Raw genomic sequence first — 72089 nt, forward strand, 5'->3', positions numbered from 1 at the left:
CTCGACAACTGGGTAGCTAAGTATTGCCTCTTAGGCTTGTGCATACCTCGGTGCTCTCGACAACTGGGTAGCTGAGTACCGCCTCTCCAGGCTTGTGCATACCTCGGTGCTCTCGACAACTGCGTAGCTGAGTACCGCCTCTCCAGGCTTGTGCATACCTCGGTGCTCTCGACAACTGGGTAGCTGAGTACCGCCTCTCCAGGCTTGTGCATACCTCGGTGCTCTCGACAACTGGGTAGCTGAGTATTGCCTCTTAGGCTTGTGCATACCTCGGTGCTCTCGACAACTGGGTAGCTGAGTACCGCCTCTCCAGGCTTGTGCATACCTCGGTGCTCTCGACAACTGGGTAGCTGAGTACCGCCTCTCCAGGCTTGTGCATACCTCGGTGCTCTCGACAACTGGGTAGCTAAGTATTGCCTCTCAGGCTTGAGCATACCTCGGTGCTCTCGACAACTGGGTAGCTGAGTACCGCCTCTCCAGGCTTGTGCATACCTCGGTGCTCTCGACAACTGGGTAGCTGAGTAGCGCCTCTCCAGGCTTGTGCATACCTTGGTGCTCTCGACAACTGGGTAGCTGAGTACCGCCTCTTAGGCTTGTGCATACCTCGGTGCTCTCGACAACTGGGTAGCTGAGTACCGCCTCTCCAGGCTTGTGCATACCTCGGTGCTCTCGACAACTGGGTAGCTGAGTACCGCCTCTCCAGGCTTGTGCATACCTCGGTGCTCTGGACAACTGCATAGCTGAGTACCGCCTCTCCAGGCTTGTGCATACCTCGGTGCTCTCGACAACTGGGTAGCTGAGTACCGCCTCTCCAGGCTTGTGCATACCTCGGTGCTCTCGACAACTGGGTAGCTGAGTATTGCCTCTCCAGGCTTGTGCATACCTCGGTGCTCTCGACAACTGGGTAGCTGAGTACCGCCTCTCCAGGCTTGTGCATACCTCGGTGCTCTTGACAACTGGGTAGCTGAGTACCGCCTCTCCAGGCTTGTGCATACCTCGGTGCTCTCGACAACTGGGTAGCTGAATATTGCCTCTTAGGCTTTGAGATGATTTTGTCTCCACAGTCTACGATGCTGCTTCGACGGTTTGATTTTGATTTTGGTGCCGCTGAGGGCTGGATAACGCAGGGATCCGTCTAGGGGATGTGCAGTTACTCATAGGTTCTTGTGTCCCAACTTTCCATTGTGTAGTTGGTACCCATTGAGGAATTTCTGTTTCCTTGGGGTGTAGACACGAAGATGCTCTTTCTGAGATGAGCGGTGCCTTATGATTGGCTGACGTCCTTTCGACGTTGGTGGAGTATCCCGGTTATCCTTATTCGGGTGACTCTTTTGATTTTCTGATTTTTGTTGCCTCTGTGTAGGCTATTATCCGTTGGGGGATTCTATTGTGATGATTTTGTCTCCACAGTCCACGATGCTGCTTCGACGATTGTTTTTGATTTTTGTGCCACTGAGGGCTGGATAACGCAGGGATCCGTCTAGGGGATGTGCAGTTACTCATAGGTTCTTGTGTCCCAACTTTCCATTGCGTAGTTGGTGCCCACTGGGGAATTTCTGATTCCTTGGGGGTGTAGACACAAAGATGCTCTTTCTGAGGTGAGCGATGCCTTATGATTGGCTGTCGTCCTTTCGACGTTGGTGGAGTATCCCGGTTATCCTTATTCGGGTGACTCTTTTTGATTTTCTTGGTTTTATTGCCTCTGCGTAGGCTGTTATCCGCTGAGGGATTCTATCGTTAATTTTGATTGGCCTCTTCTGTTAGGCGGATCATCTTGACGTTTAATGATTGGTTGAATGCCGAATTCCGCTTGGGGAATGATTATTGATCTTTTTTGGATTTTCTCTTTTTGAAGAAGTGCCTCTGAGTAGGCGAATTATCTTGATGTTCCGAGTGCCGGATTCCGCTTTGGGGAATGATTATTAATCTTTTTGATTTTTCCTCTTTTTGAAGGAGTGCCTCTGAGTAGGCGAATGATCTTGATGTTCGGTGTTCGGCTGAGTGCCGGATTCCGTTTGGGGAATGGTTATTGATGTTTTTTTGATTTTTTGCTTTTTGAAGGGGTGCCTCTGAGTAGGCGAATGGGGATTTGAAGTTCTTATGTATCCCAGAGTATTATTTAGAAAGCCTCTTCAGGCTTAGCTTCACTCTTCGTTTGAGTTGGAAAGCTATCTTCCACTGAGGAAGTCTAAGTCCTTTGACTTGGATATTTTGTTTGGATCATGCTTCTGTTGGGGAATTTTGCTGATCTCGCTTTGATAACTTTCACTGGGGAATTTGGCCCGTGAGTGGAAGCTGAGATATCTCTGGGGAGTATTATTTCGGCGAGCCTCTCCAGGCTCAATTATTCTGAGAGAGTATTATTTCGGCAAGCCTCTCCAGGCTCAGTTATTCTGTGGGAGTATTTTTTTCAGCAAGCCTCTCCAGGCTCAATTATTCTGAGAGAGTATTATTTCGGCAAGCCTCTCCAGGCTCAGTTATTCTGTACGAGGCGATTGATTTTCTAAATCTTTTGCCTTTTTTGTCGTTTTTGGCTTTTTCTGTATTTTTGCCTTTTCTGTTGATTTGCGGTTTTTTTCTGTTGACCGCTGCCATACACAAGCAATTTTTCCTATTTTCTATTTTATGCAATTGCCTCATGATAAGGTCTTTGAATGTGCAACTAATGTGTGTGATGCACAAATGCAAGTTTTATTATTTAATGTTTTTAGAAAAATGAATGGCTCTCCCTATCCTCCTTTTCTTGGAGGAATTTCTGTCATCGACGTGAGGGAATATTTTTGTGAGCCTTTTATGCAGGAGATTATGGATTTTATAGGAACCCCTCCAATTTTCTTTATTGACCGATTATTAAGGAATGTCATACAATTTTTTAGAAATACCAATTTAGAGGCATAATCACATGGTCAAGAGAGAAAAGAAATGAATAGATATTTTATTAATATTCACAAGTGTTTTTACAGAAAGATATACAGAAGGAATTTCTGAAGAATGGCTGGCCAGGGTAGGCTATATACATTGGGCTTAACAATTATATCTGTAATTGTTGCTCTTTACATTCCCCTAATTGCTTCGGGTGAGATGCCTGAGCCAGGAGCGTAGACGCTGCAAGACGCTTGCTTCTAGAAGATAATCACTTGAACCGCCTTTCGGTTTTCGATTCAAGTGACCGTTGCTTGCTTTGCTTTTACATCTTATTCTTTTGCCCCTAACTTTTGCCTAGGACGTATCCTAGCGGGGATAATTTTGCCTTTGTTTTGCCTAGTACCCTTATACTGGCGGGCTTTTTGTTTTGCCCTAACTTTTGCCTAGGATGCCCTTTTTCGGGTTTTCATCCTAGCGGGCTTATGCAAGCAACGTCTTCAAGCATAGTACTTCTTTACCTCGTCAGCGTTGACTGGGTATCGAAGTTCTTTTCCATCCATGTCTGTGAGGATCAATGCTCCTCCTGAGAAGGCTCGTTTTTCCACGTATGGTCCTCCGTGATTTGGGGCATACTTTTCGATTTTGTCCTTTTGAGTTGGTAGCAATTTCTTCATTACCAACTCTCCCTCATGGTAGACTCGAGGGTGGACTTTCTTGTCAAAAGCCTTTTTTGATCTTCCTCTGATAGGCTTGACCATGGCATATGGCGTTCAGCCGTTTTTCTTCAATGAGGTTCAACTGGTCATACCGGCTTTGAACCCATTCTGCTTCGGAAAGTTTTGCTTCCATGATTACCCTTAGGGAAGGTATTTTGACTTCGACGGGTAGCACTGCCTCCATCCCATAGACGAGGGAGAATGGAGTAGCTCTTGTAGATGTGCGTACAGAAGTCCTATAACCATGGAAAGCGAAGGGTAACATCTCGTGCCAGTCTTTAAATGAGACAACCATCTTTTGCACTATTTTCTTGATGCTCTTATTGGTTGCCTCGACTGCCCCATTCATCTTTGGCCGATATGGGGAAGAGTTATGGTGTTGGATCTTGAATTCTTGGCACAGTTCTTCCACCATTTTGTTGTTCAGATTAGATCCATTATCAGTGATGATTTATTTCTCCGTGCTTCCACTAGATTATCCTAAAATCTTTTGGGACAAGAGAGAAAAGAAAGGAAAGGTATATTCTTTTTTGAAAGTTTGTGTTTTAGAGGGGATTTATTTTTATTTTGAAAAATTGTTTTTGTAAGAATGGATGGCCAAGGTAGGCTTATGTGTTTAGGCTTGTTTGATTAAACACTTATGAAGTTAGAAAGTCGTGTTTGTGATTCGACAACTTGGATAGCTTCCCTTGAACCTTTCTTTTTGAATTCGGTTCATGGTACCATCATGGATTTATTTTTGTTTTTTGATTGTCCTTATTTTTGCCTAAAACACCCTTTTGTGGCGTTTTAGCGGACCTTTGTTTTTGTTTATTTTTGTAACCCTAACTTTTGCCTAGGTCACCCTTTCGTGGGATTCCTAGCGGGTCTTTTGCTCTTATTTTTGCGCAGTCCCCTTTTTGAGTTTCCTGCCGAGCTTCTTTTATTTTGAAAGATTTCTTTTTACCCATGATAGCACTTGTCAAGGCCAAGGGAAGGTGCTCCAAATTGTCGCACACACCTCCACATAAAAATGATGTGGGTTTATTATTATTAAGATGATTTTAACCTCATTCATGTTTATTCAAACAGGGTTAAAAAAAATGTGGTTTAGAATTTTATTATAAGCAAGAAAAGAAGCAATGAGAAAGAATGATTTTATTATAATCATAGTGGAAACATGTGTCCTTATTTCATCACTGATATGGGTCCCAATATTGACCTCTTTTATCTCTCGGCCCTGCCCCAAATTCACGGTCTCCAATTTCTCTTGACACGGTTGGAGTAGACGAGTTTCTTGATCTAGCAGTCTTTGCAGATCCGGAGAGATGGTCTCCTCATCACTGTCCAACTCAACCCATTCATCCTCAACTTTGGATCCCGGTCAGAGCGAACAATTACAGACATAATTATTTTATTGGTTCTGTTTAGGTTTAGAATTATTAATGTTAATGAGGGAAGAAAGAAAAGAACAAAAGAGAGAGTGATGTGTGAAAAATGCCTCTTTATTGATATGTATTAAAATTTGTACAAAGACCCTTATTTACATGAAAAGGTTCTCATGATCTCGGGTACTGATCATGAGTCCCTAAAAGAAAAAGAAAATTAAGGAGGGGCCCTATCGTGGCTTGTTCTTCTCTCTAATCCTGCTTTGGCCGAGGATTCTTGCTCACGTCGGGCGCTGTTGAATCAAAAGTGATCCACCCAGCATCGATAAGGTTTTGGACCTTATATTTGAGAGCTCTACAGTTCTCCGTTGAATGCCCCGATGCCCCCGAATGGTATAGACATTTGTCTTGTGGTTTGTACCAATAGGGATGAGGTGGATCAATTTTCTTTAGTGGAACGTAAGCTAGGAGACGTGCTTCCACTAGTTTCGGCAGGAGGTCGCTATATGTGATCGGAAGTTTATCAAACTTCTTCACAGAGTTGTATTGCGACTTTCCTGACTTCGAAGTGGAGGAAGACGAGGAAATGGTTATGGCGCTGACTCCTCTCTCCTTCTTCTTCCCAAAGGTCTTCTTAGCTTTAAATGATTGGGAAGGTTTAGCTAGCTTCCCACTTTTCAGCTCTTGTTCCACTTTTCCTCCAACATGATGGGACTCATGGTCACTGTGCTCAGCCCCGTGTATGTTGTGGTGACGCATGAGTTCCATCATTTGCGCCATTTGCTCCTTGAGCTGTGAGAGCTCGGCTGTAAGCTTCTTATTTTGGTCCTCCAGCGCTTCCATCTTCTTGATTTTCTGCGCGCGTGTGAGGACAGAGAGATGACCAGCCACTTTCTAAAATGAATGCTTAATTAGTTTATTTTATGGAATGAATACGCTCTTGACATGAGCTTGATAACCCTCCATTTTTAAGGCGCTGCCTTTTTAAAACAGAGTGTTACCACCCTCCTTGACTTATGATCTCTCCTCAACGGAGAATCTCGATAATTATGGGTCTCTTTTACTCATGTCAAGAGGTATTGATGAACCTAAAATGCATGGTTTATGAGGATGCATGATGTCTTATTGGTAATGATGCACATGCTCCTCACTTTTATTATATTTTCGCACATGGTCTTTCCTCTCATGTCATGGTTTTTTTCATGCATGGGGATTTATTCTTAGACCTTATCACGAGGTTATTTATTAATGCACAAACAATTGCACATAAGCATTTACACAAACAATTCACTCATCCACGAACAGTCACGAGCGAATCACGAGGTAGGGGTTTCCTGCAGAAAGGTGCATATTCAAGGTGGTTCTAACTGTTCTCACCGGTCTGAGGCCCCCAAGGTGCCCCCATTATAGGGACCCAATTCCTCTCGTCGTAAGTCGATGGAAAGCTCCAACGCACTGTCGGACTCGAGTTCATGGTTATCACCTTGAGTGATGCTTTCCGACAACGGTCTACGGGCACCTATAGACCCATTCGACAACCGACCGTACTAACATCCACTCCCTATGGCTTACCACTCATGCCCTCGGGTATAGAGGGAACTGTTGTGTGCAAAGGTTTGTGTGCAGTTTTTATTTCAAACATTTGCGAAAATTTAAACATACAACAGTTATTAAAGCCATATAAATAAAGCATGTTATCATACAAACAAGGGGTAATAAAGTAATTTTAACTATTATTTGTTAAAAATAATCTGTCACTAAATGAGACTGACTCTCGAGGCTTCCCCAGTGGATTCGCCATCTGTCGCCACCGGCCCGAAACGGGCTTTCGGCATTCGCGAAGGATGGTTGGACTCTTTTATTTGTTTAAAATTATGGATTGCTAGAATGACTTATTCTCAAACTGAGACCTTGTCAAACGAGCAATTTTATTAAAAAGGCTCACCAATCCATGTTAATCCCAAGCGGGACCCTCCATGGATTAGCGGTTTTCCTAAAAAGGAAGGGTTCATGGAGTCGCCACCAATGTTTTACTCAAAACATTGGAAAAAGAAGTTTAAGGCAATCGATTCAAAAATCGACTTCGGCCATGACAACCAGAGTCGGGTAAGGGAGTCGGTTACGCGTGGGGAAGGTGTTAGCACCCCACAGCGCCCCTTTCGGGTTCCCTATGACAGATTATTTCTAAAAATAATAGTGCGAAATTACTAAATTACCCCTATTTATTCTAAGCAATTATAAATTAACTATCTACATGATGACAGTTTAAATATGTACACACAGAAAGCGGTAAAAGAAGGGACTTTAAAGAGATAAACCTTTGAAGCGTGCTTTCTTATATATCTTGACAGAAATTGGGAAGCGTTTTGGCGTTCCCTCCCTCTACAAGACCGCTCGCTCCCTCCTATAAAATTTTAACTATGGAAATCCGGAGGATTTCCCTTCGACTAGGTTCGAGACTCAAGCAAATGGCTCGTGACTCAAGAACTTCGTCGGATCAACTCTCCGAGTGATTTCTAGGCAGAGCACTGCTCAAAAAAACCTAGAATCCTCAAGAAGAGGGTTAAAACTCAGTGTGAAAGTGTGGAATGACGTCCAATTGACGTCATATTTATAGGGATGAGGCGCAATACGGCCTCTGGGGGTCAATACGGTCCGTATTGAAGTTTTGAACTACAATACGGCCGTATTGAATTCAGTACGGCCGTATTGAAGTTCAAAAAACCTCAATACGGCCGTATTGAGTTCAGTGCAGCCGTATTGAAGTTCAGTGCAGCCGTATTGAGTTCAGTGCAGCCGTATTGAAGTTCAGAAACTTCAATACGGCCGTATTGAGTTCAGTGCGGCCGTATTGTAGTTTAAAATGTTCAATACGGCCGTACTGAACTTTTGGGAGGCCGTATTGGGCTTCATTCCCTCCACTTTCTTATTTTTTGCTACTCTAAGACCTCTAAACCTACGAATAATCATCCTAGGGTCTTCCAGGGTCTTCCAGGAGTCCTTCCGGCTGACTTTCCTTTGGTCTTCGAGAGTCTTCGAGTCTTATTTCCGACCCGGACAATTTTAGGGGTCTACAGTAATCGATTACAACAGTTTTAAGTTCAAAAAATTTGAAACGTTGTATCTTTTAAATTCAAATTTTTTAAGTTTTCTCTTCTGGTAATCGATTACAAGGTCTGGTAATCGATTACCAGAACACATTTTGTATTCAGAATATGAACTTTGAAGTTTCCTTGTTCTGGTAATGGATTACAAGGTCTGGTAATGGATTACCAGAACATATTTTTTGCGTTGTTTCAAAAACTTTTATGTAGAAAACATCATATCAATAATTTATTTCACAAATATCTTTTAAGAAATGATTTGAACTATTCTTTAAAGCTTTTGTTAAGTCTTTCAAAAAAAAATTTACTTACTTTCAAAAGATTTAAAACTTGCTTAAATTTAAAGATATTAATTTGATATTTTTGAAAGCTTATTCTCAAGGCCAAGCATACTTGCAATTCTAAAAGATTCTTTTACATTCTTGCTAAGTTGACAATACTTATCTATGTAAGACTTAAGATCTTGTTCTTGCATCAACTTGCTTTAGCCTAACCTGTATTCTTATTCAATGTTTTATAATCACTTTGGCATCATCAAAATATTTGTGCATATTTTCTTCCACACGTTCCAAGATTGTGAACGACCATTCCCCTTTTGATGGAGGACCATCCAGGGAGACTACACACTTGAAGACCGTTCGACCTTTAACTAGGTCCATGGTTAGGAAGCTAGAGGAGGCTTCTACAGAGAAGGTGCTTCTTAGACCTATTCTCTTCATGAGCATTGAGTATGATCCCTCTTATTAGTTCCTTAGCTTCCGATGTATATACATTGCATAGTACTTGTACATAGTTACTTTTATAGGTGTATTTTGCCTTTGTATTTATGAGGCACCATTTTTATTTTCTTATAGGTCATCTTTTTAGGATTCTAGGGTATGTTACTTGGAGACTTTTGCTCCATTTGACCTTATATTATGAGTCACTGATTTTCATATTTTTAGTAGTAGAAGTGGGGTGACAAATAATAAAGTGTGTAGGTGAAGCTAGCAATTGGGCCTTTAGTGGGCCTAGGATAATTTTTGTATATTAGGCTTTTGCTCCATTTAATCCAAGGAATTGAATTAGCTAGGTCTCACCTTCATTAGGTGAACCTAACTAAACCAATTCCAATAGTTTTGGATTGGATTAAGTGAAGAAACAAAAGCCTAGGCCGCCTAGCTCTCTATGGCTGAGCTTCCTCTTCTAGCTTCTCCCACACACTTGGATAGCTTGTAACACAAGCTATTAGCTTGGCTTGCTCCACAAGCTTCAAAGCTTAGCTTGTTCCACAAGCTTCCAAGTAACTAGGATGATTAGCTTAAGTGTAAGAAGGCTAACCATAGTTCTCCTTGAACTATGGTTAGACTAGCTTGCACCATAAGCAACCTCCTCTTTATATAAGGCTTCTCTTTCATTTTGTAAACAATTTTGGATGTTTAATGAGAATTTCCAACTTTATATTCAGAATTCTCTCTCCCTAAAAGTCTTAAACTCTCTTTAATTTCAATCCAATTCTCTTATCCTCTTTATATAAGAGTTTGGTGAGTTTTGAAGTGATTCATCTTCTTCCAAGAAGTGGCATCACTTGAAGAATGTTCTTCACCTCTAAAGGTGATCTACTACCTTAGGAGGATTTGGAAAATCTTGAGAAGATCCAAGGAGCCAAAGGTCTAGGGAGGAGCTTCGAGGAGAAGCCAAAGCCAACCGGATTCTCCAAGAAGTTTCCATTACCTTCCCAGGTGCCTATAAAAGCATGTCATGGGCTCTACTTCTCACACACCTCATTCTCTCTTCCCCCCCCTTGACTCCTTTCAAGATACCCTGAGTAAAAAAACTCATTATTGTACCTTATTAAGAGATCTGTTGTCCCTTTAGCAGAGATTTCAGAGTTCCTAATTAAAATTTTCTCTTTAATGCTAGAGAGGACTTTATAGAGTGAGGAGGAAACCAAAAAGCGCCCCCACACAGTTTTACAAGAAGAGAAATATAAAAGTTTGCTTCAGAGGTTTCAATCTTTTTTCCCTCTTTACTGCTTTAGTTGTATGCTTAGGATATTTATCATGTAGATAATAAGACAATCCGCAATAGAGTAGGAATAATGTAAGAATAAATAGCCATGTATTCTTAATAAATAAAGGCGTTAAAGCTTAATTACACTATTATAATGCTAGATTTGTCACAGGATTCTGAGATCGAGCATTGTGGGGTGCCTAACACCTTCCCCACGTGTAATCAACCCCGGAACCTGGCTCTAGCTATGAAGGCCAAAGTTCATTTTGGGAAAAAAAAAATTCTATTTCCGATGTTTTGTGTAAAATATTGGTGGCGACTCTTTTGAACCATTTTCAAAACCATTAGATGGAAGATTAGTATGATCTTTGGGTAATCCAAAATTGATGAGATTTTTCAAACGGAGGTTCAAACCATCTATTGGTACAATTAATCGAAATTTCTTTTTCGTGTTATGACAACCATAACTAAGGTGTGTGCACATGTTGAGGTCAACCATCCACCACCAGGTGATTCCAAATGATATGGTACGAGTGAAGGTTGTCGATGTTAGAGAACATGATGCTCAAGTCCCTATGCCCGCTACAAAGGTTCAAATAGTGGGGAAAACCCTCTATTCTATGGTTAAGCTAGCTAACTAGGGCTCATGTGTCTAAGGCAATCAATGTTTTAATTTACTACATTCTGAAGGATGTCTTTAATTAATTATGTGTTACTAACTTAATAATTTGTATTCTATGATGTTTAGGTTGATTGTAGAAAAGGGAAAGTGGTTGTTTCTATAAATGCAACACCTTCTAAGCTTTCTCCTCAACATCATTTGGCTTTGGTGACAATTGATCTCTAGAAGTGTGAGATTGAGATAACCATATGCCTCTCAAGGTTGTTGATAGAAATGACCATATTCCTTTCTTTATATGCCAGCGTGATGCCATAGACATCGTTTCTGGTGATAACCTCCTATCCATATCTATGATGCAATTATGGATTAAGTATATAATGGTTTTTATTTTAATATATTCATTTACACATTCTTAATATTATGTTTGTTTCAACAATTTAAGGTTACTTTATTGCATCTTTGTAGAGATGCAAAATGCTTTTTATTGTGGTTTTAGTGTGTTGGGAATAAAAAGATTAAGCTGAAGGAGTATTTGATAGGCTGATTCAGGCTAGGAGGAAAGGAGGTCTACTTAGCACCTTATTCAAATGGATAAGTACTTGTGTTATATTTTATTTAAAGTTTATAGTAACTTACAAGTTTCTAACACTATTACAAAATGCAATGCACATTGGTAGCTCCTCAATATAATTCCAAGGCAGTTTTCTTGTAGTTCTCTTGTGTTCATTACACAAGAAAACTATTGAGTTTCTTGTTAGACACCTTATTGACTCATAAGTATCTACTTTCATCTTTATGATTTTTTTATTTTTTTTATAATATCATGAAATAAATAATAGTTTCATTCTTTAACTATTTTTTATTTATCATTTATTTTCATAGTTCTTTGATGAAAGGTTGATCTTGTAAGGGGTTACCTTCGATAACTTGAAAAAAGCTTCATTATATTGTCTTAAGAGTAAGTAAATTGTCAACATAATAATACTTATAGTTGAATTAAAACATATTGTAACTCTGTTTCATTTATGTTTTATATTCACTAAACTATAATGTCCACGTTAACTAGGTAATCATAAGTGCGATTATTACATGATGAAACACATGCTCACCATTATTACTAGAAACATTAGGGAATCATCGAGAGATATAATACATTTTTAAGTCAAATTAATTACTTTAAATAATTATTTAATTGTTTAGTAATTGTAGGCATTCAGAAATCCCACTCTAGAAATCCCACTCCATTTATCGATGAAGATTTGGAAGATATCCGCAAAAGATGGACATCCACTTTTCTTGAGTCAATAAGAGGGTTAATTTATGTTTTTGTACATTGTTTTAGTTTTATTTGTGTATTTTGGCTTGTTTATTTTAGATTCATTATTATTTGATAACATTGGTACATTCTTATAGTAATTGTTTGTTGTTATTAATTAATGATAGTTATTGTTATTTTAACTTTATTGTTAACTTGTTTTGATTTCTAGATAGGTTTCTTTGTACATTGTTATTAAGTAAAAATGATATATATTATTTTTATATATTTCTTTTATTGAATTGGACAATACTATGTCATATTGAACTATCTAGACTGTATTTTATATCCACAAGTTTAGAAAAATTCAAAAAACAAATAGGATATTAAAAACATGCACTTTCTATAATGGTTATGACCACACCCATCATAGAAAGTGCACACTTTATAGTGGGTGTCATCTTATCCATTATAGAATGTGTGACATTATTTTATGTCACGTTTGGTCACACTCACCATAGAATATGGGTGTCAATGTGATTAAATTATCACATTTGATACTTATACTGTCCAAGGTAAATACTGAGATGGTTACTATCTCATAATTAATCCGAGGGGATTGGTTAACCTACACTCAGCATAGGAAGGGCTATCAGGCCAAAATAAAACCGACATCTTATGGAGGTCGACCTTTTGGGAATGGGATTGGAATAAGTCTGCCGTAGATTGACATATGTGGGACAAAATCTTATCTTTAATGACCAAAGATTATGCCATTAAAACCACCTTGGAATATCCTGATGTTTTTCGGACCTATAAGACCCACAAATAGGTATCTCTAAAATCTCGAACCCTAGACCCAGGAAGACGAATTAAACACTTGAATGCTTTGGCTTTAGGGGCTCGCCTGGAAAGAACCCTAGACATCCTCCAGAATGAAACATTTTGGCGCCCATCGTGGAACGAAGAAAAAACTTCTCCTATGCCCCAAGGAACAAACTCAAAAGAGGAGACAAGAATCTTAGAAGAGATGGTGAGAGGTGGCCGAATCATGATGTGCAAAAGTCGACCATGGGGGAGATGATGGCATTAATCAACAACTTGAGAGAAGAAAATGCTCAAGCCAGGGAGAGGGAGGTGGCCATTAGACGAGAGAATGGAGAAATTTGACAATGGGCAGATGAGATGCAGGCTACGATAGCAGCCAATCTTAGGCCTGCATAGGAAGATTCAATGATGGAAGTCCTAAGGGATTTTAGACCCTTTTTTGGAAGCAAGTGAACCCAATGCTATCCCGTTAGATCACAGGGTACCCCAAGTCAAACCTTTTGATGGAATGCATGATCCCAATCAACACTTGACGGACTTTCGAGCTCCAATGTTAATCTGAGGAGAGAGCACTACAAAAAAAAGTCAATTTACCCACCGAAATTAGCGACCGATTTTTTTCCGTCGCTAATAGCGACCGAATATGATTTTGTTGCAAATTTTATTTAGCGACCAATTTAGCGACCGAATTTTTAGTGGCAAATAATCGGTCGCTAAATCGGTCGCTAAAATAATAATTGTTGATTAAAATAGCGACAGAACGAGTTTCGATCGCTAAAAAAATAAAAAATATTATTATTTATAATAATTTTAGCGACCAAATTAAAATCAGTAGCTAAAAAAATAAAAATATTATTAATTATAATAATTTTAGCGACCAAATTAAAATCGGTCGCTAAAAAAATAAAAAAAAATATTATTATTTATAATAATTTTAGCAACCAAATTAAAATCGGTCGCTAAAAAAATAAAATATTATTATTTATAATAATTTTAGCGACCAAATTAAAATCGGTCGCTAAAAAAATAAAAAAAAAATTTATTATTTATAATAATTTTAGCGACCAAATTAAAATCGGTCGCTAAAGAAATAAAAAAAATTATTATTTATGATAATTTTAGCGACCAAATTAAAATCAGTTGCTAAAAAAATAAAAAAAATTATTATTTATTATAATTTTAGCGACCAAATTAAAATCAGTCGCTAAAAAAATAAAGTATTATTATTTATAATAATTTTAGCGACCAAACTAAAATCGGTCGCTAAAAATATTATTATTTATAATAATTTTAGCGAACAAATTAAAATCGGTTGCTAAATGTAAATTTTTTAAAAATTTTAATATATTTCTTTTAAATGAAAGCAAATATAAAAATATATAATATTATTTTTATAATGATAAAAATATTAATGATAAGAAATAAAAATCAATACCCTCCCAATAATTTTTTTTTTTTTAAATAATACAAATTATATAATTTAAAATAGATAATTAATATATCATGATGTATTAAAAAATGAGAAACATAATCCTATAAATGAAAATTAAATAATAATCTTTTTAATTGAATCTTTTTTTAAAAAAAATAGACTAATTTAAATAACAATTTATCTAGAAAATTTATTTATTTTTCTGTTGAGAAATTTATTTCTCTTTTATCATGCTTAATATTTTATTACATTATTAGATAATATGAAAATACATAATTTATTGTGCTTTCCAATTTTGTTAAGATAAATAAACTTATTTTCATAAATGTTATTTTATTTTCATTATTATTTTCAAAATTGACTTAAACATCTAGTTCAATTGAGATAAACACGTTAGTTCCATTAAATTAAAAATAATTGGCTTATATAAGGATTAAAAAAATTTATCAAACAAATATAAAATTGATAAAATATAATTAATGTTCCATTAGTTTAATAAATAAAAATTATAAAATAAATTATATATATATATATATATATATATATAAATATATACACCAATAACACATGAGATCAATTACTTAAAATACGTTATACCATCTATCTTCGATTATGCTCGTACTACTTTGGGGTAGATATCGCTTCTTTAAGGAGACATGATTCTATTATTATATATGAATATGATTCCACCACGGGAAACTGATTCAACAACAACCATATTTTGCAATATTTTTATTTTGTTTAATGATAAATTAATTTTTAATATAAAAATATTTATTTAAAATATATCTAATTATACATATATATTTTAAAATTATATTAATTAAATATGTATATAATAGTTTATCTTAAAAATCAATTCATTTAGATATTATAAAATATTTTATTTTAAACATCAATTAAATAATACCTTGCTACTTATAGTTTATTTAAATATTTATAAATGAATATTATATTAACTCCATTGATTATTTTAATCCTTGTCTTTAATTTTATTATATATAAAAATTATTTACCTAATATATTTTGAAATTATTTTCATGAATCTTATTTTATTTCAATTGTTATTTTAAAAGTTAGGCTTAATCATTCAATTCAATTGATATAATCGTACTAGTTTCATTGTTTAAAAGCAATTGATTTATACAAAAATTAGTAAGAATTTGTGAAACAATTATAAAATGAAATATTTTTTAGTAATTTAAAAAAATTATTACCTTTGATTTTAATTTACTCATAGATGTTCATAGTATTTAACTTATGATATATACACCTCCTTTTTATTACAATTACACCTGCTTTGTTTAAAAAGGCTAAAATTGATGACAGTAGAGCTCGAATCCACACACATACTTACGTGGAGAAAATCTTAAGTCTTCCCCCTTAACTAATTGGGCAAACCACCCGCTGGTTCTTTTTGACCAGTTTTTAATACATCACAATGTGTTTCCTTGCTTTTTTCTCTATTAAATAGAATACGTGACTGTCTTAACGAAGTTTTTTTTATTCGCACATTTATTTTAAAGTTTCATGTTGAAATAAAATTCCAACACAAATTGACATATATTTTATAACTAATATCTGGTTTTAAACTTGACATGAAAATATTATGATATAACTTGATAAGATTTTAAATTAGTATTTTATTAATGGTTGATAATTAGAAAATAAAACAAGGATAAATACATTTTTTTGAACTTTATATCTTAGATTTAAGATGAATAAATATATTAAGTTAATTAATAATTTATTTAAAGTGTTAAAATTTAATTTATAAAAATAATATTTTAAAAGAGAAGTGTTATAATAACATAGGTGTAACTTTTACTAAGTATTACATCGCTCAATAAATTTATATTAAATGTGAATTTTATAAATTTAACCGTTAGATTGAAATTTTTTTACTCTTAGATCATATATACAAAATTTTATATGAATTCAAGATGATTTGATACTTCATTCTTGTAAAATAAAATTGACGTAACATATACATTTCAAAATATATTAAATATGGACAGTTTGATTACCTTGAAGTTGTTGTTCAATTTTAACAAAACTTGATATAAACATATAAAGTGATATGAACTTTCAATTTAACGATTGGATTTACAAAATTCACATTTAAGATAAAGTTATTGAACAATGTAATACTTAGTAAAAGTTATACCAGTGTTATTATAACCCTTCTCATTTTAAAATATAAAAATTATTATTTAAAATTTTAAATTTATAATAGATAATTTAAATTGTATCATAATATTAATTTTAAATTGAAATAAGTAGATTGTTAATTATAAAAGTAAGTATATATAAATAAAGATTAATTAAATATAATATAATAATTATTATTTGTAATATAATTATTAAATCTATTATTATACTTAAATTTGGTCGCTAATTCGATCGCTAAGGCAAATAGCGACCAATTTTAGAAATTTAGCGACCGATTTTGGTGGTCGCTAAATCCATTTTTTTTTTGTAGTGGAGTATGGGAGTTCGTTGCAAACTATTCATGGGAATGTTGAAGAATGTAGCTTTGGATTGGTTTAGTGGACTGCTAGATTGATCGATCACTGACTTTGACGTATTCAGTCGATTACTCATGGAGCAATTCGCTATGAATAAGAAAAAACCTTCGATTACGTCAAACTTGTTTGACCTTAAGCAACAATGGGGTGAATCGTTAAAAGATTTTCTTCAAAGATTCAATGAAGTGGCTTTGAGAATAGCATCCATAGATGAGAAGATAGCATTCATAGCCTTCCAAAAGGGCTTAAGGTCAGGCAACTTGATGTCCCGTTGGAAAGAATGAACTATCAAACGATGTCAGAGGTAAGTGTTTTTGCCCTGAGCCACAAAAAGACGGAGGAAGGACAAATCAACAAAAGAGCTATAAAAAATTGAGAGGTGGTTGTTGGCAATAAGGAGGGGAGTAAACATCTTCACGCACGTTCATACTAGAATAAAAGGAGAGACCGTTACAATACGAGAAATGGAAGCTCCAGACACATGGATTACGAAGGAGGACTAAGGGAAGAGTGGACGAGGAGCAACGAGCAGGAAAAATTTACCCCACTCAACACCTCAAGGATTCAAATTTTGCACAATGTTAATAACACACCACTCTTTGAATTTCTAGTGCCAATTAATCAACAACTTGTCCTTTTCAAAACTGATTGGTGCGATTTCTATAGAAATCACGGACAGATCACGAAGAATTACTTTGTTTTAGGGAGACAAATTGAGCGCCTAATTAAGGAAAGGAGTTTGGAGAAATTCATCCTAAAAAAGGGCAAGGGCAGTTCGTCGGAGCGAAGATATTAAAATGGGGGAGACAAGAAAAGGAGTGAGAGGTCAAAAGAAGAGTCTTCCTCCAAGGGGATCCCAAACGAAGGGCCCTAAGGTCCATTAGTAGGCAATTCACGAATATTTCAACACCATCGTTGGAGAATTTGCAGGAGGAGGCACCACTTAATCAACTTGAAAAAGGTATGCTCATTCTGTATTGACCATATCGAAAGTAAGACGACCAACCAACCCACTATCATGTTCTCAGATTCTGATTATAAGGGTGTGGCTCCCCATGATGATGATCCAATCGTCATTTTAGCGATTGTAATGGGTTATAATGTGAAGCGTGTGTTGATAGATTAGGGGAGTTCTACTGACATCCTGTTCTAGGAAGCTTTCACAGGGATAAAGATACCTAGTGACTGACTTATGCCTTACACAGGAACTTGGGTGGGTTTCATGGACAACCAAGTTGTGGTCAGGGGATTCGTTGATCTAGAGACAACCTTTGGTCAAGGGACCTAGATGAAGACAATTATTATTCGGTATTTGGTTGTGAATGCTCAATTTTCTTATAACATTTTGATTGGACAACCAATGTTGAATAAACTAGGAGTTGTGGTGTCGAATTCGCATTCGAAGGTGAAGTAGCCACTACCGAATGGTGATGTTGGAATTCTTAGGGTGGATCAGGAGGTTGCACGAAAGTGTTTCAAGATAGTCTAAAGGCAAGGAGTCATTTGTATACGACGCATGTGGAGCGAGAAGTGTAGCACCCCAATTTTCATAAATTATATGAAGGCCCAAAGCCCAATAAGGGTGATTTAGTAGCCCAAAATGGTCCGTTCCTAAACTGGAACAAGTCTTTCCAAACTACTAAAAAGGCCTATGACCCTAGTTGGGAACAGGCCATTCTAGTTTAAAAACAGGTCGTTCCAAACATGATCGTTATGAGTTAAACTCAACTCTAGAACGGCCCGTTCTGGTTTAAGAACGACCCGTTCTAGATGCGAATTTAACACATGATGGAAGGATCTAGCACGAGATGTTCTGTATCTGAAACGGGCCATTCTGGCCACTTCTGACATCTATAAACAATAGACTCTGACACTGCTCCTAGACACACTCTTTGAAGACCAAAGAGAACCAAGAGAAGGAGATCAACTAGATTTTGCTCTAGCTTCATCTTCTGCTTGTCCAGGTAAGGGGGGAGTGAGAAACCTCACTCGAGAGTGTGGGAATAACTGTTGGATAACAGGATTGGCTCCAATCCCTTGCCTGATGCATGCTTCTAGGAACAGGCAAAATATGAAAGTTTTCTATTTTTTCCTCTGAATGTTCTGTTGCGTTTCTTGTGTGATGTTTAGGGTAAATATGTGTTTGATTTCAAAATTAGATAAGTTTTAATATGAATTAGAGTGTTCTGTGGGTTCCGAAGAAAACCCTGTGAGAAATAGACAAATTTCTAATGTTTTCTGTTTTGACTTCTGAGTTTTCTATTGTATTCCTTGATGTTTGCTAGGTGTGAATATGTGTTTGATTTCGAAAATAGATAAGTTTTGATATGAATTAGAGTTCTCTGTGGGTTTCCGTGGGAAGCCCTATGAAGTGAAATTAGGGATATGATCTTTGAATGAATTTTGAGGCATTATATGTAAAATTGATGATGGATTCATGTTTTGGATAATATTTGGAGTGTTTTGACCGATTGAAATATTAAATTAACTGGCTAGTTGTAAAAAATACGTGAACCCGTGAAGTTGGATTTATGACCGTTATGCTTCGTATGTTATGAATTGCGAATTGAATGTGTATGATGTTGAATAATTTCTTGGTATGATTTATGTGCTATTCTGATGTATATGTCTATGAGAAGTTTCTTGTATGAGACTATGTGAATATGATGAGATAATATGAAAAGTGAATGAGACACGAGGCATGATGATATGTGATAATGAGACATGATATATGAGAAATTATGACAAGTGAAATGATGAGTCAATGAAGTGTGAATGTTTGACATGCATCATGTGCATAAATGTTTTAAGGGTACGATATGGAATACACAGCTAGGGAAGGCCCCCTTGTCTAAAAGCTTGAGGATTAGTCCTTGGAGATAGCTCGGTTTGTAAGTCCCAGTCTCTCCCATTGTGTGCATGGGATGTATCTTGCGTGGCTTAGATATCCCAACTAGACCCTAGTAATATGTCCTTCTAGTGAGAGTGCGCAAAGGGTGTGACCCGGCATGTACTCCTAGACTAGTCTATGTGTATTCCTAGCGGCAATTCACCATGTGATATGTGACTGGACACATGCATGCATTTGTGAGTCGAGTCCATGGCATCATTGCATAATGAGTGACTATGTATGTGCTACTAATGTATGTATGACTTGAGTTGTGCTTAATTAACATGTATTTTGTGTTGTGCTTTGTTATGATTTGTGTGTGTGTTGTCTGACCGTTATTTTTACACCTTAACCTGAGTGAGATGATTCTCACTCCCCTATTTGTTCTATATGTGTCTTTTACTGTGTTGCAGATGACCATCAACATGAGGATGTTGGTGATGAAGCTTAGGCTTCATTTGGGCCTGCTTTGATACGATATGTGACATCGAGACGTAGTTATGATTAACTTAGAATGCTACTTTTGTTAAATTGATTAGAAGACCTTAATTTTATCCTTTTGTAATTTCCACATTAGACTATGATTTATGTTTTATGAATGTGAGCTCTTTACCCTTATCTGGTTAGAGACTTGGATTTTATTTATGAAGGTTTTTATTTCTCTATTTATTGTATAATTATGTATATGGGGTAGAAGGTGTCACAAGAAGTCTAGTCCATAGAGTTGGACCTGAGGGTGGTTCACTTTGATAGCTGACCCACTCTAGCTGAAGATGTTAAGGAGGTAAGTGCAGCCAAGGGAAAGAATGTCAAGATCGGGGTATTCTTGACCCACGAAGATGAGGAGGAGCTAGTAAACGTGTTAAGGAAGAAGTGTCAGTCTTCGCATGGAGTGCTAATGACATGCCTAGCATAGATCTTGATTTTTTGTGCCATAGGCGTATAATGGATCTAAAGGCAAAGGCCATAATCCAAAAGAGGAGAAAGTTCGGCGAGGAAAAAAGGAAAGCCATCGCGAAGGAAACAACAAAACTAGTAGCGACCAGTCATAATTGGGAAATCCAATATCAAACGTGGCTGGCGAATGTGGTGATGGTATGAAAAAGTAGTGGGAAATGGCGTATGTGTCAAGATTTCACTAATTTGAATAAAGCTTTCTTGAAAGATTCATACCCATTGCCCAACATAAATTGTTTGGTAAATGGCACGTCAGGGTATGAGTTGTTAAGATTCATGGATGTGTACTCGAGATACAACCAAATCCGAATGCACCCAACTGATGAGGACAAAACAACATTTATAGCAGATCAGACCAGCTACTATTATAGGGTCATGTCATTTGGATTAAAGAACGTTGGGGCAACCTACCAAAGGCTGATGGACAAGGTCTTGGCGAACCAGTTAGGTAGGAATGCAGAAGCCTATGTGGATGATATGGTGGTGGAATCGGTGAGTGTGGCTTGACATTTTTTCAATCTCCAAGAACTATTTGACACCATCGACAAGTACCAACTCAAGTTGAATCCCGACAAATGCTCATTCAGAGTTCAAGTAGGTAAGTTCCTTAGATTTTTACTGACTCATCATAGTATTGAGGCAAACCCGGATAAATGCTCAACAATAATCAATATGAGAAGCCTTGTAGCAGTGAAGGAGGTTCAACATCTCGTTGGGAGAATGTCCTTGCTTTCATGCTTTCTTTCAAAATCGGCCAACAAAGCATTATCATTTTTTCAATGCTTAAGAAAGAGTGATCGTTTCTCTTAGGTAGATGATTTTGAGAAGGCATTCGAACAACTTAAAAAGTCTCTTGCATCACCACTGATTTTGACTAAACCTCATACAAACTTGCCTTTTGGTTTACTTAAAAAGACGGATTACACACTTGAATGCTCTGACTTTAGGGACTTGCCTGAAAAGAACCATAGACGTCCTCCAAACCGAAACAATACCCATAGTATTACGGACATTTACAACCCAATGTAGAAAATGAATTTTATATATCAAATATTGACTCGTCATAGAATATCCAATTTAACTAATATTAATTGTCTTCTTTATAGTAATAATCATACTAAAATATGATTTATATGTTTAAAAATATCTATTTATATAATTTTAAATATAATTTATATATTTAAATATAATATATATATATATATATATATATATATAATTTTTTAAAATTTAATTATATAATAAATATTTAACGTGTGCAATCCGTATTAATATATTAATACATACACAATCAAATAAAAAAGAAACGCTTAGAAATGTCAATAAAAAGAATAAGAAGACAAACATAAAAAAAAGTATAAAATGGCAAGAAAATTTTCTCTTTTTCTACTAATTGTTTTTCTGTTATCTCTACTTCCTCTTTATCAACTATAAGAAAAAACACAAGAAAATTGTCTATAAAAACACACAATAAGAAAACACGTAGAATAAATCCTATATTTTGGCGTATGCAATTTCTGCTATACAAGATGTTTCAAGGAGTTTCTAAGAGGCTATTCAAAGATGCTTAAACAAGCCGTGCCAACAACATTAATCAATTATTCTAGGAAAAAAGGCCCACAGCGGAAATGACCAGATTATCATTGACTAGCTAGTTTATTCTTAATTTACTCAATAAAATGTCAGTATAGGGTGTCTGTACAGACAAACTTAGAAAATGTTTTCTTTGTAAATATCCGAATATCTATCATCTTTAAAAATCATTTGAATAAATAAGTAAAATTATTTAATTTATCTTATTACATAATGAAGACCCCAAATAAGATTTGGATAATATTAGAGGTTAACAGCTGTCATACATGACCATTCTTTTAATGTAATTGTAATATATTAGAATTTATTGTGAACCGTACAATCATTAATATAAAGTTAATTATAAACAGTTTCTGAATTTTTTTTAAGTAATTATTTTATTAATGTGAATATCGTTTTTATTAATCTGTCAAATTTTTTACTTCTCTCCCTTAATAGGGTTGGAGTCTAGTTCCAATATTAATTGAAACTAACCACTTGTCGGTAAACAGTTTTTCAATACGCAATAACAAAGCCATTGCACTAATTTAATATGTAACGAATTCTATAATTTTATATAAAGGAACATTTTCGTGTCCACATTTTTAAAGAGAAGTATATTCTTTTATATTTTATGTTATTTTTTCCACTAATTTTTATTTACAGATAATATATTATATATATATATATAACTACTCTTTTAAAAAAAATCTCTTTTTTTTCGAAATATTAATTAATTTATTTTTTCACGGAAACATGAAATGTGTTTTTCTTTCTAGTATGAATGGATGCTATTAAATAAAAGAAAGATTTACCCACGTAATGTAAAATGAAAAGCATTGGGATAATATAAGTTAAATGACTAATTTTTAATCAATGCAATTCAATAAAAAATAAAATAAAAGAAAGATGACCAAGATGTTGTAAACAAATACTAATGACATAGACTTAATTTCTTGGTCGTCTTAAAAAAAACACATTGATAGTCCCAATGCTCTATATCTAATTTGTTGTGTGAGCCAGTCATTCGCTGAAAGAAAGCTAATAGTCTTGCAATAATTTTCTTGCGGTGCTACTATAATACAATCATGGCAAATCAAGTTGATGTGTCTGAAAGCCATTGTTCGTACCAGGTTTTCCTCAGTTTTAGGGGCAAAGATACTCGTCACACTTTTACTTATCATCTCTATGATGCTTTGCGCCGAAAGGGAATTATGACCATCATGGATGATGAGGAACTGAAGGTTGGAGATCAACTTGCTCCTGTGCTTCTTAAAGCCATTGAAGAATCAAGGATCTCGATTGTTGTCTTCTCTGAAAATTATGCAGAATCTTCTTGGTGCCTTGATGAACTTGTCAAGATCCACGACTGTATCAAGTCAAAAGAGCAGCATGTTTGGCCCATCTTCTACAAAGTGGATCCCTCGGATGTGCGGTATCAGAAAGGAAGTTATGCTGAGGCCATGACTAAGCATGAATCAAGGTTTGGGAAAGACTCGGAGAATGTGCACAAATGGAGATTAGCCTTGACTTACATAGCTAACTTGAAAGGAGAACATTTGAAATCTGAAGTAGGGTAAGTATATCTATGTGTTGATTTTCACTACTTGTCAATTAAGACTAAGGATAAGATGTTTGTTTTGTTTATTTCATTTTCTTTTCGTAACTATATTATTTGTATAAAATATCAACGGACTTCTCTAACAATTAACCTCCGTCGGTGAATTTAAAATCTTTTGTAACGATCCGTCGTAGGCTGTCACATTAATAACTAATATGACAATTAAAATAAAATAATATATAATTAAGAAAAGAGAGTAAAAGCCAGTTACACTAGAGTGTAAATATACAATAACGTATAAATTGTTTCCATAATATAAAACATAATTTTTATAAAAGGGTCATCATCAGCAAGGTTATACAGTAATCCAAAAAGATAATATAATTATAATATCATGAAAGTATCAAAATAAGACACCCTAGGTGCTGGTCAAGCTCTAAGTCTAGTCACTTCTCAAAGCAGCTATCCAAAAAGACTTCTTGTCATCCCAAAGCCTCACACCTGATCTGCTCCCCCACATAGTGAGATCATCACAGTCCACATCATGGAAATATAAGGGTTAGCACGTATAAAACTAACCATAGTACAATAAAATGAAATATCATTAACTAGATATTCATCAACAGTATGTATCCATACTAAGGGAAAGACAACATTATAACAAGTCATTTCCATGCCAAATATAAACCAATCCAAAATCCAATGTATACACATCCATGCCAATGCATACGTATTCTATGATAATAAAGAATCCATAACCAATGTATACAATCCATACCGAAATGCATACATATTCCACATCTAAACCAAAGTCACATCACTGTATAATCTCATGAAGTAGCCAACACATCCAAACCAAATGTTGACCTCAACACATCCAAACCAAGTGTTGAATTTGTGAACATGTTGATCAATCATAATTTGATATATATCTTTTACTTCAATTTTAGCTATTTTACATTCCATCTATGCTTAATTATAGGATTTAGAAAGATATGTGTGTTGTTGGGCCTAATTGGATAGTTGAGAATTATTATTCTAAATTTTCGCTGTTTTTGGGCTGATGAACATGTCTCGGTTTTCAGGGCATAACTTGGGCTGTGGTTATCCAAATGGTGCAAACTCGGTGGCCTTGGAAAACTAAGACAAATATCTAAAAATTACCCAGAAATAGCCGTTGGCCAATTCGATCATCTAGAAGGTCATAATCGGTGGTCAAAAATCGGTGCGAAAAATATGGCATCCAACTCATCCCACCAACAACACCAACTTATCCCATTTCGTTTTGTCTTAACTTTTCCCCATTATTTTATATTTTTTATGTGTTATATGAAGGCTATAAATAGGCCTTCACTCTTCCATTGCAAAATGTCCCAAACATCTTCAAATAAGTTACTCTTGGGTGTTCTTCTACCTCCCTTTCTTCTTAATCTTTCTTTTTATTTAATGTTATAATATCTTTTAATTTCATGGATAGTTAAAGTTTCTAATTCAGCTTGTGGTAAAAAAAAAAAAATTTTGAACTGCATGGTTGTAAATAAAGAAAGAATAAAAGTGTTGATGAAGGAGTTGAAGCATCATTTGATTCTTACAATTTAAATTCATTCCTCATTACTCTCTTATTCCTTAGGATTTTAGCCAACACAATCATTAATTTATCCTTTTCTCTCCCTTACTCCATTACAACCTAATAAAAAACCTTTTGATTTTTGTATGCATTGTAAAAAAGTGGTGGAAATTGGCAAGCTCATAGTAGTGCATTGTTTCATGATGTGGCTTGAGAGAAAACACTTGACCAATAAACACTTGAGAGTTGAGAGTTGTGAGAATTCACCTAATGAAGTTTTACCATATTCATGTTATCTTCTCACTTGAGTTGTCTTCCTTAATAGTCCAATTAATGTTTAGGTTCCAACATCATGATAAGTTTGGCTCCTTGATACTTGATTGATTCTCTTGTGCATCACATTACTTCTCTCATTAAACATTTTACTGTGTGGTGAGTTTCATGTTCTATTCTTAATGTTTTGCCCGGAGTGCAAAAAGCTAAATATAGGGGTATTTGATCAATCATAATTTGATATGTATCTTTTACTCCAATTTTAGCTATTTTACATTCCATTCATGCTTAATTATAGAATTTAGAAAGATATGTGTGTTGTTGGGCCTAATTGGATAGTTGGGAATTATTATTCTAAATTTTCGCTGTTTTTGGGCTGATGAACATGTCTCGGTTTTCAGGGCATAACTTGGGCTGTGGTTATCTAAATGGTGCAAACTTGGTAGCCTTGGAAAGCTAAGACAAATCCCTAAATATTACACAGAAATAGCCGTTGGCCAATTCGATCATCTAGAAGGTCAAAATCGGTGGTCAAAAATCGGTGGTCAAAAATCGGTGCGAAAAATATGGCATCCAACTCATCCCACCAACAACACCAACTCAGACCACAAACAACACCAACTCATCCCACCAACAACACCATTTTTGGGACATTTTGCAATGGAAGAGTGAAGGCCTATTTATAGCCTTCATATAACACATAAAAAATATAAAATAATGGGGAAAAGTTAAGACAAAACGAAATGGGATGAGTTGGTGTTGTTGGTGGGATGAGTTGGATGCCATATTTTTCGCACCGATTTTTGACCACCGATTTTGACCTTCTAGATGATTGAATTAGCCAACGGCTATTTCTGGCTCATTTTTACGGATTTGTCTTAGCTTTCCAAGGCCACCGAGTTTGCACCATTTGGATAACCAAAGGCCAAGTTATGCCCTGAAAACCGAGACATGTTCATCAGCCCAAAAACAGCAAAAATTTAGAATAATAATTCCCAACTATCCAATTAGGCCCAACAACACACTTTCTAAATCCTATAATTAAGCATGGATGGAATGTAAAATAGCTAAAATTGAAGTAAAAGATACATATCAAATTATGATTGATCACATGTCACCTACCCACGTCACACACCTAACCTCTCATGACAAATATACAGTTGGGTTACGTCGTCATGTAACCCTGGTGATCGCGACCACTTCATCCATCGGTATGACTCGGCCTTGCCCCCATACCGGTAGCAAATAGAATACTTAGAGGAGTACTTCAGAATCCACCTAACATCTGAAGTGGTTTATTATATAATCTTTAGAAAAGTTCCATATTGGAATCCTCACCATGGGACTCCCAAATTGCATATTTTTCCAAAGATTATATCCAAATCTCACTAAGAGATATTCCAATCCATACCATAACCTTACTCCTCTAAGTCCTATTAACTTTCCAAACCAAACACACATAAGCACATTCCATAATTACATGCAATCTTTTCCAAAATCATGCCACATTCCATACCAAATATATAACATCAAGGATGATATGATTCAACATTTAAAAGTTTCATAAAAACTCAATTATAAAAGGTTTTCCTCAAAGAAACCACGTGCCCAGCGCAATGGTATTTACGCCCAGCGCAACTAAAACTGGGAGCCTATCAGGCTTTGCCCGCTCAGCGCGTCACCACGTGCGCTCAACCCATGACTATATGCGCTCAACGCGTAGACTCGTGCGCTTTGGTGCTTAAGACAGAGAGCCACTTGAAACAGCCCACTCAGCGCGTAGACCCGTGCGCTCAGCCCATTTGGAAATGCGCTTAGCCCATGGCTAAATGCGCTCAGCGCGCTCTAGACAGAAAGCTCTGTTCTTCAATGCGCTCAGCTCGTTGTCGCGTGCGCTTAGAGCACATCCTGATAGAAAGTTCTGTTCTTCGGTGCGCTCAGCGCATCGTCCCATGCGCTTAGCGCGATGCATCAAACAGCGTGTCAGAAGTTCGAAACCTCCGATTTTCACCCTCAAAAACAACATATTAAGTGATAAAAACAAGTATTAACCATTAATCCATGAAAATCGTAGGAAATCATGAAGAAACCTAACCAAACCCTCTCCAGCTTAATCCAGCCTCAATCATGCGTAAAACATGGAATCAATGTGATATTTCAACTCAATACATACTAGATTAAGTCTTATAAGTACTACCCTTACCTCAGAAACTTCAGAAATGCAAGATTTGAACAAAACCCTCAAATTCTGAATTCAAACTTCAATCTCACTTTTCAAGGCTTTAAATGTTGAATCTCTTGAAACTCTAGTTGTGAAGATTGATCCTAACTTGATAAGCTTCCCAAATGTGTCCTCAGCTTCCCTCCGGACCAGAGCCCCTCTCTACTTTCTCTCTCTAGAACTGTCCCTGTTTGACAAATGAGACCACCCGGTCCTAAGTCCCTATATATAGTCATTTTCCAAAATTTCCAAATTTCACCCTTAGCACCTATTCACATCAAATATCCTATTCCTTGAAGTATTTCAACTCCTTAAGCTCTAAAACAACTTCAAATTCACTCAGAAAGACCAGATTTATCTTATGTTCCTATCCTTCAATCTCCTACCTGTCCTATTCCTTTCTATTACAATATCCACAACCCAACACCATATGAAATGCAACATGTATCAACACACAAACAAACATCACTTTTAGATACATATGCTTGGAATGATGAGTTGCATGCCATAATACTTCACTTTACCAAGATGAGAAGGAAGGTGATCAATCTTCTTCCCTCTTAGTACCAATTCAGTATAATGGTGTACAATGAATCATTCACCAAATTCATGCACACACATGCCTATATCAACATCTCAAAACATCAACATCTCATCTCATACTACAAAATCACTATTATGCTTAAACAACTAGTCAAAACTACATCAACATACAACATGCACAGAGGTAAGTAAATTTCAAATCCACATCTCCATGATCCAATCCAAATCCATATAAACAACATATACATACATGCATACATACATACATATATATATATAGAGTATATCTACCAAATAGCTCGGTATTTCCATGGCGTTACAACTCTCCCCAATAACAAAAATTTTCGTCCCCGAAAATTTACTTACTCAAAAAAAGATATGGGTATTGATCCTTCGTCCTATCTTCCAACTCCCAAGTGGCTTCATTAGTAACCACATCCCAAATAACCTTTACCAAATTGATAGATTTATCCCGCAACTGTTTAACTTTCTTATCTGCCACTGAAACTGGCTATTTCTCAAAAGTTAAATTCTCCTTAACTTGCACTGTCTTTGATTCTAAAACATGACTCGGATCGTGAATATACTTCCTCAGCTGGGAAACATGGAACACATCGTGCAGATTAAACAGGAATGGAGGTAATGCAATCTGATATTCCACTGGTCTAATCCTCTTGAGAATCTGGTACGGCCCAATAAACTTAGGATTTAACTTCTTAGCTTTGATAGCCCTTCCCACACCTGTAGTGGGAGTCACCTTCAAAAATACATGATCTCCCTCTGAAAACTCCAAAGGTTTCCTCCTCTTGTCTCCATAAGACTTTTGCTGACTTTGAGCAACTTTCATTCTTTCCTGAATTTGTTTCACTTTTTTGGTAGTCTGTAAGATGATCTCTGGCCCTACTATCATTGATTCTCCCTCTTTAAACCAACACAAAGGTGTTCGACACTTCCTCTCATACAGAGCCTCAAATGGTGCCATTCCTATACTTGCATGAAAACTGATATTATAAGTGAACTCGACCAAAGGTAAAATTTCTTCCCAACTCCCTAGATGATCCAAAATACAAGCCCTCAAAAAGTCCTCCAAAGATTGGATAGTCCTCTCAGACTGCCCATCAGTCTGTGGGTGATAAGCAGAACTGAGTCTCAACTTAGTCCCTAACGCCTGGTGCAAACTCTACCAAAATCAGGATGTAAACGAGGATCCCTATCAGAAATGATACTGGAGGGCACACCATGTAATCTAACAATCTCCTTGACATACAACTGGGTTAACTTTTCCAAGGACCACTTTATATTCATTGGAAGAAAATGAGCACACTTAGTTAATCTATCCACAATCACCCAAATAGAATCACAATTATTAGCAGACCTTGGTAATCCAACAACAAAATCTATGGTTATACTATCTCATTTCCATTCTGGCACTTCCATCATTTGTAACAAACCTCCTGGTTTTTTATGTTCTACCTTAGCTTTCTGACACATAATGCAAGATGCAACATGCTCGGCTACCTCCCTCTTCATACCATTCCACCAGAACATTTTCTTCAAATCTTGATACATTTTTGTCATACCCGGATGTACACTCAACTTGCTCTTATGACCTTCCTAAAGTATCAACTTCTTCAACTCCTCATCTTGTGGAATACAAATTCTGTCCTTGTACCTCAAAACTCCATCCATATCTTGTTCAAATCCTTCAGCTTTCTTAGAACCCAACAACTCTCTAACCTTATTCAAACCCGCATCCTGAACTTGTTTTTGCTTTACCATCTCCAAGAAATCACTAGTAATGGTAGTCATACCACAACTAATAAAATCTGGGGCAACCACAACGTTAAGATTCATATCCCTAAATTTCTCTACCAACTCCATCTCTTTAACCATCATGTAAGACATATGAAGGGATTTTCTGCTCAAAACATCTGCCACCATATTTGCTTTACCTGGATGGTACATTAGTTGAAAATCAGTCTTTCAAAAACTCAATCCACCTCCTTTGCCTCATATTTAACTCTTTCTGATCAAACAAATATTTCAGACTCTTATGATCACTGAACACATCAAACTTTTCTCCATAGAGATAATGTCTCCAAATCTTCAAAGCAAATACCACCACAGCCAACTCTAGATCATGCATAGGATAATTTCGTTCATGAGTCTTCAATTGTCTAGATGCATAGGCCACAACTCGCCTATCTTGCATAAGAACACAACCTAAGCCTTGATGAGATGCATCACAATAAACTTCAAAAGATTTATTGGGATCCGGCAGAATCAACACAGGAGATGATGTCAACTTCTCCTTTAACTCTTGAAAACTCTTCTCACACTCCTCCGTCCATACAAAAGGATGATCCTTCCTGGTTAGTTGTGTCAAAGGCATAACTATTTTAGAAAACCCTTCTATGAATCTCCTATAATAGCCAGCCAATCCCACAAAACCTCTAACTTTAGTAACTGATTTTGGACGCTCCCACCTTAAAATCGCTTCCACCTTAGTAGGATCAACTGCAATTCCTTGTGCAGAAATCACATGACCCAAGAACTTAACTTCAGATAGCCAAAACTCACATTTTGACAACTTTGCAAATAACTGTTTCTCCTTTAATACCTGCAAAACTATCCTCAGATGTTCTCTATGTTCCTCCATAGATCTAGAATAAACCAAAATGTCATCAATGAACACCACAACAAACTTATCCAGAAAAGGTCTAAAAATCCTATTCATATAATCCATGAAAATAGCTGGAGCATTCGTCACTCCAAAAGGCATAACAACATACTCATAATGGCCATACCGAGTTCTGAAAGAAGTCTTTGGTATGTCCTCCTCCTTTACCCGAATCTGGTGATACCCAGACCTCAAATCAATCTTGGAGAAAATAGAAGTTCCCCTCAACTGATCCATCAAATCATTTATCCTTAGCAATGGATACTTATTCTTGATTGTCAATTTATTTAACTGCCTGTAATCCACACATAACCTCACACCACCATCCTTCTTCTTTACCAATAACACGGGTGCTCCCCACGGAGACACACTAGGTCTGATCATCTGCTTCTCCAAAAGTTCCTCAACCTACTTCTTTAATTCAAACAACTCTGCTGGTGCCATTCTATAAGGAGAAATAGACACTAGTCCCACCCCTGGTATAAGATCAATACTAAACTCCAACTCTCGTTTTAGTGGTAACCCCAGAACATCATCCGGAAAAACCTCTGGGAAATCTCTAACAACATCAATACTATTCAACAACTTTTCATTCTCTACACTGATAAAAGATAGGATCATAAACCCAAGAGCTCCACCCTTCAACAACCCATCCACCTGTCCACTAGAAATAAATCTCTCTTGTTCAACAGTAGGAAAGATTAATCTCTTTTCTGAACAATCTATCAAAATCCTGTTGGCAGAAAGTCAATCCATCCCTAAAATTACATCCAAATCGAATAAAGGTAAACAAAAAAAAATCACTTTATAAAAATGCCCTTCCACCTCCACTGGACATCTTAAACAAACCTCAGAAGTCAAAACAGAACCTGAAGCTAGAGTAGAAACGACTAGATCCACACACAAGGAACTCACAACCAAATTTAACCTTGCCACACATTCATAAGAAATAAAAGAATGTGAAGCACCTGAATCAAATAGAATAGAAATATCATTACCATCAGCTTTGCCCTTTCCCTTTACCAACTCAGATGATGTTTCAGCTTCAACACCTGTTAAAGCAAAAACACGACCTGCTGCAGTAGGTCGCTCCACTTTCTGGTTTCCTCTAGCTTGAGTATTTCTTACATTACAATCCTTACCATGTGACCCATCTTGCCACATTTAAAACACATATAGTCCTTTGTAGGACAATCCCTCATCATATGTGGGCCTCCACATCTGTAACATCTAAAACTCTGAACAGCTCCTGTAGTAGTAGTCCCCATTGGTTTCTTATTAGCATTCCCCTTCTAAAACTCAGATGGTCTCTTTTGGGGATGTTTCCCCCTACCAAATCTAGATGATCCCTTTGTACCCTTTGCCACTCTATTTCCTCCTTCAAACCTCTAAACTGTTTTTGCCTTTTCAACTAGAACTGGGAACTCCATAATCCCCATAGGAACAATAGTCTTCTTCAGCTCATACCTTAAACCCTCACTCAACTTCCTGCATCTCCAGGCTTTAGTATAGCTTGAGAATAATATCTAGCCAAGTGTTCAAACTTGACCACATACTCTTGTATTGACATATTTCCTTGTTGCAGTCTCAAAAACTCAGCTTCCTTAGCATACATGGCACTATCTAGAAAATATTTCTCTAGAAATACCTTTTTGAAATTTTTCCAACTCACCACTTCCCCTCTAGCTTCCATCATAGCTTGAGCACCTTTCCACCAGAAGCTAGCCTCACCCACCAACATATAAACAACATAAACTAGCTTCCTCTCCTCAGGACAATGCATCACCATGAAGATTTTCTCCATCTCTTCAATCCACTAGTCAGCAACTTCAGGTCCATCAACACCTGTAAATTGAGGAGGATTCCCTTTTCTGAACTCTGACAAGCCCCTATACTCATCAGGTACCTCAACCCTAGTTACTTCAGTTGTAGCCCGATTGGTCTCCATCTGGGCCAACAAAGTATTCTGTTGTCCAATAGCAGTAGCAATTAGCTCCATAGCCTGAGCAATCTGCCGCTCATCCACACCTGAAGAAGGATTAGAATGGTTTCCCCTACCAACCATCCTAATCAAGATAAAAGATCAAGGAACCCATGAGTTTACACCAATACACATAAGAAATTCTTTTCCAAAATCCATTTCCTCACAATAGAAACATAACAAGACCATTTCTCACAAACCCTAAAGAGACTCGACCAACTATGATACCAACAAGTGTAACGACCCGCCGTAGGCCGTCACATCAATAACCAATATGACAACTAAAATAAAATAATATATAATTAAGAAAAGAGAGCAAAGGCCAACTACACTAGAGTGTAAATATACAATAACGTATAAATTGTTTCCATAATATAAAACAATTTTTAGAAAAGGGTCATTATCAGCAAGGTTATATAGTAATCCAAAAAGATAATATAATTACATTATCATGAAAGTATCAAAATAAGATACCCTAGGTGCTGGTCAAGCTCTAAGTCTAGCCACTTCTCAAAGCAGCTACCCATAAAGACTTCTTGTCATCCCAAAGCCAAAGCAGTTACCCATAAAGACTTCTTGTCATCCCAAAGCCTCACACCTGATCTGCTCCCTCACATAGTGAGATCATCACAGTCCACATCATGAAAATATAAGGGTTAGCACGTATAAAACCAACCATAGTACAATAAAATGAAATATCATTAAACTAGATATTCATCAACAGTATGTATCCATACTAAGGGAATGACAACATTATAACAAGTCATTTCCATGCCAAATATAAACCAATCGAAAATCCAATATATACACATCCATGCCAATGCATACATATTCTATGATAATAAAGAATCCATAACCAATGTATACAATCCATACCAAATGCATACATATTCCACATCCAAACCAAAGACACACCACTGTATAATCCCATGAAGTAGCCAACACATCCAAACCAAATGTTGACCTAAACACATCCAAACCAAGTGTTGAATTTGTGAACATGTTACCTGCCCATGTCACACACCTAACCTCTCATGGAAAATATACAGTTGGGTTACGTCGTCACGTAACCCTGGTGATCGCGGCCACTTCATCCATCGGTATGACTCGGCCTTGCCCCATACCAGTAGCAAATAGAATACTTAGAGGAGTACTTCAGAATCCACCTAACATCTGAAGTGGTTTATTATATAATCTTTGGAAAAGTTTCATATTGGAATCCTCACCATGGGACTCCCAAATTCCATATTTTTCCAAAGATTATATCCAAATCTCACTAAGAGATATTCCAAGCCATACCATAACCTTACTCCTCTAAGTCCTATTAGCTTTCCAAACCAAACACACATAAGCACATTCCATAATTACATGCAATCTTTTCCAAAACCATGCCACATTCCATACCAAATATATAACATCAAGGATGATATGATTCAACATTTAAAAGTTTCATACAAAACTCAATTATAAAAGGTTTTCCTCAAAGAAACCACGCGCCCAGCGCAATGGTATTTGCGCCCAGCGCAACTAAAACTGGGAGCCTATCAAGCTTTGCCCGCTCAGCGCGTCACCACGTGTGCTCAACCCATGACTATATGCGCTCAGCGCGCTTGAGACAGAGAGCCACTGGAAACAGCCCACTCAGCGCGTAGACCCATGCACTTAGCCCATTTCGAAATGCGCTCATCCCATGGCTAAATGCGCTCAGCGCGCTCTAGACAGAAAGCTCTGTTCTTCAATGTGCTCAGCGCGTTATCGCGTGCGCTTAGTGCGCATCCTAACAGAAAGTTCTGTTCTTCGGTGCGCTCAGCGTGTCATCGCGTGCGCTTAGCACGCATGCATCAGACAGCGCGTCGAAAGTTCGAAAACTCCGATTTTCATTCTCAAAGTCCATCCCAAATGAATCCCAAAGAAAATTTATACAATTCCAAACCATTATAGAGTATAAACACCATCCAAAAACAACATATTAAGTGATAAAAACAAGTATTAACCATTAATCCATGAAAATCGTAGGAAATCATGAAGAAACCTAACCAAACCCTCTCCAGCTCAATCCATCCTCAATCATGCGTAAAACATGGAATCAATGTGATATTTCAACTCAATACATACTAGATTAAGTCTTATAAGTACTACCCTTACCTCAGAAACTTCAGAAATGCAAGATTTGAACAAAACCCTCAAATTCCCAATTCAAACTTCAATCTCACTTTTCAAGGCTTTAAATGTTGAATCTCTTGAAACTCTAGTTGTGAAGATTGATCCTGGCTTGATAAGCTTCCTAAATGTGTCCTCAGCTTCCCTCCGGACCAGAGCCCCTCTCTCTACCTTCTCTCTCTAGAACTATCCCTGTCTGACAAATGAGACCTTCCGGTCCTAAGTCCCTATATATAGTCATTTTCTAAAATTTCTAAATTTCACCCTTAGCACCTATTCACCTCAAATTTCCTATTCCTTGAAGTATTTCAACTCCCTAAGCTCTAAAACAATTTCAAATTCACTCAAAAAGACCAGATTTATCTTATGTTCCTATCCTTCAATATCCTACCTGTCCTATTCCTTTCTATTACAATATCCACAACCCAACACCATATGAAATGCAACATGTATCAACACACAAACAAACATCACTTTCAGATACATATGCTTGGAATAATGAGTTGCATGCCATAATACTTCACTTAACCAAGATGAGGAGGAAGGTGATCAGTCTTCTTCCCTCTTAGTACCAATTCAGTATAATGGTGTACAATGCATCATTCACCAAATTCATGCGCACACATGCCTATATCAACATCTCAAAACATCAACATCTCATCTCATACTACAAAATCACTACTATGCTTAAACAACTAGTCAAAACTACATCAACATACAACATGCACAGAGGTAAGTACATTTCAAATCCACATCTCCATGATCCAATCCAAATCCATATAAACAACATATACAAACATGCATACATACGTACATATATATATATAGAGTATATCTACCAAATAGCTCGGTATTTTCATGGCGTTACATCTATAGTATATTTTCTCTTCTCAATTATATTTTTTTTCATATACAAAACTTGAATCTGCATGAGACCTTGTTTAAGGTGATTGAGTTCAATACCATATTATGTATTTGTATAATTTGGAAAAAGCAATTTGATGATTAATTTAATGATCATTATTTATTTAGGAGGGACGAATCCAAGTTTATTAATGATCTTGTTGGCAAGATTTTCATCAAAGTATCTCCAAAAGATTTATCTAGTAACGAGTATATTGTTGGACGAGAGGATCGAGTTAATGAATTGAAGTTGCTTTTAGATCTTGAGTCCCGTAATATCACTTGTCTCTTAGGGATTCATGGAACAGGTGGAATTAGCAAAACCACACTTGCCAAAGCTTTGTATGACTCCATTTACAAGCAGTTTGAGAGTTCAAGTTTTCTTTTCAACATTAGAGAAACCTCAAAACAAAAAGGATTAAAACACATACAAGAAGGACTTCTATCAAACATACTTGAAGTAAGAAAAATCAAGCTAAAAAGTGTTGAAGAAGGAACTAGAACAATAAAAAGTAGAATTGGTTTAAAAAGAGTTATTATAATTCTTGACGATGTTGATAACATTGAACAATTGAAAAAGTTAGCAAAGGAATGTGATTGGTTTGGTCCTGGTAGCAGAGTCATCATAACCACAAGAGATAAACATTTGCTAGATCTTGGTGGGGTCGAAAAGAAATATGAAGTGAAACTTCTAAATGACAAGGAGTCTCTAAAGCTCTTTTGTCATAGTTCCTTTAGAAATAACTCTCTTAAATCAAATTATGAAGACTTGTCCTATCGTGCAATGCTTTGTTGTAAAGGCCTCCCATTGGCCTTAAAAGTACTAGGCTCTCATATGATTGGAAAAGATTTGGGTGGATGGAAGGATGCATTGGATAGATATGAAAAAAGTCCACATCCTGGTGTTCAAAAAGTTCTTAGAATAAGCTATAATACTCTTCCCTTCAATGAAAAAAATATTTTTTCTCGACATTGCATGCTTCTTCAAAGGGCAGAAGTTGGAATATGTAAAAGGAGTACTACATGCATGTAACTTTGACTCGGGAGATGGTATTACAACTTTAATTAATAAATCACTTTTAAGTATTCATAACAATCACTTGGAGATGCATGACCTAATACATGACATGGGTAAGGAGATTGTTAAAGAAGAAGCGTGGAATGAAGCTGGTGAACGTAACAGATTTTGGCATCACGAAGATGTTCTTCAAGTGCTAGCTCATAATAATGTATGAATATTGTCAACTTTAGTTCTTGATTTTGATCATCTTTTAACTTTTTAGTTTATGTTAAAATTTTGAATACCTATTTAATCTCACTTATAATTGCTATAAAGGGAAGTAGCAAAATTCAAGGAATAATGCTTGATCCCCCTCAAAGAGAAGAAATTAATTGTATCAATGTTGTATTTGAGAAGATGCAAAATCTGAGAATTCTCATTGTCCGTAATACAAGCTTTTCACAAGTGCCTTCTTTTCTCCCAAATAACTTAAGGCTACTTGATTGGAAGCATTACCCTTCACAATCTTTCCCATCAAATTTTCATCCCAGGAAAATTTGGGCCTTCAATTTACGTGGAAGTCCTATACTTGAACTGGAAAATTCATTTCAGGTACAATTGCTTTTTTGTTTTTATGTTTTATAAGAATGTTTAGATTGCTTGATCTTATCACGTAACTAATCTTAATTTTTTTCTCATCTATTTGTGTGCCTATGTGATACTTTTCCTATCTTATTTTTTTCATGAGTGTTAATCATATTAGTATTTGAGCCAACGATATATATAAGATGCTTATATTGTCTTCATTAGCTTCATCTGAAAACAATTGACATGATTATTATGATGTTTTGCAGAGATTTCAAAATTTGACTTACATGAATATCTCGTATTGTCATATGGTAATTACTAAATTTCAAAATGTGTCTGGGCCCAATAATTTAAGAGAATTGAGGCTTGATGGATGCAAGAAATTGGTTAGCATTCATGAATCAGTTGGACATCTGACTAACCTCCTTTTCCTAAGTGCTTCAGAATGCATTCAACTCCAAAGTTTTGTGCCAACAATTTATTTACCATCTCTCGAATACCTTTGCTTTAACTTTTGTCGGAAACTCTCACATTTACCAGAGATCATGGAAATAATGGATAAGCCATTAAAGATTGATATGATATATACGTCTATTGAAGAACTTCCAGAATCCATCAAAAATCTTATTGGGCTTAATTATCTTGACATTACAGGTTGTAAGGGACTCCAACATTTACCAAGTAGCCTATTTATGCTTCCAAATTTTGTCACATTAAAAATTCGAGAATGTTGTCAACTTGGAGTGTCTTTTAGAAGGATCAGAGCAAGCCATTCAACATGCTCAAAGCTAGAGACATTACATTTCGGCAATGCTGATCTATTAAACGAAGATGTCCATAGGATTATTCACAATTTTCCTAACTTAAAAGACTTAAATGTTTCAGAAAACAAATTTGTGTCTTTCCCAACAAGCATTATAGAATGTAATAAGTTGACGAGACTTGACGTGAGGTTTTGTGCGAAGCTCCAAGAACTTCCAGAACTTCCATTAAGTGTTGAGGAAGTAGATGCAAGTTTCTGCAATTCCTTAACATGGGAGACATCAAACATGTTATGGACTCAGGTTTATCAGCACTACTTTTCCTTATATATTTTTCATAATTAATAAACATTTTTTAGTTAGAAATAGATAAAATTAATATCATAGTCAATAGACACTTGTATTTACAATGAATCATTATAATTTTGTTTCTTATGTAATGGGATGAGTGACAGGTGTGTAAAGAGAAGGAGAGATTACAAGTCATAATGCCAAAGACAAAGATTCCTGAATGGTTTGACTATGTTAGCGAGGAAGGGTTTCCATTTTTTGAGGCTCGTGGGAAGTTCCCTTCAGTTGCTTTAGCGTTTGTGTTTGGGGAAGAGGATCCCATGATTCAGCGACCATATTCAGATGGCATTTCTTTTGGTGCAAGTTTATTTTAGAGGGTACCAATACCTTCTGTGACTAGGACCACATAAAGGATGACATGTGTTAATTTTGACAGAAGTTATATTTTTTAAGAATGTTTTAATATTTGCTATTTAACCATCATTAATTATATCATTTTAAATAATAGTCCCCAGTTTATTTAAAGGTGGCATCTCTCATACACCACTTTAACAAGTAGTACATGGTAAACCATTAGTTTTGACCATAAGATTCATCTAAATAAAAATTTTCGAATTTTCTACTAAAATATTTTTTTTTAAATTACCCAAAAAAAAACACGTGTTAGATGGACTGATGCAACTGCTACTCACGTTCGGAACGGGCCGTTCTGATTTTAGAACGGGCCGTTCCAGATGAAGCAATAACACATGAATAACGGATCAGAACGGGCCATTCCAGATGAAAAAAATAACGCATGAAGAATGGATCAGAACGACCCGTTCCAGATTCAAAAATAACACATGATTAGTTAAACCAGAACAGGCCGTTCTGAAATCGGAAGGGGCCGTTCTAACTATATATTTGTTATAAGACCTTTTTTTAAGCAAAATAATATTTTTTTTTTCATTCTACTAAATTACATTTAAAATTTAAGTATAGTTTTTCAATTGATAATGCTTTTCTATTAAAATTAGAGGTTTACATTAATTATATGCATAAATTTCTAATTCTAATTAGAAAGTAACACCAAACAAAACTTTCTAGGCCGCCCACCAAACCCATTGGGCTCACTACGCTCAGAAGCAAAGAAAAGCCCAAAGGCACATGAAGCCCAAAACTAAACCCAATAAGCTTAAAACCTAAAAAGTCTTATATTAAGGCCCATAATACAAGACCAAACAATATAAACTCCAATACTACCAAATATATGAGAAAGGTTGTCATCTATGTAAAGCTCAAGTAAAGAGAACCCTAGGCCCACCAAACTCATTGGGCTCACTAAGCTCAGAAGAAAAGAAAAGCCCAAAGGCCATGAAGCCCAAAACTAGGCCCAATAAGCTTAAAACCCAAAAAGTCTTATACTAAAGTCTTATATTAAGGCCCATAAGACTTTTTGGGTTTTAAGCTTATTGGGCCTAGTTTTGGGCTTCATGGACCTTTGGGCTTTTGATTGCTTCTGAGCTTAGTGAGCCCAATTGGTTTGGTGGGCCTAAGGTTCTCTTTACTTGGGCTTTACATGGATGACTACCTTTCTCATATATTTGGTAGTATAGGAGTTTATATTATTTGGTCTTGTATTATGGGCCTTAGTATAAGACTTTTTGGGTTTTAAGCTTATTGGGCCTAGTTTTTGGCTTCATGGGCCTTTGGGCTTTTCTTTGCTTCCGAGCTTACTGAGCCCAATTGGTTTGGTGGGTAGGGTTCTCTTTAGTTGGGCTTTACATGAATGACCACCTTTCTCATATATTTGGTTGTATAGGAGTTTATATTATTTGGTCTTGTATTATGGGCCTTAGTATAAGACTTTTTGGGTTTTAAGCTTATTGGGCCTAGTTTTGGGCTTCATGGGCCTTTGGGCTTTTCTTTGCTTCTGAGCTTAGTGAGCCCAATTGGTTTGGTGGGTCTAGGGTTCTCTTTACTTGGGCTTTACATGGATGACCACCTTTCTCATATATTTGGTAGTATAGGAGTTTATATTATTTGGTCTTGTATTATGGGCCTTAGTATAAGACTTTTTGGGTTTTAAGCTTATTGGGCTTAGTTTTGGGCTTCATGGGCCTTTGGACTTTTCTTTGCTTCTAATCTTAGTGAGCTCAATGGGTTTGGTGGGCCTAGGGTTCTATTTACTTGGATTTTAAAACCCAAAAAGTCTTATACTAAGGCCTATAATACAAGACCAAACAATATAAACTCCTATACTACCAAATATATGAGAAAGGTGGTCATCCATGTAAAGCCCAAGTAAAGAGAACCTTAGGCCCACCAAACCAATTGGGCTCACTAAGCTCAGAAGCAAAGAAAAGCCCAAAGGCCCATGAAGCCCAAAACTAGGTCCAATAAGCTTAAAACCCAAAAAGTCTTATACTAAGGCCCATAATACAAGATCAAACAATATAAACTCCTATACTACCAAATATATGAGAAAGGTGGTCATCCATGTAGAGCCCAAGTAAAGAGAACCCTAGGCTCACCAAACTCATTGGGCTCACTAAGCTTAGAAGCAAAGAAAAGCCCAAAGGCCCATGAAGCCCAAAACTAGGCCCAATAAGCTTAAAACCCAAAAAGTCTTATACTAAAGTCTTATACTAAGGCCTATAAGACTTTTTGGGTTTTAAGCTTATTGGGCCTAGTTTTGGGCTTCATGGACCTTTGGGCTTTTGATTGTTTATGAGCTTAGTGAGTCCAATTGGTTTGGTGGGCCTAAGGTTCTCTTTACTTGAGCTTTACATAGATGACCACCTTTCTCATATATTTGGTAGTATAGGAGTTTATATTGTTTGGTCTTGTATTATGGGCCCTAGTATAAGACTTTTTGGGTTTTAAGCTTATTGGGCCTAGTTTTGGGCTTCATGGGCCTTTTGACTTTTGATTGCTTCTGAGCTTAGTGAGCCCAATTGGTTTGGTGGGCCTAAGGTTCTCTTTACTTGGGCTTTACATGGATGACCACCTTTCTCATATATTTGGTAGTATAGGAGTTTATATTGTTTGGTCTTGTATTATGGGTCTTAGTATAAGACTTTTTGGGTTTTAAGCCTATTGGGCTTAGTTTTGGGCTTCATGGGCCTTTGGGCTTTTCTTTGCTTCTGAGCTTAGTGAGCCCAATGGGTTTGGTGGGCTTAGAAAGTTTTGTTTGGTGTTATTTTCTAATTAGAATTAGAAATTTACGCATATAATTAATGTAAACCTCTAATTTTAATAGAAAAGCATTATCAATTGAAAAACTATACTTAAATTTTAAATGTAATTTAGTAGAATGAAAAAATTAATATTATTTTGCTTAAAAAAAGGTCTTATAACAAATATATAGTTAGAAAGGCCCGTTCTGATTTCAGAACGGCCCGTTCTGATTTAACTAATCATGTGTTATTTTTGAATCTGGAACGGGCCGTTCTGATTTCGGAACAGGCCATTCTGGTCCATTCTTCATGCGTTTTTTTTCATCTGGAACGGCCCGTTCTGATTCATTATTCATGTGTTATTGCTTCATCTGGAACAGCCCGTTCTGATCCATTATTCATGTGTTATTGCTTCATCTGGAACGGCCCGTTCTGAAATCAGAACGGCCCGTTCCGAACGTGAGTAGCAATTGCGTCAATCCATCGTAACACGTGTTTTTTTTTGGGTAATTTAAAAAAAAATATTTCAGTAGAAAATTCAAAAAATTTTATTTAGATGAATCTTATGGTCAAAACTAATGGTTTACCATGTACTACTTGTTAAAGTGGTGTATGAGAGATGCCACTTTTAAATAAGATGGGGACTATTATTTAAAATGATATAATTAATGAGGGTTAAATAGCAAATATTAAAACATTCTTAATAAATACAACTTCTGAAAAAATTAACACATGTCATCCTTTATGTGGTCCTAGTCACAGAGGGTATTGGTACCCTTTAAAATAAACTTGCACCAAAGGAAATGCCTATTCGAATTACCAACGAGGTGTTGGCGTGCACTTGTTTATTGATGGGGAAAGCAAACGACATGATAAATTTATTATGGCAGAGAATCATGTGTTGTTGTGCAACCTGCATAGTTTGTTGAATTTGGAAGTGGAGGAGTGGGATGTAGATCTTGTACTTGGTAATGATTGGAGGATGATACAAGTTTACTGTGAAACATGTTTGATGAGTATATGTTCATGATCATGGGGAGTTTATGTGTATAAGCATGAGACTAACATGGAGGATATCCGATTCACGAGTCATATGATCCTAGTTCCTCTCTGGTTCACAGTTTTCAAGCAATTAGTGAAGAGGAGAATGGTTAGACATCATAAACTAATTTTGGATTTTGTAGATTCATTAATAGATTTGTCTTCTGTGCAGTTTCCCAAACCTAGACCTCAAGAAGATCTCGTACATTATAGGATTAAGCAACTTGAATTCTTGGAAAGCCAACGAATGTTATTGCAAAAGTTGACGAGGGTTTTGGCTTCAAAGGATGGGAAAGGTACTTCAAGGTTGAATATTGATGACGAGGACGAGAAGGAGCATTCATTGTTGGAATTTATAATGAATAGAATAAATAATAATGTGGGAAATAGACAAGAAGCTGGTCCTTCAAGTGAGGAAGATTTAAACCCATTCTCACAAGAATGGAAAAAGATAAGAAGATATCACTAGTACATAATACACTTTTTACGTCGGCCATTTTAGGGGTTTTTACGTCAGAAAAACTGCCGACGTCGAAGCGGTAGACGTAAATTTACATCGGGGCGCGAAAACTGACGTAAATTTACGTCGGACATGCCAAGGTCTGACGTAAAAAAGTTATAAAAAATTTAAAAAGAAAATTGAGTGCAAGCAGAACGGGCCGTTCTGCTTGATAGACCCAGGAGTGTCTTCTCCAAATCTGGACTTGGTCACTTCCTTCCCCAGCTTCAAAACCTCGAAATGCAACACAAACATTATTACAAAAAAAACATCCCAAAAAACACAAACCATAGATAGAAGAAGAAAAACGCAAACATTATGCTACCTCATAGAAGAAAAATGCAACCCTCCGAAAAGAAGAAAAACAGAATAAGGTGCCAAAGAAGAACCATCAGCCACGATTTGAGGAGGAGGCAGAGGGATGAGGAAGAAAAACAGATAGAAGAAGGTGCACGATTTGAGGAGGAGGCGGGAGAAAGAAACCATGAAATTTTTGAACTAGCTAGTGCGCGCAATACACCTTCTTTTAAGCATCCTGTGGGTTATTTACGTCGGCCCTAATTGGGTCCGACATAAATTTTAACATCTACGTCGGACACAATGCATAGCCGACGTAGATGTTAAAATTTACATCGGCCCTTGAAGGTCCGACGTAAATAATTTAACAAAATTACGAAACGTGCCACCACGTTTTTATTACGTCGAGTCTTTGTATATCCGACATAAAATGGGTGACGTAGTATCCTATTTTTTCACTAGTGTATTGAGGATGTATATGATGATAAACAAACAGACAAATCTTTAAGTATAATTCCTTAGATGCGAATGGCATTATTTTTTAATTATAATTGGAGTTTTACCTTAACATCATGTAAACGTATTTAATGTAAGTTTCATCTATATACATTTACATAGATTGTTAAAATAAAATTATAAATCTTATTAGAGAATAATATTAATTGCATATAAAAGATTGTACTTAAATTTTGTCCTAAACAAACATTTCTCAACTGTCATTCACACAACTGACCCATCTGCTTTGTAATATTGTTGATTTAAAAAAAATAAAAATTTACGATGGTTACAAACTTTTTGTTATTTGTTCGTTGCATCATCATGTATTACTTTAGTGAAAATATAAACATTTAGATGGCACACCAATCAACTTTCGTTTCTTGATGGTAGTCCTAGAACAAAATCCATGCTAACATCTTCCCAAGGTGCTACTGGTACGGGCAAAGGTAAATATAGTCCAGTATTTTGACCCTTTGAGTTGGCGAGGTGACAGATCCGGCATCGTTGGATGTGATGAATGACATCCCTTTCAAGCTTGGGCCAATAGAATTTTTCCTTAATAAGTGCAACTGTCTTGTCTCGACCAAAATGTCCAGCTAATCCTCCATCGTGTGCTTCCCAAATAATGGCTTCTCTCAAAGAACTGCGAGGAATACATAAGACGTTGTCTTTAAATAGAAACCCTTGTTGCCGATGATAGTGTTGAAAAGGTTGATCCTCCGTTGACTTCCAGAAATTTCTAAAATCTGGATCATTTTGATATAATTCCTTGAGGATTTCAAAGCCAACGACTTTCGATTGCAGGGTAGACAGTAAAATGTGGCGTCGGCTAAGTGCATCTGCTACTGAGTTTTGCTTTCCTGACTTATGTTTGATTAGGAATGGATATGCTTGTAAGAATTCAATCCACGAGACATGCCTACGATTGATCTTCTGTTGGGAGTTCAAATATTTAAGAGCTTCATGATCTGAGTAGAGAATGAACTCCTTGGGAAGCAAATATTGACTCCAATGTTGCAAAGCTCGTACGATGGCATAGAATTCCTTGTCGTAGGTGGAGTACTTAAGTTTAGCATCATTTAGCTTCTCACTGAAGAAAACTATTGGTCGGCCTTCTTGATTGAGTACTGCACCAATACCAATGTTAGAAGCATCACAATTTACTTCAAACACTTGGTCAAAATTTGGAAGTGCTAATACTGGGGCCTCGGTCAAGTGTTTCTTAAGTACGTTAAAACTTTGCTGAGCTTCTTCAGGCTAATGGAAATGATTTCTTTTAATGCAACTGGTGAGTGGAGCGGCAATGGTGCTAAAATTCTTGATAAACCTGCGATAAAAAGAAGCTAGTCCATGGAAACTTCTAACGTCATGGACTGACTAGGGAACAGGCCAATTGTTGATTGCCTCAATCTTGTTTGAGTCCACTCAGATGCCTTCAGCGGTGACAATATACCCAAGAAATATGACTTCTTTGGTCATGAAAGAGCATTTCTCTAGATTAGTATAGAGTTTCTGTTCTTGAAGAACCTCTAACACTTTTCGTATATGCTTTAAGTGCTCTTCCTTACTCTTGCTGTAAATCAGGATATCATCAAAGTATAAAACTACAAATTTTCCACTAAAAGGGCATAATACCTGATTCATGAGACGCATGAAAGTGCTTGGAGCATTGGAGAGACCAAAGGGCATAATTGTCCATTCATAGAGACTATCTCGAGTCATGAAGGCAATTTTCTATTCATCACCAGGACGAATCCTGATTTGATTGTACCCACTGTGGAGATCAATCTTCGTAAAGATAGTGGCACCATGTAGTTGGTCTAGCATGTCATCGAGTCGAGGTATTGGAAATCGATACTTGATCGTGATTTTATTTACAGCTCGGCTGTCCATGCACATTCTCCATGTTCCATCATTCTTTGGGACTAATATAACAGGAACAGCGCAGGGACTTACACTTTCCTGAATTAGTCCTTTCTTCAGTAATCCTTCAACCTACTTTTGCACTTCAGCATGTTCTTGTGGACTCATTCTGTATGCAGGTTTGTTAGGAATGACAGCTCCCAGAACAAAGTCTATGGCGTGTTGAATGTCACGCATAGGCGGTAGTCCTGGAGGGATTTCCTTTGGCACAACGCCTAAGAATTCTGCTAAAAGTTGAACAATTTCTGGGGAAAGAGGGATCCCATAATTTTGTTCAATCAGAAGTATGAAACCTAGATTATTGACTTCATCCTTTGACACCTTGAAATGGTCTTTGGTGACTAGAGATACCAGCGGCTTTGCTTCCTTTCTGTCATGGTTGAATTCATTAGGCGGTAGTGGGGCTAATTTGATTTTCACTCCTTCTTTCTCAAAGGAATAAATGTTTCTATAACCGTCATACATAACATGACGATCATATTGCCAAGGTCTTCCCAGGAGAATATGGCACGCATCCATTGGTACAACATCACACCATACTTCATCTTGATATTTCCTGCCAATTAAGAAAGACACAAGACAATGCTTAGAATCTTTTACCTCATTTTCCTTCATTGAGCCACTGTAACTTATAGGGCTGGGGATGACTTTGCGTAGGCAACTTCAGTTTCTCCACCATGTAGTTTGATACTACATTCTCACAACTTCCAATGTCAATGATAACATTACATACCTTGCCCTGAGAAGTGCATCAGGTGTGGAAGATATTATGTCTCAACCATGAGTCTTCTTTTACCTGTGTTGTGTGCAGACTACGCCTCACTACTAATAAGTCACCATGATCGGCAGCCGTGCATTCATCGTCATATATTGGCTCACCTAGTGCTTCTTCTTCTTGTTCTTCTTCTGAGACTTCGTATGGCTCACCTTCAATGATGGTGGTCACCTTTCGGTTTGGACATTCAGAGGCTATATGTCCAAATCCTTGACATCGGAAGCATTTCACGGTTGATTTGGTTTGAGAGGAATTTTTTGTGTTGTTAAGTTTAACTTCTTTTGTGGATTTGGAAATGGTTTTGTTTGGATTTGAAGGTTGGGATGGTTGGAATTTACAGGTGAAAATGGGATTCCTTGAAGAGGACGGTTGAAAATTAGACTTTCTAGGACTTTGTGGCTCTATTCGTATGGCTAGTTTAATCACATCCTCTGTTGGATAATCTTAAATTTCTAGAGATATCCGAGATATCCGAGATATCCGAGATATTCGAGATATCCAAGATATCCGGGATATCCGATTTAGTTATCTGGAATTATTTGATTTTGAGTTATTTTGTTTCAGATTAGATAAGATAGTTTTTTGGTAAGTTTTGATTTGATAAGATATTTTATTATCTTCTTGTTAATTCAGTACGTTGTACAATGGCTATTTAAAGGTCATCTCTTATTCAATAAAAATCACAGTGAGTTGCTACGATCACCCACAATTTTAGTGTTACTCGTCTCTCTTAGTTTTTCTACAAATTGGTATCAGAGCTATATGCTCTGAGTGCCGAGTGTGAGAGGAAAACAGTGTGCGCCTGTGAAGGGGGAAGAAAGAAGAAAGAGAGAGTAATGGCAAAGGTTGTGAATGGAATGACCGTACCACAACTGTCAAAGAAAACCAATTATGATAATTGGTGTTTACAAATGAAGACCCTGTTGGGTTCCCAAAGTCTATGGGACATAGTGGAGAAGGGGTTCCAAGAACCCGAGGAGGACGAAGACCAATCTGTGGCTCAGATTGCCGCATTGGAAAAGACACGAGTGAAGGACAAATCGGCTTTGTATTTTTTGTACAATGCCGTGGATGAGTCAGGTTTCGAGAAAATTGCAAACGCTGCATCTTCAAAGGAAGCATGGAAGATCTTAGAGGTTGCGCACAGAGGTAACCACCGTGTCAGACAGATTCGACTTCAAACTCTCCGAGGAGAGTTTGAGAGTTTGAAGATGGAGGATAAGGAACAAGTATCCGAGTACATAACTCGGGTGGAGAAGGTGGCTAACCAACTAGGAAGGAATGGGGAGCCAATGCCAGCAAGTAGAATTGTGGAGAAAATCTTGAGATCATTAACAGATGATTTCGAGAGTATTGCATGCGTAATTGAGGAGTCAAAGGACTTGTCAGTTCTCTCAGTGGAAGAGATCGCTGGGTCACTCGAAGCCCATGAACAAAGGAGGAGGAAGATGAAGAATACTCTTGATCAAGCATTACAGGCGCAACTTGATTTGAATGAAACTCGGAACACTCAGGGCCGAAGATCAGGAGGACAAGGACGAGGTGATCATGGAGGACGAGGCAAAGGACGAGGTGATCATGGAGGTGATCAAGGACGAGGTCGAGGACGAGGTGACCATGGAGGTGGACAAGGACGAGGTGATCGTAGCCAAGGAAGTCAGCCAAGGTCCGAGGTGGAATGTTATAAGTGTGGCAAACTCGGCCACTACGCAAAGGAATGCAGATCGGCAAATTGCTACAACTGTGGCAAATACGGTCACATAGCAAAGTATTGCCGAGCTAAAAGCCGAAGTGAAGAAAAAGGGAAGAATCTTCTCACAGAAGAAGAGGACGAGGAAGCAGGAATTTTGATGATGACGCAGAGCTCGGAGACCAAGCTACGTCCGAGTTGTGCCTCCGAGGTCCAGCTAAACTTGAGTTGCGTCGAGAGATCAACAATTGAGCCTCCAAGCTCAAATGAGAAGTCAGAAGCCGAGCTTGATTCGAGTTGCCTAAACAACTCGATCTGGTATTTGGACACTGGAGCGAGCAATCATATGTGTGGAGAAGAAAGTTTCTTCAATGAACTCATCAAGGTAAAGGCTGGATTCGTGTCATTTGGGGATGATTCCAAGGTGGCGGTAAAAGGGCGTGGAACCATCAAGTTTATACAGAAGGATGGACGAGTTGGAGAAATAAGGAATGCCTACTACGTTCCCGAACTTAAGAGCAACATCTTAAGCATGGGGCAAATGATGGAGAAAGGCAACTCGGTTCTGATGAAGGATCGAGTGCTTTATTTGAAGGACAAGCATGATCGTTTGATAGCCCGAGTGGAGATGAAAAAGAATAGGATGTATAAACTGGAGCTGAACATCCTTCAAAATAAGTGCTTGAAGCTGGACGTGAAGGATGAAGCCATGATGTGGCATTTTCGTTTTGGGCATTTAAACTTTGGAGGCTTGGCCGAGCTATCAAGGAAGGAGTTGGTACTCGGACTACGTGGTGTTGAGTTTGACAAGAAGTTTTGTGAAGCGTGTGTACTTGGAAAGCATACAAGGACAAGTTTTCCGAGCTCGTCCGAGCACAAAGCGAAGGAGCAACTTGGGCTGATACACACTGACTTGTGTGGACCAATCTCTCCAGCATCTTTCAGTGCTTTGAGGTCGGACAGAGGTGGAGAATTCACATCGGCAGAGTTTATGGAATACTGTGAAGAGCAAGGTATAAAGCGTCTTCTCACAGCTCCATATTCACCACAACAAAATGGAGTAGCTGAAAGAAAGAATCGTACTATTCTTGAAATGGTCCGAACCATGCTTAAAGGGAAGAATATGCCTGAGAAGTTTTGGGCAGAGGCAGTACAGTGTGCTATATATATACAGAACAGGTGCCCACATTCAAAATTGGATGATGTGACACCTCAAGAAGCATGGAGTGGACAAAAACCGAGTATACGTCACTTCAAGATCTTTGGAAGCCTTGCTTACGGTCATGTTCCAGCTCAGCTCAGAACGAAGCTTGATGATAGGAGCAAGAAGTACATTTTGATCGGGTATGATGAAAAGGCAAAAGCCTACAAATTGTATAACCCTGTTACAGGTAAAATTCTGGTAAGCCGAGATGTCCAAGTAGATGAGGAAAGTGAGTGGAGTTGGAGTAACTCGGAAACGACCTCGGGGAGCTCGAACTCTGAAAGGGAGAACTCGGAGATAATAGGGAGAAGCTCGGATAGGACCAATGAGCATTCCGAGGAAGATGATGAACCTGAGCAACTTAGAACTCGGAGCTTGCAAGACATCTACAACTCCACTGACGAGTTACATGTAGTATGTCTATTGACAAGAACAGAAGACATAAAATCTGAAGAGGTGGTACTTGATGAAAGATGGAAGAAAGCAACGGATGAGGAGATCGGATCAATTGAGAAGAGTGAGATGGGAAGTAAAGCTGAGCTAGTTGAGGAGTTTAAAGAAGTGAAGAGGGAGTTTGTGATGACCGATTTGGACATCATGAAGTACTTTCTGGGTTTAAAGGTGGACCAAAGAGCAACGGGTATTTTTGTGTCCCAAAAGAGGCATCGGCCACCTCGACGCAGGGGGTGCTGGACGTTGCATGGCTCGCGGGGCCATGGTACACAGAGGAGTATCGCGCTCTGGTGGAAGAAGCATCGAAATGAAAGAAGAAGGAGAAATTTAAGATTATGGGGGAGTTTTGTTGGATAATCTTAAATTTCTAGAGATATCCGAGATATCCGAGATATCCGAGATATTCGAGATATCCAAGATATCCGGGATATCCGATTTAGTTATCTGGAATTATTTGATTTTGAGTTATTTTGTTTCAGATTAGATAAGATAGTTTTTTGGTAAGTTTTGATTTGATAAGATATTTTATTATCTTCTTGTTAATTCAGTACGTTGTACAATGGCTATTTAAAGGTCATCTCTTATTCAATAAAAATCACAGTGAGTTGCTACGATCACCCACAATTTTAGTGTTACTCGTCTCTCTTAGTTTTTCTACATCCTCTAGGGTCCAATACTGTTGAAGTTTAACAAGATTAGAGATTTCAGAGTCTAACCCACCAAGATATCGGGCTATGGTTTGTTCCTCCCTCTCTTAGATATCATACTTCATCAACAATTGTTCAAATTCTCTGGTATACTCATCTACTATCAAAGAACCTTGTCGAAGATCATGCAAACGGTTGAAGTTATCCTGAATATAGTGGTCAGGAAGAAACTTACTTGTTAATTTTCTTCGCATTTTCTCCCATGTTTTGATTTTGCTTTGTCCTCCTCTTTCACGCTTTTTTTAGATTTTCCCACCAAATTGATGCATGCTTCTTTAACTTGATAGCGACAAGCTTCACCTTTTGCTCATTTGGAATGTCTTTGAATTCAAATACTCGCTCAACAGTCTGGAGCCACTCTATGAACTCATCAGGTTGCAATCTCCCTTCAAATTCAGGGATTTCTACCCTGAAGTTGTTTAAATAACTTTGATTCCTTTGTCTTCGCCTTTGAAAGCTATGCGAAGAGGAAGAATCGCTTTCATCCAAATCATCTTCAGAGTTTGCAGTTCTCCGTTCATTGAGTTGAGCTTGTTGTTCTTCAACTAGTTCCTGCAATCGTTGAACTTGTTGACGCAACTGATCAAGTTCAATATTTCGGACAGTTCTTTGGTTTTGGCGTCTTGGAGGCATGGTAATGGTGTTTAAGGAATTGAAATTTAGGGACTTTTTTTTTTTTAAGAAATTTTGGAAGGATACGGGTAAAATGGTAATTTGATGGATAGGGGTAAAATGGTAATTATAAAAGAGATTAGGGGAAAAAGTGAAATTTGGGAGACATTAGGGGCCAATTTGCAATTTTGAAATTTTTAGGGGTCAAATTAAAATTTTCAAAAGTTTAGGGGTCAAATTGAAATATTTGAAAATTTCAAGGGTCAAAATGAAATTTACCATTAGCTTAGGGGAATTTATGAAATATTTGAAACTTTGGACAGAGTGGCAGTTGATTGGTTAACGTAACGCGTGGCAATTTCTGGTTGGCTAGCGGAATAACGTGGCTGGTGGGGTGGTTGTGGAGTCAAAGGTAGACTTTGACCAATGACGTGGCTCCCTTGACACGTGGCGTGAAGAGAGTGACTGTAGGTGACATGTGTATGTGATGTGCCACGCTGACGTGGTCGTCTTCAACCTCTGATTTGCCGGCGACGGTCTGCAACTCCGGCACGGTGGCGGAAATGTTTTCGGTGAATTTTCCAGCGACGCTCGTGGTGGCGCGTGGAGGCTCCAGTGACCGCGAAACTTTGGTTCCCCGGCGTTAGTTTTGCGAAAAAAATGACCGCAAAGTGGAGTTTCTGGAAGGACAACTCTCTTGCTTACCAAAAACACTCAACTTTCTGTTGATTTTCTCACTCAAACTCAACTCCGGGATCTAGGAACCTTGCTCTGATGCCAAAATGGCTCAGAAGCCTAAGGAAAAACTCTCAAAGAGAGAAAAACACTCAAGAGTAATTGAATTGATACTTGATTGATGAATGAAATATGTTTACAAGAAGGGGTATTTATAGCATTCAGAAAGCAAAGGAAATACATAAAATAATTACAACTTGATAGACAAAATGAGCTAGAAATGAGTTGTAAAGGAGGATGGTGAATGGTTGGTGGAATTATTGTTGGTTGAGTTGGCATGAGCTGGGAAGGCTATGCTCCTGCATCACATCAATCTCACAAGTAAGTTAAAGTATCATCACAAAGCTACAATAATTCAATCTCATAATTCTAAATGAAAGCAAACAACTTAAAATACATAAATCTTATTGGTCCAATCAAAGCTAGATAATCAATCAAATTACATCCAACATAATTCTATAACATGTTTAACACATGTTGATAACTTCATTGACCTCACTTTTGTAAGAAAATAAGATGAGAGAGTGTAGTTTTAGGGTTATATGGTGTTCTTACCGGAGATCAGTCGTGGGGGACGATCTGCTGGGTAAGATCGGCGAGCCTCCTTCACTGGTACGCTTGTTGTCTCAAGATGGGGGTGGTACCTGCAAAAGAGACTCCGATGCTAAAGTTAGTGTTTGTGGGAGTATATGTCTCGTATAAGTAATGCACATACCTTTGTGTGAATTAGGGTTTCGTTGCGCCTTGGGCCTGAGATTAGTTCATGACCTATTTGGATGCCGGGCTGACGTGGCTCAGCGCGTGTCCGAGGTCACGCTGTGCTAAGATGCCGAGCTCGAACTCGGCATAGCGGTACGGAGGGTACACTAGCCCCCCGAGCTCCGAAGACCGTGGGTCGAGGAATTAAGACCGAGCTTCTCAAGGGGTCGTGACCCTTCGTGTACGTCCGTCTATCAAGATGCCATGTGTCATAACCGTTGCCTCGTTCCCATAATGCGTGGGCGGCGCGTTAATGGGAAGTGACGGTTATGTACCGGTGAGCGCGTCTATATGGGGGGTCCCTCTGACCCTCCTTTCTTCTATATGTACCAGTGTTTTTTCAGGGATTTAGGCGTATTCCTTCCCTTTACCCAACTTGAATGTGATTTTTTAAATTTTATCAACTCGGCTCCTTGCTAATTGCACCCTAATAGTTGGGGTTTTTTGAAGGCCTTTCAGGTTCTATGCTCGACCCTAAGGATAGAGGCATCTTTCCCTGTCTTTCTTCATTTTTACCAACTGAAGCTGGGTGTACCCCCTTATGGTTGGGTTTCTTTGAACGGTAGTAGGGCTAGGGGATTATTTTCTCTCTACTCCCAGTCTTACAAAAATTTTAAACAAGAGTTTTTCCGGGTTTGGCTCGTGGATGTCAACCCGCTAGAAGATGGGGTATTTTATTTCGACGGGCTGCCGAGGTTCCCCCTTTATTGGCGGCAAGCTCCAGCCAGGTTTCACGGGTCGGGCGACCTTCAATTGACGGCCTCGGAGGCTGCTGCCATTGCTGGCCTAGAGGCGCTACCTCGTCCCTTGGACTGCAAGCTCGTTTTGTCGCTTGCTAACTCGGTGTACAAGGAGAGGGGCCTAGAGAGTGAGTATCTCGCCGTCTTGTTGGCTGTTAAGGGTTTGGGAATTGTTGCTTTTACTGACGTATATGATTGTTGTACTTGCAGGTATAATGGACAAAAGCAAGTGGCGCGAGTTGAAGTCGCGCTACAATGTTGCCGAGATTGAGGTTCCTGAGCCTCAAGAGGAGGAGGTGGCCCCCCAGAGACCCGAAGAAAAAGAAAGAGGGGAGAGAAAGAGGTCGGGGGACCTCTGCCCCTCGAGATGCTGAGGGAGTGACCTCAAAGGCTGCTGACGCCGATGCGGTCAACCTTACTGGGGGTTCTCCGCCCGAGGGAGCTCCCCAGGTGGTCGCCGAGGAGGTGGCGCAGGCTGCTGAGCAAGTTGCCCAGGCCACCGAGGTTAGTGCCCTTTTTCTGTTTCTTTTTTTTTTTTTTTATGTTGTCCTTCTCCTGATTTCCTGACTTAGGGTTGTCTTCTACAGGTGAGGAATGCTGTTGAGGTTCTGGTGCCTCCGAGCTCGGAGGTGCCAGGGGTGGGTGCCCCTGTTGCTGAGCAGGGGACTCCTGCTATTGTTTCTGCTGAGGCCCGCGACAAGGGGCCAAGTTCCGAGATCCCGTCATCCACTCCAGCGGCTTCGGCGCCGCCGTCTGGTCCGCTAAAGGGGTCTCCTAAAAGTCAATACCTCGCCCATCACTTTGGGAAGGAGCGCTCTCAGATGCGGTTGGACCACATGAGCGCTTCAGAGGATATAGATTCTCTGTGGAGCACGGGGGTTACCTCGGAGAAATTCTTTGCCAAAGATTCGCTGAGCACGGCTGACCGGGCCATGATCGAGTCGGCCGGACCCGTGGAAGGCCTTGATGCTGCCGAGGTCTTCCTGCAGAGGACCATGACCATCATGGACCACTAGAAGCACAAGTGGTCCAAGCAGCAGGAGGACTTGGCAAAGCTAAAGGGCCGAGTTCAGCCTTTGAAGGAGGAGGCCAAGGCCTTGAAGGAAGAGAACAGGGCCTTGGCGAGCGCTCTCGAGGATGCCAAGCTGCAGAATGAGGCCGAGCTTCAAGCCACCAGGAGGGAGTTGGAGAGAGTTCAGAAGTCCTTGAAGATAGCTCTGAGGTCTAATGAGACTCATGCTGCCCAGGTGAGTGAGTTACGGGAGCTCGCCAATTCTTCTCGGAGTCGGGTGCGTTCCCTGGAAGACAAGGTAACCTCTCTTAAGGATGATCTGGTGGCGGCGGCCGAGAAGTGCCTTTGCGACGAGGTGCTTCTTGGTGGGAAAGAAGAGGAGGTCGCCGCTCTCAAGGTGGACTTGGCGAGGATGGCCGCGGCGAAGGCGGAGCTGGAGAGGAAGCTCGAAGGAACTGAGTGAGATGTCTTGTTCGAGCACAAAAGGGGATTCCTCAAGGCTGCTTGCCAGGCGAGGCTTCTTGCGCCGGGGTTCGACTTCTCCACTATGCATGTTGGAAGGAGGTGCGCTTCGGGAAGCTGGTGAAAGAGGACGATATCCAGGACAGCTCAAGCGACAATGCCTCTGCCTAGGCCAGTTTTGTAATAGCTTAGTTTATTCTGTTCTGCTCGATTTTTTCTTTGGATTCATGTGTTGAACTTCTGCAAACATTGTTGTGTATATAATATTTTTTCTTTCGAGATTTTATCCTCGCACTTTCGGTGGTTTTATTTGACCTTCTGCTTATACACTTGTGTTTTTTGTGCTTTTTTGGTGCTCAAACTTGGCCTGGTGTAAATGATTCGTATTAAGGTTTGACCTCGACTCTTGGTGAGATAGAACGATTCGGACCGAGATTCAAACTCGACCTCTGCGTAGGATAAAAGTAATGTGTGCCGAGGTTCGTGCTCGATCTCGGGTTAGAGTAAAGTAAATCTTACTAAGGTTCGAACTCGACCTCGGCTTAGGGTGAAGTTAATCGTACCAAGGTTCGAACTCGACCTCGGTTTAGAGTGGGATTAATCGTACCAAGGTTCGAACTCGACCTCGTTGTAGAGTGGGATTAATCGTACCAAGGTTCGAATTCGACCTCGGTGCAGAGTGGGATTAATCGTACCGAGGTTCGAATTCGACCTCGGTGTTGAGTGGGATTAATCGTACCAAGGTTCGAACTTGACCTCGGTGTAGAGTAAAATAAATCGTGCAAAGGTTCGAACTCGACCTCGGTTTAGAGTGCAATGAATCGTACCAAGGTTCGAACTCGACCTTGGTGTAACGTGAAGCATCTTATGGTAAAATGATGCAGAATTAAGAGGATATGAATGGAAAAGAATGAGTTATTTTATTGATGTTATGTGTGCCTCGTTAAAAAACCTCTCAGCCAAAACCCATTTTTCTATTTTTTGGGACAAAAGACTGAGGCAGGAAAAGAGTGCACAGCTCATTCGTACAAATTTAGCTAAAATAAAACTTGAGATGCGTGGCATTCCAAGTCCGTGGGATAGCTTTCCCGCTGAGTTCTTCTAGCCTGTATGCCCCATTTTCCAAGTCTTCTATCACTCGGAATGGGCCACCCCAGTTGGGAGAAAGCTTTCCTTCTGACGTGTCTCTTCGTGTGTCGCCCAACATTCGCTACACTAAGTCACCAACTCGAAAAGAGCGAGGTCGCACTCTCGTGTTATATCGTCTGGAAGCTCGGAGTTTACAAGCTTCTTCATGAATCCGAGCTTCGTCTCTGAGCTCGTCCTTCAGATCGAGATCGGTTGTTATCTCTTGAGCTTTTTGCTCGCTGTTGAAGACCTGGCGTCGATGAGACGTCTCCCCGACTTCCACTGGGATCATTGTGTCAGCTCCGTAAGTCAGCCTGTAAGGTGTCTCCTGTGTTGTTGATTGAGGGGTGCAATGGTACGCCCAGAGGATGCTGGGAAGTTCGTCAGCCCATTATCCCTTGGCATTCCCTAGCCGCTTCTTGAGCTCTCAGAGTATCACCTTGTTTGCGGCTTCTGCTTGGCCATTAGTTTGCGGGTGTTCCACCGAGGTCGGGAGGTGCTTAATTCCAAGTTCCCGAAGGAAGTCTTCGAAGCTCTACGCAATGAATTGTCGACCGTTATCAGTAACAAGGGAATGCGGAATTCCGAACCTGCATATGATGCTCTTCCAGGTGAACTTCCGTATGTTCTCAGTGGTGATCTTGGCGAGCGGGCACGCTTCAATCCACTTGGTGAAGTAGTCGATTTCCACCAAGATAAATTTGAGCTGACCTTTCACGGGGTGGAATGGTCCTAGGATGTTCATTCCCCACTAGGCGAAGGGCCACGAAGACATCATCTGGTGGAGAGCTTTGGGTGGTTGTCGATGCGTGTTTCCGAACTGCTGACACTCTTTACATTTTTGCACGTAGGCTTGGCAGTCCGACTTCAAGGTGGGCCAGTAGTATTGATGGAACCACTTGGAGAAGAAAGTTGATTCTTCAAGTTTTCCATGCAAGGACCGAAGAACTCTTGAGGTAGAACTCCTTGAGGTGGCGGAATCACCTTGGAGGATTCTCCAATGGTGGAGAAGCAATGGAATGAGTTCGGTTACTTCCTAGCTTGTGAAATTAGAAACAAATTTTAGAAATGGATTTTGTAAGGAAAAATAGGTTTAGTAACAAAAATTTCCGTCACTAAAATTGGTCTCTAAAGTTCACAAAATTTTCAAAATTTTGTTGCTCCTTCTCTTCCAATTTCAGCCACCAAGCATGTAGCCCTCACAAGTGTATCACTCTTCTTTTAGAAGCAACCTTGACTTTGGTTACTTCTAGGTGTTTGCAAAAGACCTTCCACCAAGAGAGAACAAGCTCCCTAAGCAACCACCAAAGCCTTCAAGTTGAATTCCTTTGACTTGGCCTCCTACACCTTTTAAGAAGCACTCAACCACCTTTAATTGCTGGAATATCAGTGCTAAAACTGAAAAGGCACAATTTATAATGGCTACACCAATTGGTAGAATGAAATGAGACAAACTAGAAGGAGTTCCACAAAAAAGTCAAGCAAAAATTAAGGCAAATTTAGAAAGCTAGCACACAAAGGATAACCGATCAAAGGCACTAGAATGGATTACAAAAACAAAGCTAAGATTAGAAACAAAATTAAGACAAAATATGTGGCTGGACTGAAAATTAATAGGCAAAGATTTCACCAAAACCGAGAGCTAATTCACACAAATTTTTCACTCCTTTTGGCTTTTTCTTTTGCTATTTTCTTTCTTTTCTTTTTGCAAAATATTTTTCACTTCTTTTTCTTTGATTAATCAGGAGTTTAAATTCCTTTTGAACAATTATAGGTCTCGGCCTTAGGCTAGAAAAACTGCAGAAAAAATATTTTCACAAAACAAGAGGTGTTCACAAGCATGTTTTCACTAGTGCTTCACAATTTTATAGTATTTTTAGGTCAAATTTTTAGGCACTATTTTCTTTTGTTTTTCTCATGAATTTGGAACAAATACACCTCTGTTTTTCCTCTGGTTCTAATGTATAAAATTTGTTAAAAGTTTCAGCCACACAATAAGACTCAAGGAAACCTAATAGGAATTAGTGTTTAGTAATTTTTTTTTTGACAAAACTTTTAACAAGACATAATAGAAACCTAACTCTAGGAAATTTGCTAGAACTAATAGCAAATTATGAACAAAAATATGTAAAACAAAAGCACATATAGGTAAGGTTCATATTCAAAAAGAAAAATACACAAAAAATTTCGGACACAAACAACACACAAAAAATTAGGTCAACAAGCTAGTCTAGGAATTTTCAACATGAAAAGGACTACACATGACTTCTATGACAAAACAAGTGATTCAAAAATAAAACTAATGAAATATGAATGTTGTCCAATCATGGACACATGTTAAGGAATGGAGAGACTCAAACAAACATAAAAAAAAACGCACAAGAACAAGAGTCCTAAAAGCACAAACCGAATTGATTCACAAGAATTGGAAACAAGCAAAATATGAATCAATTACTTCTCATGAGACATATAGGATCCATCAAAATATGAAATAAAACTAGATCCATACAGCAACACAAATTTAGACAAAGGAGAAGGAAGATACAACATGGATTCACTAGAAAAAATTAGAACACCAAACCTCAAGAGCACTAGGCTCTAGATACCAAAACTGATGGAACCACTTGGAGAAGAAAGTTGATTCTTCAAATTTTCCATGCAAGGACCGAAGAAATCTTGAGGTAGAACTCCTTGAGGTGGTGGAATCACCTTGGAGGATTCTCCAATGGTGGAGAAGCCATGGAATAGGTTCGGTTACTTCCTAGCTTGTGAAGGAAGCTTGAGGAACCAAGGCAAAGTTTAAAGAAACTTTGATAGAAACCTTAGAGAGAGAGTTCTCTACGGTTTTTGGGAGGGACTTTTGGAGATAAATCTGAAGTTTTATTTCTCAAATGCTCAAAAGTGATTACAAGTGAAGAGAAAACGAATTTATAGGGAGAAGTAGCTTCTAGGAGAAGCTAACCTTAACCATGGTTCACTAGGAACCATGGTAAGGTGTAGCTAACCATCCATGGTTTCTAAAACTTGTAGGAGAAGCTAACCTTGACCATGGTTCACTTAAGAACCATGGTAAGGTCAGTCTAACCTACCAAGGTCTAGAAACTTGGAGGAGAAGCTTCAAAAACCAAGAAGAGTAGCATAGAAATTTCGGCCACAGAGAAACAAGTGAGCTAGGCGGCCAAGGCTCCATTTCCTCCTTTGAATTATTTAAAAAATTGTTGATTTGGTTTAGTTAGGTTCATCAAATGATGATGAGACCTAGCTAAATCAAATCTATGAAAAATTAGGAGTAAAATGAGTCTAATATGCAAAATTTTGCCTAGGCCCAACTCAGGCCCAATTTCTAAACACATTCCTTAGCTTTGCTAAATGTCACCCCCTTTCCCTACTGAAAAAATAGAAAATAAATGTATCAACAAAAGAGGTTAAATGGAGTTAAACTCTCCAAGTAACCCACCCTAAAATCAATATACAATCACTAATTAAAAGCAAGTAAAGTGCCTCACAAATACAAAGGCAAAATTAGACCTATACAAAGGAACTATGTACAAAATATATGAAAAAGGTCTTTAAGATCATCCCATTCCTCTTGGTTCTTTTAAGATATCACCTCTTGGATTCTTTGGCCTTGGCCATAGTCTATCAAGTATCCAGCTCGAAGCACCCTAGTCTCCATCGAGCGCGCTCCGGAATGCATGCCACATATACCTCGGTAGATCTCTTCGATGACTTAAGCGGCTTCAGGTGTGGTCAAGCATTTGAGCAAAGGAGTGGAGATGCCGCGCTTGAACAGTTCGTCTCCAACAATTGCGAACTTAGCCGACCTTACCCTCATCTTCCGAGCTTCATCTTTGTCTTCGGGTAAAACTCCTGCCTTCAAGTAGTTCTAAATACCTATCATCCACCCTTGCTCTTCGTTATCGCTGGTGTTGACGGCCGTGTCGTCCAAGCTGGGTGAATGTAAGGTTTCTTGGATAATGGTCTGATGTTGTCCAGGGCGTTTGGTACTAGCGAGCTTTGATAGGAGGTCGACTCTGGTATTTTTGTCTCGCGGTACATGCTGTATAGTGAACTCGTGGAAGGAAGAGATCTGATGTGATGCCATGTGGAAATACTGCTGTAGAAGATCATCCTTGGCCTGGTATGTCCCGCTAAGCTGCTCTACCATGAGTTTTGAGTCGCTGTTGCAACTCACTCTTCGTGCTCCGAGGTCGCGGGCCAGCCTTAGCCCTGCGAGAAGCGCCTCATATTCCGCCTGGTTGTTGGTCACCTTGAAGCCAAACTTGAGGGATTGCTCCAAAGCGACTTGATTCAGTCCTTCCAAGATGATACCTGCACCACCACCCTTAGAGTTGGAGGACCCATCAACATGTAAAGTCCATACCTGCGGTTCGTCGACTGAGGTTGGCGTTAGCTCGGCAACGAAGTCGGCTAGGCATTGAGCTTTCAGGGCTTCACGACTTTCGTATTGGATGCCGAACTCAGACAATTCTATCGACCATGCTATCATCCGCCCGGCAAGCTCTGGCTTTCTCAGGATTTGTTTGATTGGGTAGTCGGTCTTGACGACTACCTGGTGGCTCTAGAAGTAGGGTCGGAGACGCCGAGCTGCGGTGACTGTCGCAACCCGAAAATTTCCGATCTTGCGACTAATGGTTTAGATATCCTTTTAAAAGTCTCATTAATTAAGGAATGCCCGGACACCAGACTAATCCTTAATTAATGGTTTTGAAAATAGGTTCATGGAGTCGCCACCAATATTTTACTCAAAATATTGGAAAAAGAAAAGGTTTTTAAAGATCCAATAATGGCCTTGATAACCAGAATTGGGTTCGGGGGTCGGTTACGCGTAAGGAAGGTATTAAGCACCCTTACAACGCCCTAAATCGGTACCCTATGATGAAGTTAACGTGATAAAAATAATAAATTAAATATTAGACCCCCTTTCTTAATAACTATTTACATGTTTGAAATTTAAATTATACGAATGACCCTAAAATATCTACATGATTGCTTTTATTATAATGATATTTATTAGAAATAAGAAACAAAGATAAAAATAAAGGAGAGAGAAGAAGATTGACTGAAATACCTCGTATCAAGCTTTGTTAATGGTGATTCTAGGTGCTTTGTGGCGACCTTTTCACACTACAATACCTCACAAACTCTCAAGAAATACAAGAGAGAGAAAGAGAGAGAAAAAAAGAGAAAAAGAGAGAAATTTCGAGCTCTAGGCGAAATTTTGGAGTCCCCTTTACTGTTGGCCGAGATTCTCTATTTATAGGCATCAGCTGTGGGCCGGAATGGCCCATTTTGGATTCGAAACGGCCCGTTCCAGATCCGAACGTTGTGCAGTATACATGTACCTCGGAACGGCCCGTTCTGAAATCAGAACGACCCGTTCTGGGGAACCAGAACGGCCCGTTCTGATTTCAGAACGGCCGTTTTGAGGTACACATTTTAGCCTCCTTGATTAGTTTGGAACGGCCCGTTCTGGTCTAGAACGGCCCGTTCCAACCTAAATTTTTAGGCTTTTTTGGAAGCCCAGAACGGCCCGTTCTGATTGAGAACGACCCGTTCCGAACTTGGGAACGGCCCGTTCCGATTTTGGAACGGCCCGTTCCGGGCCACTAAAAATTGGTTTGGGCCTTTGGGCCCTCTGATGTCCTATCTTGTTATTTGTATACCCCCGGACGAAATTGGGTGTCTACAGCTGCCCCTCTTTACTTGTCCTTTGGAATAGCTGTATTGCTTTTCTAAAGGCAACTAAAGACGTAGACATTTCGTTCGGATCTTCTCTTCGTCTCTTTGGTATTGGTGCTTCTGCGCTGTTTCCCTTAGATAGGTGCATTTGTTCGCATCCTCACCCTTTAGAGCAGTTGTTTACTCTATTGGGTAATAAGGCTGACAAACTGTACACCTGGTCTTCAATCTTTGAGTAGAAGCTCCATTGTCTCTCTTGTGATAATGTTCCTTTATTTGTTGCTTGTCGAAGAGGGAGTATATTATGAGCTCAGCCTCTCCAGGCTGGACTGATATTTAGGGCTTCAGCCGGCCCACAGGTGGGAGCTCGACGGCAATCCCGATTTTGACTTTGAAGAACTCGGCGGTACCTTCATTGCCATTCACTGATTTGAGAGGCTCGACGGCGGCTCTCGATCATAATGTGCTGATTTTTAAGGCTTCAACAGACCTATGGTGGGAGCTCGAAGGTGGTCCCGATTTTGACTTCAAGGAACTCGGCGGTACCCTCGTTGTCGTGGTAGTATTTTTGTAGCCTCTCCAGGCCGTAGTATTTTCGTAGCCTCTCCAGGCCGTAGTATTTTCGTAGCCTCTCTGATAGATTATGGCCAAGGCCAAGGAATCCAAGAGGAGATACATTAAAAGAACCAAGAGGAATGGGATCATTTTGAAGACCTTTTTCATATGTTGTAAATATCTTGTACATAGTTCTCTTGTATAGGCTTATTTTTGCCTTTGTATTTGTAAGGCACTTTATTTCCCTTTTTAGTAGCTATTGTATATTGATTCTAGGGTAGGTTACTTGGACACTTTGATTCCATTTAACCTAACCTAGAAATACATTCTTTTCTTAGTTTTCTAGTAGGAGTGGCATTAGCAAATTAGAGAGTGTCCTTACTAAGCTAGAGAGTGCTCCTAGCAATTTAGCCAAAGGTGGTCCTAGGCTAAATTTTTCATATTGGACTCATTTTACTCCTAATTTTTCATAGATTTGATTTAGCTAGGTTCCATTCCCATTGAATGAACCTAACTAAACCAAATTAACCATTTTCAAATCAAAAGGAGTAAATTAATTCCAAGAAGCCACCCACCTTAGAAGTGTGTTCACACTTGTGTGAACACTTGTGTTCACACTTGGACGAAATTCATGGAGTTTCTTAAGCTTGGAAGCTTGAAGCACAAGCTTCTCCTTGGCTAGCTTACCAAGCAAGCCAAGTGAGAAGCTTGCTCTCCAAGCCTCTTGACCTTGGACGGTTTATCTAGACTCAACCATGGTTCCTAGTGAACCATGGTCAAGACTAGCTTGCTCTCTAAGTTTCCTACTCCTATAAACTTGTAATTCTTTGATTGTAAAACACTTTTGACCAATTTGAGAAATAAAATCTGAATTTTCTCTCTAAATCAAGAGTCACAAAAACCGAAGAGAACTTTCTCTCCTAAGTTCTCTCCAAAGGTGCTTCAACCTTACCTTGGTTCCTTAAGCTTCTACCTCAAGCTAAGGAGTAACCGAGCCACTTCAAGGCTTCTTCTCCATTGAAGAACACTTCAAGGAGCTTCAAAGAGTCATTGGAGTCTTAACCTCAATAGCATTCACGGTCCTAAGCATGGAGCAAGTGAAGGAATCATCAATCTCCTCACCTAGTTCCATCATTTTTGGTATCTAGAGCCTAGTGCTCTTGAGGTTTTTGTTTCTAACTTTTTGTTCTTGAATCCGTGTTGTATCTTCCTCCTTTTACATGTCTCTTTGTGTTGCTGCATGGATCTAGTTTTAATAAATATGTTGATGGATCCTTATGTCACATATGAAGCAATTGATTCATAGTTTTGCTTGTTCCTTATTCTTGAATCAATTTGTGGTGCGCCTAGGTTCCTATACTTGTGCGTTTTGATTTTTGCTTGAGTCTTCTCCATTCCTATAACATGAGTCCGTGATTGGACATTGATAATGTTAGTGTATGTTTTTGTTTTTGAATCATATGTTTTGTCTAGAGTCATGTGTAGTCCTTTGAATGTCATTGATTCCTAGACTAGCTTGTTTTAACCTAGTTTTTGTGTTGTGTTGATTGAGTCCGAAATTTTTGTGGAATTTTCTTATTGAATCTGTACCTCACCATATGTGCTTTTGTTTTACATCATTGAGTTCTTAATTTGCTATTAGTCCTAGCAAATTTCCTAGAGTTAGGTTTCTATTATGTCTTGTTAAAAGTTTGTCAAAAAAAAAATTGTTAAACACTACTCCTATTAGGTTTCTTGTGTCTTGTTGAGCGGCTGAAACTTATTGAAATTTTTGAACATTAAAACAGAACCAAAACAGAGGTGTGAGTGTCTTAAATGCATTAGAAAAACAAGAGAAAGAGTGCTTAAAAATTTGACAAAAAAAAATAGTACAAAATTGTGTAGCACTAATTGAAAATTGCATGTGAACACCTCTTGTTTTGTGTCAAATTTTTTGCTGCAGTTTTTCTACCTTAAAACCGAGACTCCTAAGTGATCAAAAGGCATTCAAAACTCCTGAACATTGAATGAAAAATAAGAGAAAAATATTTTGCTAAAAAGAAAAGAAAGCAAAAGCAAAAGAAAAAGCCAAAAGGAGTGAAAATTTTGCTTAAATTGCTCTCGGTTTTGATGAATTTTTGCTTACATTTTTAGTTGGTCCAGCCACCTATTTGTGTCTTGTTTTTGTTCATAATCTTAGCTTTTAATTTTGTAATCCATTCTAGTGCCTTTCCTAGGTTACTCTTGTGTGTACTAGCTTCCAAATTTGCCTTAATTTTTGCTTGTCAATTTGTGGAACTCTTTCTAGTCTTGTCTCATTTTCTTCTACCACTTGGTGTAGCCATTCTAAATTGTTCATTTTCAGTTTTAGCACTAATATTCAGTCTTGAAGGTGGTTGAGTGCTTCTTGAAAGGTGTAGGAGGCCAAGGCAAAGGACATCCACTTGAAGGCTTTGGTGGTTGCTTTGGGAGTTTGTTCTCTCTTGGTGGCTAGGCTCTTGGAAACACCTAGAAGTGACTAACATCAAAGTTGCTTCTAAAGAGAGGAGTGAAACACCTTGTGAGGCTGCAATTGGTGGCTGATTTGGAGCAAGAAGAAGTTATACCATTTGTAAAAAAAAAAAATTGTGAAAATTAGAGACTAATTTAGTGACGGAAATTTTGGTTTCTAAAACCTAGTTTTTCATTACAAAATCCGTCTCTAAATTTGTTCTAAATTAGTGGCTAATTTGTTTTCCTTGAAATTAGGTGCAGCCACTAAATTCATTTGAGAGTGAATTTACATTTCATTTGGAGTGTAAATTTACATTTCATTTGAAGCAAATTTGAATTTCATTTACCTTGTAATTTTTGTTTTCTAAATTTTTGTACAAGGCCTTTATTAAGGAGTGTCTTGGAGTGCCTTTGGTGTATCTCCATCTCTCCTTAAGTGTTCTCATAGTAATTTCGTTTAGTACTTGTGAGAGGGTCCTTGAAGGTCTTTGGTGCCTTTCAAGCTCTCACCTAGGTTTAATTGCTTTCCACGTCTAGTTTATATTTTCTTGTCTTTAAGTTTTCATGCAATTTATGTTTTGAGCAATTTATGTTTTCAAGTTTTGATTGCATTGCTTAATTGTACACATTAGGCACTTGCTTGTTATTTTTCTTTTGAAAAGAACTTTGTGAAAACATTTTGTGCAAGGCAAAGTACAAAGGGGTTTAGAGATTTTTACTTGAAGAGGCTTGGTTATTAAGTGGCTCGATAGTAGCTCACCTCCCTCCAAAGTTCAATTTGTACTCTTAGACCTCCAAGTGCCAAGTCTAGCACTTCCAAAAATATTATTTTCTTAAAATCTATTTTTGTGTGAAGAGAAAAATCTTGTTGTTTAAAATGTCTCAACAATCCAACTATAGTGGAAGTGATAGCTCTCCTAAAAGCATTTCTTACTTAACAAAAGAGCTAAAATCACTTAAACTATGGAAGAAGCAAGAGGCCTTTCAAAAAGAGAAGGAGAAAATTGAAAGAGAGGCCAAACTTGCTATCCTAGATGAGAAGTTGAGAATTCTTAAACAAGAAGAAGAAAAATTGAAAGAAGACATGAGAAAACACAAAAGAAGAAGAAAAATGAAAATAAAAACAAAAGAAGAAATAGAAAAAAAGAAAGAGCTTTGTGCAGGGAAGAGTAAAGAGGAAGAAATATCCTCTAAAGGATTTGTGATTAAAGAGAATTGTTTTAGTACTAAAAATCCTATGAAAAAAATTCTCTTTATTCATAAAGATCTTAACTCTTGCCCTCATTCTGCCACTAGTCTTGAGGAGGAGATTCATAAATCCATTATTTTTAAAGAAAAAGAGTCTCAACTTCAAGATTTGGTGAAGGAGAAGTGGACTTCACTTAGTTCCACTTCTCATGCTACTTCCTTGGTGGTGCCCAAGGTAGATAGCCTTCGTTTGTGTAGGACTTTTCCTACTTTAGTTGTGTCAGTAATGCACCCAATTTATGGAATATATTATTTGTTGGATATAACATCTGAACCTTCAAGGTTCCTTGTGACAAATTCTTTTCATAACTATCCAACAAATAATATAATCCAAAATTGTTTAGGAAATTTCTTAGTAGTATTTCCCTTATTTTCTAGGAAATGCCTAGGTTACCACATAGGGTACTTTAGGCAAGATGTTCTAGTTTTTAGGATTAAGTCTTTAGTGTGTTATAGTCTTAGTTTTAGCACTTTCTTAGGGTTTAGTAATATACCTAGACTATGTTTAGGAGAGAATCCTATTCATTATTTTAGAAGGTCTAGTATCATTAATTTCTTTAGGTTCTATGAAAGGATTCCTCTTAGGATATACCTTTCACATTTATTGATTGACAATATCACCTCTAATGAATGGTATTATATATTTGTAGGTGTGGATGATCATCATGAAGACCCTCGAGATTTGAGGTCAAATCCTTTTCAAGAGGGAGGGGATGATAGATTATGGCCAAGGCCAAGGAATCCAAGAGGAGATACATTAAAAGAACCAAGAGGAAAGGGATGATTTTGAAGACCTTTTTCATATGTTGTAAATATCTTGTACATAGTTCTCTTGTATAGGCTTATTTTTGCCTTTGTATTTGTAAGGCACTTTATTTCCCTTTTTAGTAGCTATTGTATATTGATTCTAGGGTAGGTTACTTGGACACTTTGATTCCATTTAACCTAACCTAGAAATACATTCTTTTCTTAGTTTTCTAGTAGGAGTGGCATTAGCAAATTAGAGAGTGTCCTTAGTAAGCTAGAGAGTGCTCCTAGCAATTTAGCCAAAGGTGGTCCTAGGCTAAATTTTTCATATTGGACTCATTTTACTCCTAATTTTTCATAGATTTGATTTAGCTAGGTTCCATTCCCATTGAATGAACCTAACTAAACCAAATTAACCATTTTCAAATCAAAAGGAGTAAATTAATTCCAAGAAGCCACCCACCTTAGAAGTGTGTTCACACTTGTGTTCACACTTGTGTTCACACTTGGACGAAATTCATGGAGTTTCTTAAGCTTGGAAGCTTGAAGCACAAGCTTCTCCTTGGCTAGCTTACCAAGCAAGCCAAGTGAGAAGCTTGCTCTCCAAGCCTCTTGACCTTGGACGGTTTATCTAGACTCAACCATGGTTCCTAGTGAACCATGGTCAAGACTAGCTTGCTCTCTAAGTTTCCTACTCCTATAAACTTGTAATTCTTTGATTGTAAAACACTTTTGACCAATTTGAGAAATGAAATCTGAATTTTCTCTCTAAATCAAGAGTCACAAAAACCGAAGAGAACTTTCTCTCCTAAGTTCTCTCCAAAGGTGCTTCAACCTTACCTTGGTTCCTTAAGCTTCTACCTCAAGCTAAGGAGTAACCGAGCCACTTCAAGGCTTCTTCTCCATTGAAGAACACTTCAAGGAGCTTCAAAGAGTCATTGGAGTCTTAACCTCAATAGCATTCATGGTTCTAAGCATGGAGCAAGTGAAGGAATCATCAATCTCCTCACCTAGTTCCATCACTCTCCAGGCCGTAGTATTTTCGTAGCCTCTCCAGGCCGTAGTATTTTCGTAGCCTCTCCTATCTTGTTATTTGTTTACCCCCGGACGAAATTGGGTGTCTACAGTGACAAGCGCCAGTGCGAGCTTTTTGATCGTCTGGTACCATTTCTTTATGTCTTGGAGGACTCGGCTGATGAAGTAGACTGGCGTCTGCACTTTCTGGTTCTCTTGCATTATAATTGCGCTGATCGCGCCTTCTACCACGGCTAGGTAAAGGAGGAGGTCAGCTTGATGATCCGGCCTTTGGAGAATTAGCGAAGTCATGAGGAAGGCTTTGAAAATTTTGAAAGCCTCTTCGCACCGGTCCGTCCATTCAAAATTTTTTGGCTTGCGCAACAGGGTGAAGATTGGCCCCGCTTTCTCTGCCAGCCTAGGGATAAAACGGGACAGGGACACCAACCTCCCCCCTAAGCGTTGGACTTCCTTCAAATTTTGAGGGCTCTGCATCTGGATGATGGCTTTGTACTTCTTCGGGTTGGCCTCGATCCCCCTGTTAGTGATCATCAATCCAATGAACTTACCTCCCTGGACGCCGAAGACGCACTTTTCTGGGTTGAGGCGCATGTTGTGCTTCCTGATCTGCCCGAAAACCTCGGCGAGGTCGGCAGCATGATCCTCAGCTGAGGTGGTTTTGATTACGATGTCGCCGACATAGACCTCCATGTTCCGTCCAATCTGCTGGTCAAAAACCTTGTCCATCAGCTGCTAGTAGGTGGCCCCCGCATTTTTGAGGCCGAAGGGCATCACTCGGTAGCAGTAGTTGGCGTGATCGGTGATGAATGACGTATGCACCTCGTCTGATGGGTACATCATGATCTGGTTGTACCTGGAGTAAGCATCGAGGAAACTGAGGAGGGCGTGCCCGGATGCTCCATCAACCAGCCTGTCGATGCTCGGCAAGGGGTACGAGTCCTTGGGGCATGCTTTGTTCAGATCAGTGTAGTCGACGCACATGCGCCACTTCCCCGAGCTCTTCTTCACCAGGACCACGTTTGCCAACCACGTGGTGTACCTGACCTCACGGATGAAGCCTGCATTTAGTAGCTTTTGTGTCTCGGTGATGATGGCCTCCCGCCTTTCACCACCGACCTTCCTCTTCCTTTGAGCGACTGGCTTCGCCTCCTTGTGAATTTCCAACCTGTGACAGATGAACTTAGCATCTATACCTGGTATGTCAGCACTGGACCATGCAAAGAGGTTAGCGTTCCTAGAGATTTCAACTTTGAGTTGTCGCCGTGACTCCGGGTTCAGCTGCCTGCTGATTCTCGTGCATTGCCCAAGAAGTTTCCCGAGCTGGAGGTCATCAAGCTCATAGATGGGACTCGGTCGTTCATCATGGGAGTCTAACCTCGAATCCAGGTCGGTGATATCCACGTGGGTGATGTGAGCCACTGTGGGGGGATCACTTCGGCAACGCTCGTCGGATGAAGAGACTTTCAGGCTTTCAGCATAGCACTGTCGAGCTGTCTTCTGGTTTGCCTTGACGGAGATAAACTTGCCATCGCTCCCTGGGAATTTCATGGTGAGGTGCGGGGTAGACACCACTGCCCCGAGTTGGATTAATGTCAGCCTCCCAATGATTATGTTGTAGGAGGTGTTGGCTTCCACGAGGAGCTATCGAACCATAATCCTCCTTGTGTCGGGAGAGGTTCCGAAGGTTGTCAGCAGGTCCACGTATCCCCGAGTGTGTACTCGCTCTCCTGCAAATCCAACTAGTGGTTCTGTGTGAGGTTGGATAAGGGAGTGAGGGATATCTAACCTGAGGAATGTCGGCCAATATAGGACGTCAGCTGAGCTTCCTTGGTCAATCAACATCTTGTGGACCTCCTAGTTGGCGACCTCCACGGCGATGACCATTGGATCGTCCTAGTTGGGGCAGACGCCAGTGTAGTCGTCGTCGGTGAAAGTGATCGTCGATGAGCTTTGATGCGAGGTTGAGGTAGCGGAGTGGACGTTGTTGATACTACGCAGGTGTCTCTTTCGGGCCGAGCTGCTGGATCCTCCCCCTGCAAAGCCTCCTACAATTGTGTTGATTACTCCCCGTATGGGAGCTGACCCTATTTCCTGGCTTACCTCGTCCTCGTCCATTGTAGCCCCCTCTATGACCCTGTTGTCGTTGGACGTATTGGCCGAGGTGACTCGCCTGGACGAGTTCCTCGATACGGTCTTAGAGTGTGCGGAACTCTTCAATAGTGTGACCATGGTTTCTGTCTGCAGTGCTTGGATTTGTCTACACTGTTGGGGGTGTGGCTTGGTGGCGGTAGGGTGAGCAGGTTGCTATTGCTGGCTTCCTCCAGGATGTGGACTCGGGGCATTTTCAGGGGAGTGTAGAAGTCGTATCTCCCCCCTTATTTGCCCTGACAGTCTTCTTGAACTGGCTGTCATTGGTGACCTTCATCTTGTCTTTCTGAGCATTGTCAGGCTTCGCTTGTGACTTTTCGCGAACCTGGTCACAAAAAGCGGAGTTCTCTTCCATCTGTATGTACCCTGCAGCTCGGGCACGGAGTTCGTCCATGTCGACGAGAGCTCGACGACACAGGCTGTCCACAAAAGGGCCTGGCTTGAGCGTCATGAGCATGGCGTGCAAGGCGACCTCAGGGTTCAGGTTCCAAATCTTCACTGAGATGTTGGCAAAGCGCTCCATGAACGCCCTCAATGATTCGTCGTCGCCCTGTCGGAGACTGGCCAAGGTGGCGGAGGTGACGTGGTGAGGGCGACTCGTGGCATATTGCACCGTGAATTACCGTACTAAGGTGTCCAAGTTGTCAATCGACTCAGCAGGTAACTGGGTATACCAGTTGAGTGCAGCCCCCTTGAGCGAGGTCAGAAAAACCCTACACAGAATAGCATCATCATTAATGTAAAGGTTTACCTGCGTAACATACAGGTCGAAGTGCTCATCCGGATCCGTCGTGCCATCGTAGCGGTCGATGTGGAGGGGTTTCCAGCCGAAAGGTAGGGGGGTCTCCATAATGTCATCCACAAAAGGATGGCGGCGGATGCCCGCCTGATTGCCAGGAGCTTGGGCAGGAGCAATGTTGACCTTATGGGCCGATCTGTTCGTCGGTGCATGTGACCGATATGTGGCAAGCCTGGGAATTGGTGCTCTAGGTGCTGTCTGTGGTTGAGAAACCGAATGTCCCCCTTCCTCGTGTTGGTGACTCGGCTGAGGAGGTTGATCAGAAGGGCACCGAGGAAGCTGGGCGCGAATACGCTCATTCTCGGCGCGCAATGCTGCTAGGTCAGCTTCGTTAGCGGTACGCAGCACCGCTAGGTCAGTTTCGCGCTTGGCACGCATGCTTTGCAGATCGGCAATGTGCTGCTGCCACATTTGTTCGACCTGCTCGATCAGCCTTCTCAATGCTGCTTCGTTGTCCATGCTTGTCGTGTGACCTACATCGTCTGTTGCTCGTCTACTATGGCTTCGAGTGAAAACCATAAGCGTAGCCAATAAGAGCTGTCTTGATCAGCCCCACGGAGGGCACCAAATGTTCTTACCGAAGATTGGTCGTGGGGGACGATCTGCTGGGTAAGATCGGCGATCCTCCTTCACTGGTACGCTTGTTGTTTCAAGATGGGGGTGGTACCTGCAAAAGAGACTCTGATGCTAAAGTTAATGTTTGTGGGAGTATATGTCTCGTATAAGTAATGTACGTACCTTTGTGTGAATTAGGGTTTCGTTGGGCCTTGGGCCTAAGATCAGTTCATGACCTATTTGGATGCCGAGCTAACGTGGCTCAGTGCGTGTCCGAGGTCACACTGCGCTGAGATGCCGAGCTCGAGCTCGGCATAACGGTACGGATGGTACATATGGTACAACAATAATTAAAATATTTAAGAAATATTATTAAACGGGTACTTGCAGGTATATATGGTTATCATCATTCCCACCCCCGTCCCGTTTATAAACGGGTAAAAAATTAGCCGTCCCCATTATCTGTGGGTACCCAAT

The 72089-nt window shown here is 38.9% G+C and overlaps 2 protein-coding genes and 1 pseudogene across 2 annotated transcripts; all 3 read left to right on the forward strand.

The window, feature by feature from the left end:
- The first annotated feature begins 22985 nt into the window (after positions 1 to 22985).
- On the forward strand, positions 22986 to 25119 carry LOC109815879 (toll/interleukin-1 receptor-like protein). The gene is made up of 2 exons (XM_020380697.3): positions 22986 to 23704; positions 24775 to 25119. The coding sequence occupies exons 1-2, from the start codon at positions 23217 to 23219 to the stop codon at positions 24779 to 24781; spliced, it is 495 nt and encodes a 164-aa protein (XP_020236286.1). The 5' UTR covers positions 22986 to 23216; the 3' UTR covers positions 24782 to 25119.
- An 11025-nt stretch (positions 25120 to 36144) lies between these two features.
- LOC145949503 (disease resistance protein Roq1-like) lies at positions 36145 to 37704 on the forward strand (annotated as a pseudogene).
- LOC114917029 (TMV resistance protein N-like) lies at positions 37542 to 39294 on the forward strand. The gene is made up of 2 exons (XM_029274886.2): positions 37542 to 38669; positions 38822 to 39294. Exons 1-2 carry the CDS (start codon positions 37893 to 37895, stop codon positions 39029 to 39031), a joined length of 987 nt encoding a protein of 328 aa, XP_029130719.2. The 5' UTR covers positions 37542 to 37892; the 3' UTR covers positions 39032 to 39294.
- Positions 39295 to 72089: the final 32795 nt, after the last annotated feature.

This window comes from Cajanus cajan, chromosome 7 (assembly GCF_000230855.2).
Source record: "Cajanus cajan strain Asha chromosome 7, NIPB_CcT2T_4, whole genome shotgun sequence".
NCBI classification, from domain to species: Eukaryota; Viridiplantae; Streptophyta; class Magnoliopsida; order Fabales; family Fabaceae; genus Cajanus; species Cajanus cajan.

What these genes read in the sequence shown, in the direction of transcription:
- LOC114917029 (XM_029274886.2), top strand. Translation starts at nt 37,893, where the DNA reads ATGAATATCTCGTATTGTCATATGGTAATTACTAAATTTCAAAATGTG. An exon ending in CAAACATGTTATGGACTCAG is followed by an intron (nt 38,670 to 38,821) that starts GTTTATCAGCAC and finishes GATGAGTGACAG; the next exon opens with GTGTGTAAAGAGAAGGAGAG.
- LOC109815879 (XM_020380697.3), top strand. Translation starts at nt 23,217, where the DNA reads ATGGCAAATCAAGTTGATGTGTCTGAAAGCCATTGTTCGTACCAGGTT.